This window comes from Homarus americanus, unplaced genomic scaffold, assembly GCF_018991925.1.
Source record: "Homarus americanus isolate GMGI-L3 unplaced genomic scaffold, GMGI_Hamer_2.0 scaffold32583, whole genome shotgun sequence".
In the NCBI taxonomy this organism is placed as follows: domain Eukaryota; kingdom Metazoa; phylum Arthropoda; class Malacostraca; order Decapoda; family Nephropidae; genus Homarus; species Homarus americanus.
In genome coordinates, this window is record NW_024713129.1 from 18,285,338 (window position 1) to 18,357,426 (window position 72,089).

The following is a 72,089-nucleotide window of genomic DNA, read 5'->3' on the forward strand; positions in this document are numbered from 1 at the left end:
GTTTGACATGTGTGGAGTGTATGGGAAGTTGTTGACATGTGTGAAGTGTATGGGAAGTTGTTGACATGTGTGAAGTGTATGGGAAGTTGTTGACATGTGGAAAGGTCTGTCTGATAACATGAAGGTGGCTGACTAGTCTGAAATATTATCCATGAGTTTGGGAAATGGTTGGAGTGTGTGGAGGATAGTGTCTGAGCGTTTGTAATGTTAGTAAGCATTGTTTGGTCCTTTGTAACTAATGGTTTTATAGTAATTGAAGATTAGAATATGTTGTCTGTTATCAAGGGTGACTCTGAATATGCTGTATGATATTATTGTCGTGAAAAGACTGTGTGTGTGTGTGTGTGTGTGCTTAAGAAAGCTGTAAAATAACAGAATATATTGTCGTTCTACATTATCAGGCCCTTAATCGTTTGTGCTAATGACCGGTAATCTGTAGTTGACTGAGGCATCATTTCTTTATCCCTCACCTGCACACCTCACTCCTCACCCCGCTCTCCTCTTGGAAATTCTGAGATAGTTTTGCGGCGGCAGTGTCCTCTTATTATGTCTCCTGGGAGAAGCATCTTCTCCTTCAAGCAATCAGTTAAGTGCAAAAGGAATCTGTTTCAGCATCATCCCGCGGACGGAAGACACGAGTGGAAGAGTAACATGTTTTCCTCAAGCCGTCATCAATTGTGAGTGTGGGACCAGCTTTACAGGAGGGAGGGCCGGGTGGTGAGGGAGTGGAGGGTGGAGATGTGGGAGTTGAAGGCGAGAATGAGGGAAAGCGGTGGGGGTGGAGAAAGGAAGGGCAGGTGGGGGGGAAATGGAGTGGGGGTTTACATTGAAATGTCCTTGTCCCGTGGCGCATGAAGGCAATGAATTATGCAAATTATTCATTCCACGTCGGGGTATGTCTGCAGAGATATCGTGATAAAGGGAATATATGCTTAGAGATTATTACATTATCTCTTATGTATGGTGATGGAGGCTGGTCGGCCGAGATAGTTTGGTGGTTGACGCCGGTTGGTGGTGGTGTGTCAAGACTGTTTCCTTATCATGGACTTTTTTATCTATGCTTGTGTGTATGTGTGTGCGTGTGTGTGCGAATAGAGAGTAAACATATCATGATGTATATATATATATATATATATATATATATATATATATATATATATATATATATATATATATATATATATATATATATATATATATATATATATATATATATATATATATATTTTTTTTTATTATTATTAAACATACCGAAGCATTCAACATGAATTTGAGTAATGGCATGTACAAACTGGACAATTTTGTAATTAAGAAGATCTGTAACCAGGTGAGAAGGTTGGGTCACCTTACCCTCTGACCTGACTACCAACCGTTGCGGTGATTTTTAAAGATTAGTAGGGTCATTACCTAATACCTGACCATTGTGGACCTGATCTCACCCTCCTCTGTATATATACACCTTGTTTTGTACTTCTCCTTAGTCTGTACTCACCCCTGAAGATGTGAATTACACGAAAGGGCTAGGGAACTTCATGTTTTCTTCTTTCCTTGTGGTTATCAGCATATACTTGGATCACACGCAACTACAGTGATTTACATATATATATATATATATATATATATATATATATATATATATATTTTTTGTTGTTGTTGTTGTTGTTGTTGTTGTTGTATTAGAAAAGTTTTATGTATATAATTCCTGAGTGTAGATCAACCGTAAGTTCCACTATTTATGAGTGTGATGAGAAAGGGACGGCGTTTATGTATATAAACGTGAATCAACGCCCGTTCGATATTAGTTGGTGTGAGTGACTGACTAAGGGCGTCGCATTGGTGCGCGTTTACATAGATGCTGACATATGGGCTTCTCCCTCTTGGAAGCTACCATTCACGTGATCAGTTCATGTCCTCATAGGTAGTAGAAAATTACAGGGGATGAATCTGAATATAAATCAGATGTAAATAACCCATTTATATAATACTTCTGTTGATGAGACAGGAGCCATTACAAAATGGAATTAAAAACAACAACAACCGGAAAAGGAATGTAGAAAAGAGAAGAGAGAGAGAGAGAGAGAGAGAGAGAGAGAGAGAGAGAGAGAGAGAGAGCTTTTATGTCTTTCATTACAGGTAAGACATGAGTCAGGTTCGCGCCAGCCCGGCAGATTACGCAATTAAGTGATATGGTTCAATATTAATGACAATCATGGGCTCTTCAGACCATGTTTACGCAGGAGTATTGAGAAGTGAACTCCAGAACGTACTTATTTCTTAATGAACGCTGAGCAGCTGACGACGTAGCTCTCATGACCGTGTTCCCTTCTCCGTGTATATCTTTCTTGTTCTCAGTATGTCTCTCTCATTCCTTATCTCGTGTGCTATGATAATTCGACATAAAAGCAAGTAGAATAAATGAAGGGTTCCAGTACCTATAAATAAGTCAAATTTAATTAAATCTCACGAAATTAATTTAAAAAAAATTACTAAGCTATCCAGTACATATTTTTCGAGGGTAGAATTATTAAGCCCTAAAGACAATATATAGTTTACTATTGATTCTCGTAATTGCACACCGTCAACCCTCCCCTGCTCCGTCTCGGGTGCTGCGGGTGCTCAAGGAACTCAGTAGTTATTCTGTATGTTTGTCTGGTTACTTGGTTGTCCGGGTGGCATTTCAAACAATTATCGAGCTTGAAAACTGAAATTTAGTAGCCAAATATTTGTTACTCAAAATATACACCGAATGTTGTTTCCCATTTCGTCTCCAGGTGTCGCGTTACGTGTGGGGTGTACATTGAGCGTACCACTTCGGTGATTTTTAAGTTATCTCTCTTGTGTGAGTGTTATGTTTCCTTTTGATATACGAGCCTTCAGAAATTTGAAACAGAAAAGAAGAACCAACTGTTCTCTCCAATTATTGACATTCATTAGTATATTCGTACCAACCATAAGAAAGATCCGGTTATAATATTGTTGTGATCATACAAATCGCTTTCCCAGAACACAGTGAATAGATAAAATCCTCTTGTTTCATTTGCTATTAACATAAGCCACTTAATCTTTATCCCCTGGTTAATTCCTCCTCCCTTGTCAGACACAAATTAGTTTCGGAAAAATCTTAGATTGACCCAGAAATAAACCATCCGGGCGCTGATATGTAGGAAGAAAGATTAATTATCTGGTAATAGATTAGGAAATTTATAGAAATAACGTCATTTGTTGAGTTAAGGTAAAATATAACGAAAGTTCAATACTTTAGCGATTAACGAAGCGTGAAATTACTGGATAATATTCCTGTGGTGTGGCCTTAACGCCCACACCATAGATACAAAGCATAAACTGATTATTTGTTCTCCCGAGTTAAAACACAAAGTAACAATATTACATCCACAACATCAGTTTTAAATATCCTCTATTATGCAAAGTTTCTTTCCCAAGGGACATTACGCTTGACCTCTTCCGTAGTAATAATTTCCGAGTGTCAATAATCATTTTTCTTTGCATAAGATTTTCAATATGCCTTTTCCACTTTTTATATTATGAGTGTAGCAGAGGTCTTACACCCCAATAGATTCTCATAGGTATTTGGAAATTATTTCTCCCACTGCTGTGGGTGATGATATGAATGTTTAGAAGGTGAACTTCGAGGTTGTGTGAACGTCCTTAACATAGTCTGACCGAGAATTGCTCGCCTCTGGTGTGAGTCGTCGAGAAAGGTTCGTTGACTCACTTGGTGTAAAGCTGTTGAGAGAAGGTAACTAACCCAAGAAGTAGGTTAGCTTGGGTAAGATTAGGTTCCTGATGACGAAGTAAAATACGCCAGGATCGTCTAACTAGTTTATCCTGCAGTTCAATCTTTACATGCCAACTAGTGTTTCCTAGCGGCTGTTGTCCATGGCAGTGGTTCAGAGAAGGACTGCAAGTAGGTTACTCTCTGCTGGATCAGTGACTTTGACTCCTTGGAAATGGGTTACGGTAGGAGGAAGAAGTGTTACAATTAGGCAAAGACGTTTTTAGGATCTCGCTGTACTCTCTAATTAAACTTATCACCTTTACCAAAGATTTTAAGGTGATACCAAGTGTTGTCGTCCAAGAACCCGATACTGAGTTCACATAAGAATTTGTTTGAGGTTTTCTTAGTCACAAGGCGCCCCCACCCCCCCAAAGAAAAGAAAGGCGAGTAGATCACTTTGTTGGACATTGTATGAATTCATTGCATGTTTTCTGATCAACATTGTTACAAGATTGAATGAAGTGCAAGTGGAAAGGGACATGTTGTTGAACTGTTGCAATTCATGAATTTGTTTTGCTCCATTTAAAGGCCCTTGAGAAATCTAATCTAATCACATATTTAACGTTTATGGGATTGGCGATGTAGGCTCGTGCTGCATAATCTGCCGCCTTGGGGGAACCTGAATCCAAGTTACCTTGGTTGACTTTCCCTAGCAACAACCAACACACGTCAGGTGCTTCAGTCTACAAATTTTCGCTAACATGTAGGAGTAATAATACTAGTGACATCGAAACTCACAATTTCTAGGAAATTACATTGTAGTAATATACACCGAATATGACTGTTATTGTCTGTTAAGCCTTTGTACAGCAGAACAAAAGAGGAGATTTTCAACAGATATTTGTATGGTCCTTTTCGTCTTCGTTATGCTTTGTTTCGCTCAGCTTACTGATGTAAACTAACACGGTATGGATATTAAGTATAGAGAAATATGGAGCTATAATGAAAGGACATATTGAAGTCTAATATGTTTCTCGTTTGTTTAATTTCTAATGACTGGCTGGGATGACAATTTATCCTAATGGTTTTTATCCCTCGGAGGAACAAGTTAATTATAAGTAATTTTGAATAATTTATGCTTCATAAGCTGGTGTCAAAGCTAAATTTAGTTATATTTATAGTTGAATATAAAAGGTCCGAATAGTATAACTAGTGAGTGAATAAATCAATGAGTCGGTCAATTACAGTTAGGCGTGAGAGAGTTGGTGCCGCTGCTAAAAACATATCTACAGTTGTCAGTTAACCCCACCTTTGTGTTTACCTCCCACAAGACCTCTAGCAAATTGCATTACCCTTCTGCACCATAGTTGATGACCGTTATGTAGCCGTATTCTTCAAGGGGGCAACATGCTGCCGTGATAAAGAAGAAGAATACACTACAATTTAGGTGACTTTGTTTTTGTTGCTGAGGCTAAGTGAAGCGTTTTGGCACACTTTCTTTTAAGGGAGATGCAGCTTGGTAGAAAATATATCACTAATAAGACCTGAATTAATATGAGCCTTAAAGAGGAAATATGAATCTATATTTTCCTTTTTCAAGAGAGAGAATGATATATACGTTTGTTATTAAATTTCTCCGTTGTTAAAAAGAATGGAAAATGGATATAATGAATTCAACTTTGATGTATAAAAACAAGTCTATTTCTGTACAAAACTGTTTTTAATTAGCACCTCAATCATCCCGGTTATCTCTTTTTGAGACTGTTACGTCGCTAATGAAAGCACTGATGATTATAACTATTTCAGAGTAACAAATATATATATATATATATATATATATATATATATATATATATATATATATATATATATATATATATATATATATATATATATATATATATATATATATATATATATATATATATATATATATATATATATATATATAAAGTACAGGTTATAGCGGTATTTATGGGCACAATTATATTTGACACGCCTTTATACCAGCTGTCCTTCTGGGTATTGTTGCCTTGAACTGGAATCACACCACACACAACAGTCAAGAGGTCAAAAGGTGTTCTGCACTCGAAAATATTAGATATCTGAAGACATGTTCTGTGTGATATTGTGAAGATGAGGAGAGATATAAAAGATGTAATACTTGGCTCCTCCACTCTGTCCTGGGTGTGAGTGTGCAAGGGAGGAAAAGGAGAGAGAAAGGAGGGTCGACTCTATAAATACTGGGTTAATAATCTCGACTCCACCACAAGTCTCGGGAATCATAACGCTTCATACGCCCGCGACATGTCACCCTCGACGTAGCTGTAAATATCACGAACCAGTCACCGCCCCCCTTCATTATCAGGGACCAGCGAACAGAGGTGAGGTGGAAGAAAGGAAGCATAAGTGATAAACAGTGTAGGAGGTGAAAGGTGAGGATATAGTGATGTTGTCCACAAGGAATATCGCCCGTCTCACACCTCTCTGAACGTGACGCCGGAAACTGCTCCCCTTGATAATTAGGAAATAGGGGACGGAGGTAAGGAGGAAGAACAGGGAGAAATGATTTAGCAAACAAAGGGTAAAATGACATGTGAGGAGATGAGGGTGGGTTATCTAAGAGAAATCGTGCAACGCTACAGTAACAGAATAACACCTTTAATAAGTGTACTGTGATTTGATGAGGTGTAAAAGAGTGAGAAGTAATATTGTTCAGCAGAGATAGTCATTATACCGAGGAGATGACATGCAAGTGTTGGTGTCGTGGTGTCTTGTAATAAATCTGCAGCATTTATTCATGTAACCGAACACACGTTACTGTAACCTAAAGGGGGACAAGACAGCATATAATGGAGTATACTCATGACACATAGTGTATAATGGTATAAAAAACACAGATTAACTTTCCACAGACTTAAAATTTTGCGGCCTTAGTGTATGTTCAAGAAAAAATGACTCATTTAACAACAACAAAGTGATCCCACACGAACAGTAGCTGTGGGGATCCTTCTGGTCTAGTAGAATTTCACCCAATATTCTACCTTTCCTAATACTGTATATGTAATAGTTACATAAGAATGAAGAAACTGTAGTAAACCTATTGGCCATGCTAGGTAACTCCTGCTTACACTCACCATTACCACTCCTATATCTGTACGAGTTATAAAACCTATTTTTGATCCTTCTCAACGAGTTCGAGTTGATGACGGTGTTTGGTAACTTGTTCATTCATCCACATCTCCTTTTCTGGATCAATTGTTTACATAATTTTCTCCAACATTTAAATTTGTCTATTTTAATACACTTGCTACTGTTCGCTCCTGATTTAACAGTTTAAGTACCTTAGTTATATAACCTTTATTTAACCTCATCTTCTATTTATAGTTTGATCATATCGCCCCACACTCTACATCTCTTAAGGGAATGCAAATTCATTGTTTTTTAATGTTTCTATACGAAAGGTTCCTATTGCCCAGGATTAACTTTCTCATCATGCTCTAAGTACTTTCTAGGGAATCTATATCTATTGTATAGTACGGTGACGAAACGCCGAACCGCATTATCCAAGAGAGGTCTCACTAATGCTCAATGTATAGTAGTTGTAAAATAGCACTGCTGCTCCTGTTACTAACGCTCCTTGATATAAACCCTTGTATAGTACTCTGTTAGACCTATTTCGCACAAACATATTACGTTTAGGTCCCTACTTATCGTCACCCTAATCTATCTCAAAACCGAATTTCTTGATATTTCTTAGTTTAATCTTACATTTTCTACATTAATCGCATCTGCCAATTTTTAGTCCACACGAAATTTTTTTTTTAGTTTCTATAATTTTTCAGAGTATCTTTGGCTGTCAGGAAATTAATTATGTTGCTGGTTATGCCTTGAGGGTACAACACTTACAACGTTTCCCCAATTGGATTCTTTCGCCGTTAAAACTGACCCTTGGTTTCCTGTCCGTTAAACATGATTTATGCAATTTAAGATCTCATTCAAAGCTGTGTGTCGCCACTGCCCTCTTTAATCTTTCGTGTGCATTTTACTAAAGCCGAGGTTAATTATATCACACATGTATTCATCGTCCACAGACTCGAAAAAGCTTGAAAAAAAGGTATAATCTTTTTTCCGTTTGACATTTTCCCGTATTTTGATGAAACTTTAATTTGCTAAAAGTGATCCTGACAAAACACTCAACACAACAAAGTAAAAGTATTATTTTTTTTTGAACAACTCCATAGGCGCGGAAGGTCCAAATTTGAAGTAAAATTAGTGTTTTTTCGTCTGGCATTTCTTTTATACATTTAACCCAATGTAAACACAACTGTACATAACAATTTACGACAACCCCAACTAATATTTGTCAACGTGTTTGTGATTTGTGATGCAAGTTTCTTTTTTTTTTGGTGTTATACTGTAAGTGTCCAGAATTCACGTTTTTCGGAGTGAGATATATTTTGTCCTCTGACTATCGTTAGCGATCCTTATTTACAGTTTTTTTCTATATTCGTTCTTGTTTAATTGTCTTGTTACGTTATTTTTGTAAAACGTTTAGTTAAGTTGACATACTCGAAATAAATTTATTTTATATCGTAAAAAATGTAGGGAAGAAAACATTGCTAAGAGGGTTACAATTTATGGGATATGATATAATTTAATCGTAATTGTTCCTCATCCTCCTATTGTCAGTTAACGCTGGTCTGCACTGCTGTAAGCCATCAGTAGTTCACGCCAGCTATCTCTGTCGACTTTCAACCTTGTAACCTTCGCTAATCCACACCCTGTCCATTCTTTGATGCCATCCGTCCAAGACCCTGGTGGACGGCCTCCTCTTCGTTTACCTTCCACCTCTCCCTTATTAATGTTTCTATGCTTCGCTTATGATATCTTCCCAGTGCACTCTGTGAGATAATGCAGCCCTGTCACACTCCTCGACCATTCTTAAACTAGTCCGCCAATCCACTGATTGCTTTCACTACTGCTTCTTGATCTTCATAGTGTCTTGCGATGTGATCACCAACGTGCTCTGGGAACCCCATTTGTCTCATTACAACTCACAAATTTTTGGTGACTAATAAAATCGAAGGCTTTTGCAAATCCCTGTCGGAGCGAAGTGATAAAGTGAGATCATTTTGACACCACACCTGACTCCTGTGGCTATGCTTTATGATATGGTGGAATTTATCAGGCTAAACATCACTGATATTCAAGAATGAGCTAGATCTGTAGGCCACTGGACGTCTATTATATCTACTGTAAATAGTTGGTAATATCTCTGTTAAAGAAGTCGTCCTGTTTTATCTTCATGCTGTGGGTCTGGCTGTAGATTAAGAAAATAATTGTTATTAAATTCGAATGACTATTTGTTGTTGTTATTATAATGTTACTACTGCGCGTCAACAGCAAAGGTCTTTCAACTCTTAACAAGGTTAGTAATTTTACTAGTCCACCAGCATTAAAATAGTTATGAGATTGAACTCTCTTGGTAAATGGCTAATGGAAGCTATGACGTACTATTCTACTAATACTGATGAGTTGTTTGTATTTGTGTTATTACTAGATAGTACAAGTCTTACTGCTTAATAATGTCTTAGTCCCGTATGTGAACCAAACTGCTGCATATTTAAGCCTGCTACGACGACGTGTGCTAAGCTATATAAGTAATATTGTACACTATTATAATCTGTATCTTGGCATTACTGGTTGAGAACTTTCATTGAGGAGATTGACTCAAGACTGGTTTAGGCTTCTATGTCCATGTGCCATTTCGAGCTTGAACAAGTCGTTCCTGTCTGCAGAGTGTGAATAGTGCAAGACAACAAGTTATAAGGAATATTGTCAACAGTGTGGCTCAGATCTGGCTCATCACATATATTCTCATACATAATACACGAGAATAGTTTAAGTGTGATAATTATTGCAAGACTCTAAAGCTGGTAAGAAAAACTCCAAGAGGATATTTACATGCAGCGTTACACTCAGGGTGGAACATGGATAACGACTCTGATCCAATGTCACATAACAAAGATGAACAACGAAAACACTCGATGTCTCCTTCACCTCCAAAGAAGTTCAACCACTCCGCCTCGGATGGGAAAGTAATGGCCTTCGTGTTTTGGGACACTGAAGGGGATAGTCTTGATTGATTATCTTCTACTTTACAAAACCCTAACGGTAGAATAATTTATTAGCAAACAACGTCATATACAAGAACTCATTAAGATGAAAATAGTGGAGAGTTGTGGCGAGGTGCGACGTTTCGTAGGATAATGGTGTTGTCATGTCGTACAGACACCGACTATAAGTGGCAACACGACCTGTCTCCCAGCATTTTATAAACTAGAGGCAACGCCTTCTGCCCTTCGCTTATTCGCCATGATAAAGGCGGTGTTGAAGAGAAAGTGATATTATGACTGTTACTAAAATGCTGATGTAAAGGAGTTAAACACCATCTGCACCCCACCACTCAGCCATCCTCAATCCAACAACCGTCGAGCACTTAGCCATCCATAATCCTTGTCTTTCCTCGCCGACTCACCGAGTTACTACTCAGCCACCCATCACCCATCTTGGAAACTGCCACTCAGCCACCCAGTTATCCACTTACCTAACCACTTTAACTACCCACCCACGACAAAGCCAGTAACCTCTTGGCCATCTATCATCCTGCTACCTTTCTTCCATCTTCCTACAGTCAGCCGCCCACAACACAAAATGGGTCTAAAAAAGAGAATCTTTTCTGGCAGGGAAGAATGAAAGTCATTCAGTGTGTAATAAGCCCGGGGAGTTGTATGATATGGCTCCCGACCCACTCTAAGTGATACTGTGTGTGTGTGTGTGTGTGTGTGTGTGTGTGTGTGTGTGTGTGTGTGTGTGTGTGTTCGCCTTTTTTTTTACCTTATGTGTGCTGGTAGTGTACGTCCCGGTAGATAGACTTACTGTATACATTGACAGGAATACAATCATTGTAACTTAGGATCTTCAAACTCTCTCGAAACCTTACGTAAGGGGTGTCGTGGCTCGTGACGATGGCATACTGCGTGTTGTCAGAGAGAGAAAATCAGCTCAGTCTTGTTTTAGTTAGGGCCGTCCCAAGTTCTAGACTTTTACCTCCATTGGTCGTGTTTCATGGATTACTCTAACAATTTCCTTTATCTTGTAACATCGATGGAGATGGTCTTAAAGGAAGGTTGAGTGCTTATGAGGATTTTAGGGTCAACAAGGCTGTGGAAATAAGGGAATTAACACGAATGGAAAATCATCAGCTCAGTTCTAAAGTCAGCAGCTACACCGGGTGGTTAGAATTAATTTTGTGATGTAACTCCTGTACTGATTAAAATCCTCCATCAGAGTTGATGTTCCGGTGAATGAGGTGATATTGTTCCTGACTCTCTCCAGTGTAGTGAGGGGGATAAAGCCGACTATATTACTACTACTACTACTACTACTACTACTACTAATAATAATAATAATAATAATAATAATACAACTACTACTACGATGAATTATACTTATTAATAATGCCATCATCATTGTTATTATTGTTATCAATACCGTTATTATTATTAATATTATTATTATTATTTTTATTAATATTATTTTTATTATTATTATTATTTGTGGTGGTATTAGTAGCAGCAGTGGCAGAAATAGGTAAATATTATTATCAACACAACTGTATTACTAATGTCATTATGATAACTTAATTATAAAGCGATATTGTGAGAAAATGGCAATAAAGAGAAAAGTGCGAGTGAAGGATTTTTTTTCAAGAGAGCTGATGAGATAAAACCCAGGCATAATAATCTAGTTTATTTCAGAGTACAGGGAAGACTTTCACTGGCAAACAACGAGGGTTAAGTTAGCCCAAACTTCGACACAATAGTGGGCTGGGTTCATTTAGTTCAGTGCCTTGCCTGGATAATGGGTTGGGTTCATATAGTTCAGTGCATTTACAAAAAAAAATGGGATGGGTTCGATTAGCCCAGTACTTTGATAATATGATAGGTTGGGTTCATTGTCCTCGCTGCTTTGACAAGATAAAGGGTTGGGTTCATTTAGGTCAAAGGTTTTACTTGATACGATAATGAAGTTCTCAAATTCTTTGCAATATATTATGTTGTTCAGGGCCTTAACAGCATACTCATTTATTCTGGGCTTTGACAGCATACTGAGTTGTTCTGGTCACTGATAGTATACGGTAAGGAGCTATTTAGAGTCTTGGCAGCATAATGAGGTAATTTTTTATTGCCACGACAGTTACGAGTTATATAATTTTAGTCACATGCCTTCACAAAATAATGAGTTGAATAGTCTTGGACCTTGTTAATAAAATGGGTTCGTTTTTTTTTCGGACCTAGACAAGGTGATGGGCTGTTAACTTTGGGATTTTTTTTTTTGGTGAGTTAGTCTCAGGTTTTCCCTCTTGTAATACCTTAGTATGTCCTAAGCCACGTATGGACATGATGAACAGCACAGGAAACCTCACATTATTTGTCAGCAAGACACGCAGAATCAAGCCAGCGATGTCTCTTAGAGAATGTGAAGAAAAATATCTATAGCAAGACCGCAAAAATGAAGTCTAGAATATAATGTGGTATTTTAAGAATATGTCATTAATAGAAAGCATCATGTACAGTCAACGAAAGAGGCATCAACCCCACCTGGCTCTCGTACTCATAATTTTACCTGGAAGTACTTGGTTATCAGTTGAGTCTATTACAGTGACTGTCCTCTAACTTAGGTCAAATTGTAGTATATATTGCTTACATTGAAAAGAAAATTAATTCCTTAATGAAACACTCAAGATTAAATGTGGGACATGTATTTGTGAAAGTTGATTTGAGAATATTTTGGCAACCCTGGTTATAGTTGCGTTGTCAATTCATTAATATAAATTTCTTCATTGTTTAAGCACATATACGAACATTTGGAACTTCTCGCGTTCTTAAATAACGTTGAACAGTTTATTATTATAAAAAAAGGGTACCTTTGGATTGTTTAATATTTATCCTGACAGTGATACAGTCGAAAACAGATCCACCAGTCACTATTCCCATTACACACAGCTTTACTTCAGTTATTGCCAGGTAAAATTGCGAGTACGAGAGCCAGGGTGAGGTCGATGCATCTTTTGTTGACTGTACCTCTCGTTAGAAATTTAAATTTTAGTCACACTTTACGCGTTTACTGATCAGAGGTGATTATAGAAGGAACTCTAAGCTTGCTAACCATATTTGCATTATTCATTAATTATCTACAACAATTAAATGCCATCAAAATAATAAACTCTGGCATACAATGTTGACTTCTCGATTCATGGCACCACACTGATTAACCTCGCTCATTGGCTTATAAATTCACCGACACAAAGCGATTACAGCGCCTCTCCCCCAACCCTATCCTTCCTCCCCTGTCAAGAGTGAGGGTAGGGGAGGGGGGGGAGGGGAGGGGAGGGTTGAAAAAAGGAAAAATACACAAGAATCTGAATTTTAAACACTCAGACCCTGTACGGTATGCATTCCAGTTCATCAAACCGGACCCCCCCAACTCAAAAAAAAATGCATCGTTGTGTTTCTCTTGTGTGTTTTCCAAGGTGGATAAACAAACTCTCCCAATTTTGAACGCTTCATAACCATCAACAATATTGACACAGCCAACATCAACAAACATTGGCGAGCTTTCCATTATTTTTTTTTTTTTTACGTAGAAAAGTTGCAATACCTGGCGGGCCCGGCTTATCATTCTCCAGCCTCCAGTGATTGATGTCTGAGCTTAATCTAAATTCATGAACCACGTTTCCGTACGATCACTTTTGAGACACCCGACTTTGGCCACAACATTTTCCATATTCTCATCATGCAATTTTCTCCTGGGTGAGTATTCCATTTTCACCCGTAATAAAAGATCTGTCGTGGAGGCTCAGGCAGAGAGAGAGAGAGAGAGAGAGACGTCAAGCCCCAAAGAACCAGGGGATACAGCCTCTAGATCAACTCACTGAGAAATTCTATTCCATTTTCCATTCCATAGCGATTGTTGAGCTCACATCCGTCAGGGAGGGAGAGGGAGGATTGAGAGGAAGAGGGAGAATGGCATGGAGAGGGAGGATGGGAGGAAGAGGGAGAGTAGGATAGAGAGGGAGGGTGGAAGGAAGAGGGAGAATGGCATGGAGAGGGAGGATGGGAGGAAGAGGGAGAATGGGGTGGAGAGGGAGAATGGGGTGGAGAGGGAGAGAGGGTATGAGAAAGAGGTAGGGAAAGAGTCACGAAGGAAAATGTCATCGCATTTGAGTATTACAGTGTTCACGTACACCTGTTGCCGGTGGGTGGTCTTTAGAGGGGCAAACATTTGTATATACCAATAAAAAAATGAAAATATTGATGTGGCGTCTTTTTTTTTTAGATTTATATGTGGATAGGAATATAAAATGTGTATTTATTAAAAGTTATATATAGCAATCTGTTGTTTAAGAGGTACACACAAGTCAGAAACAAATGCTAATATGTGTGTGTGTGTGTGTGTGTGTATTAGTTCTCAAGATGCTTAGACATAGGGGATAAATTCTGGATATTATTTAGGAAAAAGATACTCTCGCATTATCTCCTGTCTCAAGTACAACTAGACACATCCTAATGACCACCTCGTTGTCTAAATTGTTGTAAATGGTTTTAACACAACAATCTTGAACTCTGCCAACTGCTGCAGCACGTCGCCATCACGGCCTATCGATACTGCCTCCTCCTGCCATTACACATTCCTCTGTAATTACCGTAACTGCCTTTCTGCACCATTACCAACCTATTTAACTATTATCTCCTCATCATGATTGACCATCAAATGATCATTAACAGTTACCGTTACGTGACTATCGCCAGCATCTTGGATAATTGCAGCCTCAAGGTATTAAAATTTAGACGTCTTTCCTATTAAATGAAAATACGGTATGTTATTTGCTTAACCTTCTCAAGAATTTAGTCTGATCCTTATATAGGGATGGTTTAACAGAGAATGGTTTAAACCTTATGAAGACGATGGCTTAATATTCTGGGAACGATTGTATAATCCTTTTAAAACTATGGTGTAAACCCGGAGGATTTTGATTTAATCTCTGGTGATGATCGTCTAACCCATGAAGACGACGATTTAACCCTATACTGGCGATGGTTTAAACCTGCTATGACGACATGGATTTAACTCTTTTGAGGGAGGTGGTTCAACCGCTCGAGGATAATTATTGTTTGAACCATTGAATCAAAGAGTTAAATACTGTTGAGGTGCTTATCATTATTCTTCAGGCAAGAGACGTAAGCACTTACTTTTCTTTAAATGACAGAAACTTGTTCAAGATTTAGTTTGATTGTATGTCTGTACATCATGATACTTTACTTCATTATGAATTTAAAAAAAAGACGTAATGAACGAGGGTACATGAAGCTGGGTGAAGGTGTACTGTACGGGGTATGAAGGGGAGCGGCTAGTTTTTCGCCTCAAAATTTATTACGTGATTTTATTAATGATTCCATATAACTTCTTGAATTATCTTATTGTATGATGTTTACATGTCCTTAAACACGTAAATTAAGTCAGTTTATATATACACAACAGTTATTAGAAATTAGAGAAGATTAATTATATATCATCGCTTGGAAATTCTATTCATCCTTTCTAAAAAAAATATTTAGTGATTGGGTAACACCTCGAAAAACATATTATTTCTAGGCTTCGTTGTAATAGTTTCCTCTGACGCTGATCGAAAACTGTATATAAGAAAACGAAAAAGAAAACATTATAGAACACAGAGCTTCATAATCTTTACCCACCACAGGGGAGAGACCATCCAAGGGCATGGGTTTCTAACAGTTGCTGACGTATACTGAGATCAACATTCTCTCTACGTGACCACACCTCTTACCTCCACTGAATTAAAGTAACAGTAGCCTTAGGAGAGGTTAAGGGGGAAGGTGAGGAAAGAAGAAAGGTGGAAGGAAGTGAGGAGAGATGATAAACGATGGATATTAGGGAAGAGAAAGAGGAATGAGAAGGAAAGGTCAGATGATAACAGGAAGGAACTAAAAGAAGGAAGATCAAGAGGAAGATTATGTATGAGAAAATAATGAGGGAATAATTGCAAATTAATGGAACAGAAAATACGAACAAGAACTATCGGATAATCTAATTTATAAAAAAAAAACTAATAAAAATATTAAACACTTTAAACAAGGATAATAAATGATAAACACGTGAGCATGCATGTTTATATCAAATTGCCACGACTACTTAAATACTTTCCATAATCAAATATAAATATGTAAATTTAATATCCTCTCTTGCTTTTCACGAGAGAAAGACGAAGTGGAGGAAAGTGAGGTCAATGATTGATGAATCGACGGTGATGAAGAATTTGTCGTCCTGATTCCGGCAGCACCCGCCCACCCACCCACCCCACCCGCCCGCCCCCCTCCCTTCGGCACAGCCACATTTACCAACGCACATGAACTAATCTATTTGCACCTTCAACTCATGAGAAGCAAACAAACGTAAGGCATCAGTTAAATTACTCACGATGTTGGTCCTCCAGGCAGATTGAGGAGACCCATATGTTCAGTGTCAGGTGAATTTAGTAACCTGGTCGCCTAAAGCTCGCTTGGGGTAATTTATTTAGACGTTAAAGTGACACAGTGAATTAATGAACATCTTGTTAATGGGAATGTTTACCTTCAGCTGCTGGGGGAGGGAGTTTATTTTTATCATTCCTTTGTGTTGTGGAGGATACGTAGACGGAGGAAGTGCGAGAGGGAGACAGGGGAAAAAGAGAGACATTAAATTGGACAGATGGATAAAAAAAAAAGAGAATGACAGGTAAAGAATTATGTGAAGAGTTGGTCAGAGAGAGAGAGAGAGAGAGAGAGAGAGAGAGAGAGAGAGAGAGAGAGAGAGAGAGAGAGACCTCGTCCCTGTGTCCGCCCGTCCGTCCGTCCGTCATGCATTTCATGTTTATCTCATCCTATCAGCCTTTGAATACCCTGGACGAGCAAGAGGACTGTTTACACTCACCCACTCACTCACGCACCTCCATATATTTTCGCTATTCATTTCATCACTGGTAATATGTTCCTGCTTCACTTGCTATTTGAGAAGCTGTATATAATGAATTTCAAAGTAAGATCTTCCTATCTATCGAAGAAATAACTATAAATATTAATAGATTTTTTTTTAGGATATTTACAAGTTTGATTTTAGATCATAATGGAAGTACAGTAGTGTTAAAACTGGTATATTTCAAGCTTGTTAAAAATGTAAGCGTCCTGGTCCCAAAAAGTAACTGAAAGTATTACCCCAGTTACCGGGTCTCTCCGTCTCCATTCATTCTCCCAAACGAGGTTGTAATGTAAAGTAAATTCAAGGTGGAAAACATTATTTGGCTACTTCCCAAGGAGCCAAAAAAAGCAGTAAAAAAAAACTTTATTACGGTAAATGGCGCAACAGCTTCTAGAACAGACGTACTCCATCTCATCATGGTCTCAGCAACATCTGGACGGTTGTTCGCTGACAGTCTGGAAAAAATCTTGTCTGGAAACGCTCCTGCTCAAATTATTATCCCGGAAATGGTCCTTTCTGAAATTACCTAATGGTAAAAAGTTATCTACCGGAGACTGGAGTTGGCCGCTATTGTTTCTCGAAATGGAAAAACCAGCATTTATTGTTATATGAAGTTACACATTACTTATGATGTTTTACGGGGGAAAAAAGAGAACATAAACATATTAAGGGATGGAAACACACATTTACTGTGTGTGTGTTTGTGCGTGCGTGCGTGCGTGCGTGCGTGCGTGCGTGCGTGCGAAGAATGATAATTTACATACATTCCTCATACGAAAATGTCTAATAAGGATACGACCAAGCACTATAATTCTTATTCATTTATCACTCGAAAGGATTATACAACTGAACATTACGGTAAAATGAACATTGCCACCAGAAACAGTTCTAATACCCGGCCACAAAACCTGCCTGTCGACCATGCACTTAATTAAACCTCTTTGTTCCTTATGCCAAATTTTGGTGTTATGTAAAAAAATTAAAGACTCGATAGCTAAATTAAGAATGAAACCAATCATCAAAATCATCATCATCACCGTTTTATGGTAATTTTCTACACTTGCTGGAGTTAGCCGTGACTTATACATCAATGGAGTTCAGTTGGACTTTTCACAGGGACGATCATTGAATTTTCACACGAGAAAGTGAAACATTTATTGGTAGAACTAAAGGAAGCAGTGATCGAGAGAATTCAGTGCTCATTTACATAAGCGGTGATCATTTTGTTTATTTTCGGATAGCATAAATTTTACTCTTTTATGACAACTTATATCCATCTGTTTTATATTTAGAAGCTTATTTTGGTTCTAAAATGATTATAAAATAGGTTTAGAACCATAAATATATAAGTATGTCGTCTGATTTAGTTATTAATCAAATTTCAAGATAAACCCATTTTCTTTCATTACCAAATTAGAAAACGTACCTAGGCTTAGAGGGAAGATTAAGAGACATTTTTTAATGAGTTTGCTAGGATATGTCACAACTGTGGAGGGATATTGGAGATACTTTTCGTAACCAGAGGAGCAGACGTACCCAGTCAAATAATATGGACTGGTTATTAAAGAACCCTACACATACCCCACTGCTCCCAAGATCCCCAGTAGTGAGGTACTGAAAAATACCGCCAAACGCCTCACAGGTTCAGTATAAAGCATAATTATATTTACATGCAGTTTGACTATTATTTTTTGGAATAGGAAGTTGATATTCACTCAGATTTATCTTTATTTCCAGTGTGAGTTTTTCATGCAAAATGTCAATAGGACCTGAGTTATGGATGTAGAGAAAGAATAAATTTTGTCAGAGCCTTACAAAAAGTGTGTACACTCTTAATTATTCACCAATTTGCACCATTCAAAGCTTATGTTCCTCTGTTTTGTAATCTTAAACTAATGGCTAAAGCGTATTTATTGGGTTTACAATATTTTTGTTTTATGACTAACAAAAAATTATAAATGTTTTGACAAAGTCCTTAAGGCCATTATTTTTACAATTAAAAACTTAGTAAAATGTAATTTAAATGGTAGAAAAAAGTCAATAGTTAAGAGAGTTAAGGGTCTTGACTTACACCCGAAGCACCACCAGTCATGCTAGCTGTGATAGTTACCGAACTTTACAGGTGTGGAAGTGAGGATGGTCAAATGCAGTGCTGGCCATACTGTCTTCTTGTAATATGAAGACAGAAAATTTAGGTTTTCTATTAGCACTGTCACTAAGAGACCGTCAGGAGTTATAGGAGTCACTTTTATAGAAGTAAAATAAAGGACAAGTCATGATGCCCGTCCATACATGCTGCCCGAACAAGGTATCTGGTAGAAACTTAAACCATCAGCTAATATTTATTAACCTTGTGTGTATCAAGACAAATTGGTGGTGAGTGGGAGCTTGCTTTAATTTTTGATCATCCAATTCACATCATAATAAAGAATAACGTCGGAAACACTTTCTCCCTACGAGTTCCAGTCGGAAGGAACGTCACTGCCTAAAACAAAATCTGAGTCGATTCGTCAAGTTTCTGTGTGAAAGCAATATCCAGCTAAACTCTCCAAGTTCAAGTTTATTTCTGCCTTTACGCTCCACACAAGGATAAACATATCAGCAGAGTGAAAGACTGAAAAGTCAACATCTATACGAATTTCATAAAGAAAATCGAATATTCTGAAGTATTGGGTTAAGAACTGGCCAGACAGAACGCTTTAGTGTTCTGATATTTTGTCCATTTGGGTTAAGAATTCTTATTCTAAAATCTGCATTTACATAAATTGTTTCTTTCTTAACTAAAGGCAGTCATGACACCTGAGGGAATTTGTTCTCTATGGCATTTTTTATTTCACTCTCACTGCTTGTTTTAGATCTTAAACAACAAACGGGTTTTGCATAATGATAAGAAAATAAACTTTTTTAAAGGTAAACGAATCAAAAACAGTCGTGGGGAAATAGTGTTACCGAGAAGGTACAACAGGATTGATACATGTCTCTAAAGATACTGAGAGGACAAGAAAAAAGATGTCAGCTGGGTGAGAGGTCTTACCCTTTGTCATGTAAATGATCCAAGGTTTTGCGTCACAAACAATAAACATTGTTCGCAGAAAAAAAGGGGGAAAAGGTTTTGACTTTGTAGGGGGAGTTGAAGCTGAATAGCGCTTCTGTGCAGGAGCTGAGGAGACAGTAGATCTCACTGTCAGCCGCAGGCTTTACACAAGGAACCCAGGTTATTCTACATTTAACAGGGAAGCGCTTATACTCCATACTGACCTAAGACAAGACACGTAAGACTCTCTCTGATATGTACGTTAAATACTCCTCTAAGTAACGAAACCTTTTGAGGAAAAACACTTAAAAGCTTCCAGCCGTGAAGCGTAAGTAACTGATGACGAAGATAAAAAGCTTTTTGTGCTCTTACTGGACGGGAAGGTTTTTTAAACCAATCCCTAGATTGTGTGTCTGTTTGTGATGCAGCGACGAAGGAAACTGAAGAAAACAAACAAAAAACGATCACTTGTTCTCCGATCCTACACCGAAAAACCTTTAACGGTAATAACCACCAAAGACCAGTTAGGAAAAATAAGAAAATCAGCTTCCACCAATTCCACTGCGATGAAAACCTATTTCTTTTTATTGACAAAGGTTTTAGAAAATTTAAAACAAAAAAGAATTGCAAAAAAATTCTCCTCCATAGCAGGAAGAATATATCGAAAGAATTCCACATGCGACTGATGCAAGAGAAGAGGTTTTTATATAATATCCACGTTGTTGGTACGCCATGGGGGAAAAATGTCCTGTAAAATAATGGATTTTAGCTGAAAATAAAAAGTGAATAAGGATGAGTCAAAGATTTAATGTATCTTGGAGAATCGAGTCAAGTTAACAGATACCTCCAGTTGTTAGTATCGTACTGTGTTTTTGTAAATATTCACGTCAAAGTTAGTAATAGTTCTAAAGAAAAATATCTACATACACTGTATATTCCCAACTCAACAGGTGGAGGGCGAACCTAAATCCGCGTTTCGTATAATACACCTCCCCAGCATCTCTAAGTATAAGAGGCTGACCCACCAATAAATAATTCAGAGATGCTTTAAGGTTCCCTGATACTTTCCTTACTTTTTATCTTATGGAGGTTTCTATCATGTTTTGTTTTTCTACGGGGATTAGCCCACCCGGGCACAGGTCACTGACCCACATCGGGGCCTGGGGGGGGGGGGTGAAAATGTAATAATGATAATTCATAGTAAATAAAATTTATAATAAATAATACAAATTTATTGTATGTCTTCGATGTACCACTGACTCCTATACAAGCGTGTAGTAAATATAACACTGTTTCGCGTCGTTTATATTCGTGGGGGTGGCGAACCTTATGCTAGACATATAAAGGACACTGATTATCACCTCGGTATCTCATAGGATTTCAGACTTCTGGGGCGGACACAGGATATAAAGGACATTTACGTGTGGTCTGCGCCTCCATAATAAAAACTTAAGTCTGTTACATGACATATCCGCCGGTGATGACACACAAACCCACCAAGTTACAAGTCAACAGTTCCTGAATCATGGGGGCGACACGGCAGAGTGAGGGACGGGAGGATGGAGAAGCATGTACAAGCTCCAGATTTTTCCAAAGTTTAAAGAAAACCTAAGAAAAAAATAAAATCTTTGTATATATATATATATATTTACAGTAACATACTCACAAAATTTTCTTCACTCAAACATTATATTAACCCGAGTTAAATGCCTTTGATAATTCCACCATTGTTCATATTATAGTATGACGTTAAACCTTACTACAGTTTGTATTTAATATTACAACGTTAAAGAAACAAAACAAAAATGTTCCGTGACTCATTCGTAAATTACTATTAGGGTTTAATTTCAATTGGGTTTAAGTTAGGTTAGCTCTGATGGGTTAGGTTACGTTATATAAAGGCTCGGGTTTTCGTTAGTTTCATGGATTCAGAATTTTATTTTGATTCCTTATCAATTGTTGATATACGTTTTTAGGTAACTTTACATTTGTTCAAGCTATTATCAAATCTATGCACATCAATTTGCTTATGTATACATTCATGGTGAGCGAGTCGGTCTTATGATCAGGCTGGTGAGGTAGACAACTGGGAGGTCTTCTGTGGTGGTCGGGTACTCTTGGTGGACATGTTTTACCCCAAAATTTATTGTTTATGTTTACTAACGCTAGAGACTGACCCCTTAGAGTTGTCGTATATATTTAAATGTTTCGCTTGACATACCCAGGAAAGTATCGTAAAAAGAATGAATCTGGGTGATTTATAATAGATTTGATGTAATGCCTCACCAGCTAAGATCTTGAAACATAGAATAGAACGTCAGTTTATACTCTTGACAACAAATTCTGATTTTTTTCCCCAAATCTACCTTTAGAGAGAGTCTGAGTAGCACTTCAACTTAAGACAGGTTGGGCAGACCAAAACTGGAAGTCTACCAATCGGTAATCTGTCACGAGTCTCCTTAATGCTTGGAAAGATTCACCATAACTTAAATATGAGTTTTGGAAGGCAAGCCAATATTAAAAGAGATAGATATTATTATAAACTATAGTTACAGTTTCAGTGCCCACTAATGTCTTCTTCACTTGTGAGTAACATTGTGAGGCCACAGAGAACAAAGGTACATACATATATCTGACACCTACAAGAGTAAGTTAAAATGTGCCTTGGTCAAGATGGTGACCTCGGCCAATAGGCATCGAAACTGCAGTGTTTTAATTTTAAGTCTCATTTAATGCGAGTTTATAATTTTAACGTCTTTTGATTCGACCGTATTTCTATAGCTAGAAATAATCCCTTTTATAATAATATCAGGCAAGACAATTTGGAAATATTGGTAAATTATGGTATAAAACAATCGTGGAATATACGTTGATTCCATGAGGACAAAGTGGTTAGTCGATTAACACACAAAAGAAAGTGTGAAATAATTAGACTCTGGTACAAAAAAGAACTTGTATAATTATTATTGTCTGTAGCAGAAAAAAACGGTTCACATATATCCATATTTAGTCTTGACGGAAGAAAAGATAAAAAGTCTCACTCTCGGCATGTAATGAGTCGAGGAAGTTTTCAAAGTGTCTTAGCTGAGAGTTGAGAGAGATTAAGAGGGAGAGAGAGATTGAGAGAGTAATAGAGATTTAAGTAGAGCGAGGGAGAGAGAGTGGAGTACATTAGGTGGAAAAACCACAGCACAAGACGAGGAAAGTAAATTTAGAGGCAACAGACAGCTTGGAGTTGACGTGCAGACCTCCAGTATGATGGTCGTCATCACGTCAACACATCACCGCCCTAAAAGCAAGAGGTCGTTCTAAGTTTTGCCAAATTTCTCGCAAACGTACATCCTTCTTCTCATACAGAATTATGATCCCACGATATATTTCAGGGCCATTTTTAAGAGAGTGCGACTTGTCTCAATTCCTTATAAAAATGTTTGTGTGCTTCCAAAATAATATTAGCAGAGAATGGTTCGAAAAGTCTTGTTCGATGGCAAGTTGTGTTAATCTAAATCTCCAGAAGAATTGGCTTAATTGAAAAGAAAAGAAAATCATAACAGCAATTGAGATAAATGTTGTTACCATGCATAATGAGATAAACTATAAATCAATGAATACAAAATCACTATAACAATTATAAGAGTATAATAATATTGATAGAGGAAAGTGCTTATCTCATTAACCTTAATAGTTACTCGAACTATAATCTTTGTGAAGAAAATCCGGGTGAAGACTTGACTTTTAGAAGACTAAGAAAACAGAAAAGTTCGTCCTGGTCATTTAAGTCATAAAGCCGAGTTGAGTGTTGGCGAGAGTCTCCAGATGCCTAGAGTACAGTGCAGTACTTGGTGTGAGGACCCGATGCGGAAGTTTAGAGTAAAACACAGTCGATAAAAATTCTCAATAAATGTTCATGTAATACTTAAATCTTGTTAGGAACTTTAGTTTGACGAGGGTTTGAGCACAAACCATATTGAGACGGTAATGCAAACACTAAACAAAGTCATGTGAGGGAGAGATCAGGCAAAAAACAGCCCAACAGCCACAGTGGACACAACTTTCTGAGATGTGTGATGAGCGTCTGTTAATATGGTCAGTGTCCCATTGAGTACGAGTGAGGATGGAAGAGTGTACGGCCGCGCTGTGAGGTGACGGGACGTTCGTATTACTTACTGCTTATCAGCCTTCCATTACACGTACATATTAATGCTCTAGTAAGATATTCCTATGCAAGTAAGATATAAACATACTCTGCAAATACTGAACGAAAATACCAAATTGTATCTCTGTATCCAATGAGTTTATTTGTATTACGAATCCAAATTATTGTTTCGGAGTTTCGCTGTCAACACAACATACACACCCTCGTATGCTGACCTGCTTTAACTATTCACACGGGACAAGTGAACCTTTATCTAACATTTTTGTCTGCCTGTGAAATGCATGAAACAAGAGTGGTGTGTGTTGTTTCCTGGTTTGATAGTCAACTACCAGATAAAACGTAAACTGTACTGAAAAAACACTATGATCATTATAATATTGCTATTTGATATTTAATGGAAAAAAGGCATATGTCATTTTTAAAAGAGAAAAAGAAAGGTAAGGAGACACACACACACACACACACACACACACACACACACACACACACACACAGAGGCAGAGTGCTTGAGATACCGTCTGTGTTTCAATTCGAGAAGAGGTCGAGTGAAAAATCCATCATTGAAAACAGCTACATAATGCACGGGGACGATAAACAACTTCTAGTCAGATTAAAGCTAACCTGTCCTCGGTGTTCTCAAGTAACTTTCAATTTTACAGTCAATTATACTATCAGTTTACAGCCGGTTATAATATCAGTTAAATTTTCGTAGTAAATATAACATTGAGAAATATATCATGTACAGTTCAGCATCATGAATTGCCAAGAAATTTAGCCAAAGTAATGATAACTATTATTGAACACATGGATGAAGTAAGAATAGTGATGTAATCGGACAGACGTAGGAACCTCTCTCTCTCTCTCTCTCTCTCTCTCTCTCTCTCTCTCTCACAAGCCCTATTTTAAGCACACTCACACATTCATAAAAACACGCATTTCACGAATTATTGCCATAGCAACCCTTGGGTAATTTTGGTGCAATTTGACCAAAAGTTTATTAAATGGATCTTGTTACATGGTGATCAAATCTACCAAAATCAGGTAGAAAACAGCGACATACTTCTCCAGTTACTTTAGGGACAGACAGACAGACAGACAGAGATCAAATTTATCTCGTAAATGTGGGCAGGAAAAAAACTCTAGCATTTATATAACATGACTAAATCTGCATCATTGTATCTCTTCAATATTGATTGTAATCAAATTCTGAAACCGGAATAAGACTTTGTGGAAACTCTGAATTTTTGCACAGCTAACATTATAGATTTCCGTGGGCCTCTTTCTACCCCTATTTCTTACCTTTGATCACGTACAGTAGGTCTTAAAATTGTTCGTACCATTCTTTCATCTGTTTTCAGTTATTGTGAGTATATTTTACTTATTCTGTTTAAAATTTCGCTAACAAAACGTAGCAGAATAGCTCGCCACGACGTAGAAAACAATTTCATTTATTTCAGTTTCCTGCAGTTGGTTTATACTTTGAATTAACGTTGCTCTCATCCCTAGCGTCAGGGCGTCTGTGCTGCAAGCTTCTGACTTTTCTAGTTTGATTTTTGTTTTAAACTTATTATCTTGTAGTTTAATTCGTTTAAGTTTTTTAGTTTATTGTCTTTTAGTTTAATTCGTCTCAGCGGATCTCAAAATTTCAGAGTTCTCTTTTTTTGTATTAAATTTTACAGGTAAAGTGAAACAGTTGCTCGCTGAGATCCTTGTGTTTGTCAGGTAGTCGGATTTCTCTTCCTGCTGTATTGCCTAACATAATGACACAGGCAATAATTCGCCCCTGAAAATCTCGGGCATGAAATGGTCGATTAAGGAAAATGAGGAAAGAATTATCAGTTGAATAAAAAGAATATTTCATGCCTTACGGTTTATTAATTATCTATTATCATTACGTCTGTTCTCTGCTGAGTCATAGTTTGGAGGCGATAGAATTTGTGATTATTTAAAAAAAAAGTGTTGTCGAGTGAAAAACTTAGTAAAATTCTTAAAAGACCTTAGCGGGTGAGATGCAGAAATACATAAACAACAATAAGAATTCATTAAGTAAATTGAATATATCACCTCCTGTCTCTGGTAACGAAATGACTGTTCTAGCGTTCTCCTGTTTAGAAAAATTAAGACTAGACAAAACAAAAACATAAAACACCGAATACATCATAGAAAAGGAATTAAATTAGGTTATACGCTTTTAGAATAAGTGAATGAGTGAAATAAAATATAATACAAAACTAGCAATTATACATATATGAAATAACAATTAACAGTTAGAAAAACATCGAAATGTAGGGGAATACAAAAAAATAAAAGTAAAAAAAAAATATACGATAAACTCTAGCGCTTGACAAATAAATCCTGATTAAACTGACCTTAAAAGTTTATAGAAATATCAGGGCAATTTGTTAGAGAGAAACTATTACACTGTTTTTGTTAAATTTAATTAAGTTAATAGAAGCTTAAGGAAATATTTTTAGGGTGAGGTGGGTGATGAATTAATCCCCTTTTAGACTCGGGTCACTGGTATTTAACTAATTTCGCGTAAGCACAAAGATTTCAGAAAATGAAGCATTGTAAGAGACAAATCCCAGGAGACTGAGAAGCAATTAAGATGAAGCGGATGACACTGCCTGGGAAATTAATTAAGTGAACTTGAATGTGAAATGGAAATAGTGGGAGCTTCAGACCTTGACGACAATATAACCCTGATATGAGCACTGCATGTAGAAAAGTCTACAGCGGGAAAACATTAACCAATTTTATTTGTAGAATTGTGGTCATGGAATGGTACAATGGATTTTTACAATGTTGAAATCCAATTTGTTTATGCAGTTATGTTTCAGTGAGGGGGAATGGATTTATAATGAAAATAAAATAAAAAATTATTGAAGGAAGGAATGATTGTTAGAGTACTTGAAACATATAGGCTGTATACTGATGACTTTTTGTAGGGTGTTGAAGGAAAACACACAAGACATTGTGGGGGAACGCGTTGTCTCTTGGAGTCCCCCTTCATCAGCAGTGTAGTGACGAGGGGTCATAATGCTCAAGTCTTATATCATCATAATATAACAATATTTGCATTATTACTACAATTATTATTATTACTACATTTATAGGGATATAAAATACTACTATAAATTTTTTCATTTGATGTAACTTAAGATAATTTTATAAGTTCTCTTATATAGCTGATATCCTTTATTTCAACAGAGCTGATATGAATAAAATTAAATATAAAGCAAATAATGTCTTATGTTTAGTGCTCTGGCTTGGAAAAAATACCAATTTGAACTGCCTATCAAGCACAGTTTTCAGTGTTTCAATATTTTTTTTCACAGTGAGCGCATGTGGATGAATGATGCAGTGGCCACTTGTACGTTTTGGTGCAAACGCTTTTACACGTGCAGTAAAACCATGATATCGGCCAGCCATTGTTTTTGCACCATCTGTACACCCGTGAACACACTATTTTCACACCAGACCTTTTTTCTGTAAAGTGTCATCCCACTTAAACGATTCCCATCTGGACGATACTCTATTTTGTGAAATTTTTGCTCCCATATCGATCAGGTTAGGTTTGGTTAAATTGCAAACAAATCAGACGATTATCCTGATGGAAATCGTCCAAGTTAGATGTAATTGTCCATAAAGAAAGAATCAACTAGACTAGAGAAAGACTTCTCTTCTACGGTGTGTAAACCATTTCATCTTCGTCTTCATTATGGTGTACAGTATTTACTCACGAGTACCTGTAGAGTGTGGTATGTATTCTCAAAACAACTGTCAGAATCCTCTACCACAGTTACCAGAGTTGTTTAATACCAAATTTGAAAATTTACATCACCAAATTCATCGTCAATACTAGATTATTTTTTCTTTACCAATTTGATAAAATATCAATTGGCAAACTTGGTGAGACAACCGCCTTACGACATAAAAAAGAATCAAGGGAAAAAATCACAGAAAAACCAGTTAACCTAACCTAACCAAAATATTGATTTTTCTTGAGACTGTTTTTCGTGCAGTATCTAAGGTGAAGTATTTTTCGTTAGAAAATTGTACTGCCACACTTCCCAAACGCTCCACCACAGTATTTATCACAGAGCTCTGAAATTTGGTATGTTTATCTTTTTCATGTTCACTTAATTTTGACCAAGAACAGACATAGGCTATAAACTGCCCATCTAATTAATTGAGGGTACGGTGACTGCACACATTCCACTAAACTTTACTTCGTCAAAAACAAACCCGGACAGCTTCGGGTACCCTAGTTAGTATATGTATATATATTCTCTTTGCTGAAAAATCCCCGAAAGGTTAAAAAAAAAAAAACTGGTAGGGGAAGTAATACAAAACATGGCGAGTGATGTATGGCGCATACACTGGTAATATTACAATGTAACATGCAACGTCGTTGACCCCACGGCCACGCTACTGCAAATTTCATATTTAACTTTATTAAGTTTTGTAACTATACCCTCTTCCCTACTATCTAATTCCCTCTCTGCCTGCTAGAAAAATATGAAATAAAAAATGTACAATTTAAGCTATAATAAATAATACATAATAAAAAACACTGAATAAACAAATACAGTATTCTTCATCGTTTCATTACTCACGTCCCATTTTGGGAATGTGTAATAAGCGTAATATACACAGGTAAATTTACACGTAATTAATAATGCTATACAGGTGAGATTAAAATAAAAAAGTTAATGAATTATTTAACAAATTAATCAAAACCTAATAAGCAATTTTAATTTGCGGTACATTATGAAGCTGGGCATAATACAATAAAATACTGGGCTTAGTGGGTTAAAAACAAATGTCCACGTTGCACGACATATACCAGGGAGCAGCTGAAAAAAAAGTTATATTTGCGGTTGGTGGGGAAATTTTTGTCTGGGCCATAAAACAACACAGCATATTGTGGTGTGTCCGGACCTCTGCCTCGCTGCTGGTGCTCTGTTTAATTTATATGGCTGTCTGAATGTATACAAATGTGGAGAATAGCACACGCACGTACAGACACATACATCCATAAAGACACACACACACACACACATGTATACTTCATTACATACATGTATATACGAGAGAGATGTAAATTTATTGTAAGGATATTTCATTACATGTACACATCAATAGAAAGGAAAGAGAAAAAAACAACAATAAAAATAAGATAATAGTAAGATTTTTGTTAGCTAATCCTAATTATCTTGTTCCTTACTCCTCCTCCGGGGCCTCCGGGTGTGTGTCTATAAAGTAACAGTGTTCTGCAGAAGGTGTCTGGAAATTCAAGGCATCTAGAGAAGGAATCTAGAAACTAATAAGTGACCAGAGAAGATTTCTAGAATATATCAGTGATCATGGATGGTGTTTGGGATTTTACCAGAGTCCAAGGAAGGTATTAGACTTTTAAAGAGTCCTTGGAAGGAGTTTGAAATTTAGCAGAGTTTAACACTGTGTCTAACGAAGATGTGTGTAAAAAAACAGTGTCAAGGGAGGGTGTCTTAAAGTCATTAGTGTCTGGAAAAAGTTTTTGCATATGAGTTCGTGTTTAAAGTGATACAGCCAAAGAGATAAGAAGTAGGACGTGAGAGTTTGATGAGGCGACTGCAGTTTGCTGTAGGGTCTGGGAACTGCCGAATATTCTACTATAATGTAATATAGTCGACATATTTTATCTTATATGATCGTTGATGCGTTTTAAGAAATATATTTACCCCAGATATTACACCAGACTTTAGAACAACATGTATTATCATAAAGCAAAACAGTTTGTCCTGATTATAAAAAGGTAAACATGTATTTAATCTACTTCAGAACTGTGTAGTCGGAGAGGTTTTTAATGACTGGAAGTGGGCGTGGTTGAGTACGTTTACACTCACCATGAAAATATTAGAACGAAGAATCTGCTTAAAAGGTACAAGACCTTTATGCGTTTTATTAGAGTACGAAATTCTTTGTTACAGTCTTATTTGATGATGTATTTTATGTAGCAGTAATGATTAATTTGTTACCTTATAGGTATTAAAGCTGCAGACCAGCGTCAAATAAACTATAGTAATGATTTTACTAATTATGAAAGTCTTTATTAGTAAAACCATCATCAGTTATACATTTCGGGTCATATTTTTTTACCAGTCTTATGTTATCGCTCATATTTTCCGAGATAAAAAGAATTTATATATTTAGCACCAAAACTATTAGAGGCAATCTATCTGCTTATCAAAAAACGATAAGCACAAATCACCAAAAAAAATGAGGGCGCTATAATTTGGTGGACACTTAATTGGTGGATTATTGTTAGACAAAAGAACAAGAGCTTGAGAGACTCTATCCACGTAGTGAAGGTAAATTTTGCACCTCACACTCATCATGTGAGCAGTAACGCAAAAAAGGATTACAGAGTAGAGGTTAGAAAGAATGTGTATAAAAGACCCCAGTGGTCAGTGCCTTCATTGATTAGTTGACTTGTTCACACCTGCATTGGGAGGTGGGAGGCGCATATTTTGGCCACACTCTTTACATTTAATATTGTTAACATCTGCATGAGAGGCATTCAAGTACATTGTGTGGTTAGTTCTGTAAAGAGGAAGTAACTTAGCTACTAGGAATAAATTTTGATATAATATCAATATACCATTTTTATTACCATCTGAGATAGGGTACTCTGCCATTGTATGCACACACTCAAAGTGGAGGACGGAAAGTGATTACAGGGGGCGGGGGGCCTTGAGTCCATGTAAAACACAAAACATATTGTTGAATTCGGCCTAAATATTAAAAAACGGATAAATTAAGCTAGAACCGCCGACGGCTAGTTATTTCCACGAACACCAACGTCCTCTGCCTTGCAATGCCTCTAGGAGTTAGAAGACGATAACAAATAATATAAATACCGGTACAAGTACAAATCATGAAATTTAGTCAAATGAGGGTTTGGTGAAAGCCAAAAGGGGGCGTTATGCCAAAGAGATTGGTAATCACTGTACTAAAAGGTAAAATTTTCCTCATTTGTTGTGTCGAGTGTGGCCATAGTGTTATGTCTTGCCACTAACACTATACATTTAGTTTTTGTTTACAGCTGCATGAGGGACATGCTGCCAGAGGTACTTATATCTTAACCTTAGTCTAAAGGTAACAACATCTTGTAAGCTATTGCTATCTGTACTTGCTCAACAAGTCATCACGTTAGACAGTGGGGTAATATTTACACAGTTAAAGCTTCACCCCAAGAGTACTTGTGGTTGTTGTCTAGTGTAGAGAACTACTTTGAACATGTGTTTAAGGCTTTAATCTCAGTTGTTAATGCGAAGAGAAATATGTAACCAACTAATAAAAACCAGAAAGATATTTATCTCTTAGTTATTAATTGCTGAAGAGTAGGAACTTAATAATGTAACATTAAACACAGCTTCTGTGCTATATCGACAAGTATAATTTTTTTTATATTCAATAATTGATCTCATTCTGGGTAATAAGTTTTCTGAATCTCAGATATTCTTCGATAATTTACTAACAAGTGCCAATTCATTAAATATCAATGGGAAGAATTTTAATCACAGGACGCGTATATAGTACAGTATATTTATTTATTTTATTTATTTATATATTTATTTATTTATCTATTTATTTGTTTGTTTGTTTGTTTGTGATTGCCCAGCTTGGTTTGGTCTCCTATACTGTATATTCTTCTAAATAATACGAATCGATGTAAATGATTTGCAGCTTCCTAGAGTTCTTCTTTGTGAAGGTTAATTTATTCTTATACCTGGATACTGTGCCTTATAACACGAAGCAGTAGTTATGAGCTCTCTGGCGCCCTTCACGTATTGACACACACACACACACACACACACACACACACACACACACACACACAAACACACACAAAGGTGAATAAACCATAAATATGTTATATGGAACATAAATATAACTTCCCAAATCACTCTCATATACTTCCTCACCGCGGCCTGACGAGTAGTGCAACGGTAAAGTTCTGTCAGGGCTCAGGTCGAGGCTCATCCGTACTGATCATCTATCTGTGTGTGTGTGGTGTGGTGTGGTGTGGTGTGGTGTGGTGTGGTGTGGTGTTGTGTGGTGTTGTGTGTGGTCAAAATGGCGGGGATCCGCTTTTGAATTTTGACACATGTAGCATCTAGTTTATTGTGCACCCCATACTCATCCAGTGAGTGGTTAGTGCAAAAGGATTAAAGTTAAACAGTAGAGGTCACAAAGGATGTGTCTGACAGACCCCAGGGGTCAGGATATTATGGCGTTGATTATTAAAAAAAGTATTTCCACCTAATTATTTGTTTTGTTCTGCACATACAGGTTAACTTATTCACACTTGTGCGAGTATAGCAGTGTGAGGCAATACGCTTGGCAACACACTTTATTCACACCTGCGTGAGTACAGCAATGTGAGGCAATACACTTGGCCGTGCAATTTGTTATTCACACCTGCGTGAGGAACATTCAAGCCCTTTTTATTTTGTTATTTTATTTTATTTTTTTTAACGGGGATTAGCCCACCCGGGTACTGGTCACTGACCCACATCAGGGCCTGCGGGGGGGGGGGAAATGTAATAAAAATGATGATGATAATAATAATAATAATAATAATAATAATAATAATAATTTATAGTAAATCAAATTTATAATACAAAATACATAATTTAAAATAAAATAATAAAATAATAATATCAACACTAATAATAATAATAATGATAATAAAGAACCACAAACAAATAAAAAAAATAAAATAAAAAAATAGAAAAAATATATGTATGTTGTGTTGTCAAAGGTAAGAGAAACAATTGAGACCCTGCAATTGTGTGTAAATGTGGCAGAAAGTCAGATGAGCAACCTGGGACTTGGTCACAATTTTCGTGATGCCATATGGCAGCAGGGTCTACCATTAGACAACACATTATGCTTCTAACATCTTCCCAGGCGGTAGTACCTCCCTGTTTGGTAGCTGCCTACTACCTACATTTGGGTGTTTAGTTCTATACGTGGGAATTGACTTAGCTACCGAGTGCAAAAATGTGGATTACTATCCGCTGTATGTGGCCAAATTCAAAATTCAAATTCAAGCCATCACACACACACACACACACACACACACAAAAAAAGAAAAAAAATCATTAGAAAGGTCAATAAACCATAAATATGTTATATGGAACATAAATATAACTTCCAAAATCACTCTCATATACTTCCTCACCGCGGCTTGACGAATAGCGCAACTGTAATATTCTGTCAGGGCTCAGGTCGAGGCTCATCCGTACTGATCATCTATATGTGTGTGTGTCGTGTGGTGTGGTGTGTGGTCAAAATGGCGGGGATCCGCTTTTGAATTTTGTCACATACAGCGACTAGTTTATTGTGCACCCCATACTCATCCTGTGAGCTGTAGTACAAAAGGATTAAAGTTTAACAGTAGAGGTCACAAAGGATGTGTCTGACAGACCCCAGGGGTCAGGATATTATGACACTGAATGTTAAATAAGAATTTCCAATACATTATTTGTTTAGGTCTGTACATTCAGGTGGACTTATTCACACCTGTGTGAGTACAGCAGTGTGAGGCAGTACACCTGGCCACACACTTTGTTATCCACACCTGTGTCAGTACAGCAGTGTGAGGCAATACACTGTGGTCAGGAGGTCATAAAGTAGTCTTGAATGTTATACTTTTTTATTACTTACTGAACCGACGGGAAGGCTGCAATACGGTGTTGCTTAAATGGATGTGTTGAAAAATTTTAAGTGAATGATTCATCAAAAAGGTTTAAATCAGTCTCTCTCTCTTTATATATATATATATATATATATATATATATATATATATATATATATATATATATATATATATATATATATATATATATATATATATATATATATATATATATATATATATATGTTTGTTTGTTTGTTTGTACATGTGTGTACAACGTGTTTGAGTATAAGAGCGCGCTCACGTGTGTGTGTGTGTATGTAAATAGTAATAATAATAATTAACGGTTTATTGAAAGAGCATGGCAGCCAGAAGGCTGAAAATATACAGTGACATAATTGAGGAATGGGACTCTTGAGTGACAACTAATATACAAGTAACATATGATACAAATATGATATATAATAAATAGGTTACAGTGCAAAAAAAAATAAGATTGACTGGGAGTGAATACACTGGTTAATTACAAGTTATTGATAATTTTTACAATGGTTGTGTCTGGGCTGTTCTTACAGCGATCAGTACGTGCTCGTATGGGTGGATGCGGTTGTGGTGTCGAGCAGCAATTCTCGGACGAGGGATCTCGGGTGGTAGTAGGAGCCGGTGACGAGGATGGTGCAGAAGCTTCTCACCAAATTTGCAGATGAGGTCATGGTGATGGTCAGAGAGAGCCGAGAGGGTCAGTGTGTTGAGCGCTTCTTTATATGTGGAGTAGGAAGGGGGGAGAATAATCTTGCATGCCCTCCTTTGCACTTTTTCTAGGTGTTTACGCTGTATGGCATTCAGGGAGGAAGACCAGGCAGGGGAGGCATAGGTGAGCTTGGGAAGTATGAATGTTGAGTAAACACTGAGGAGCTCAGGCGCAGGAACTTCTAGGGACTTGAGTCGGCGGAGGAGATGGAGTCGGAAACTGGAGGATTTGACAACTTCACCGATGTGCTCTTTCAATAAACCGTTAATTTTTAGTATTATATTTTTATTGTTATTATTTTTGTTACACACACACACACACACACACACACACACAGGGCGCTATACAGGAATCAGAACATGTAATGATTGTGACTGAAGATATTATGCCATCATAATTCTTGGACTGCTATGTTTTGTATAAACATATAATTAATTCAGAGCACAGAGGTGAGTACAGTCAATCAGATTAACAGTGAGATATTGGAAGTGAACTTCACTTGTATGTTGGATATTAATATTTTAATCCTGCTGTTTGATGTATACTAAGAGTGATCTAATGCATCTGCGTTTGAGATTAAAACAATTTCGAGTCGGTACTTGTATCTTCTTCACCTCGGGTTGAGTTATTAATACATGAAGCTCGTAAACTGAGACAAAATTCCCCAGTTATTGTTCATTATGGACATACTTAAACTTTAGAGTAAGTTATTAATAACTTGCAACCATGGATGTATAATTATGGACATTCATTATTCATTGACCTGTAGAGGGTAGAGGTTATAGCGCTTGGCGTAAGACTAAACACCCTGGCTTCAGTCTCGCGGATGTTTTGTCTTATCCGAGTGTCGAAGTATGATGCAACTCTCCCTCTGAGTTGTAGGTAATTCTCTAAACACTGAATATATTGCCCATATGTGTTAATTGACTACTTTGCTTCACACTTGCAATTGTCAAGTATGTTAGATAGTTAGATAAGTAGTGTATAGATAATGGCACCGCCAGTTAAGAATGATTCATGGGTCAACGGGATCATTTACCAGCCGGTTAGTTATACAATTAATGTAAACATCGCTGACTGTTGGTCGGCTTGACACTTCACAGAGGTGACTACTTCCTCCTTCGAGAACCATCTAGAAGCTTGACTCATAGATCGCTCTGGTGGCGAGTGTGGGAATTACTCTATACGGGTGTGGCATCGCCAAGCCCCATAGTTAGTCTTTGGCTGGACCCCATAGAGTAGACATCTATGCCTGAACCACCTCAGAACGAGCTCGCCTAACACAGGAGCCTGCCTCAGTTATAGCGCGACTCACACCGAGAACTCTTCAGTACTAGATCACAGGGCCAGACTAATTCACTGTATAGATGTAAGAAGATTTGTAAATATCACGCTGTACATACACACCGGCATTGTGTATAATTTTCCTACTTTTATGGAAGGCGTGAAATCCCAGATAGACATCAATTATCGACAGTCTCAGTCATATTACTGATAACAACGGGACTCTAAATAATTATAGGCAAATTACTTTTAAATGGAACGGTATCCTGGCAAGTCCCACTCCTCACAGGCCTTACAAGTTACAGGTTTACATAAAGTCATCAATAAGTATGTCTTTCGTAATACTGTAACTATATTTTTTCTACCATAAACTGTGTATGTCATCTGCGCAATTTAAACTCATTATTACGTCTAACTAAATCAAGAGAAATGTACTTCACTTAATATTTGATTGTTGATGTCTATGGTAATATTAACCGAGAATAAGCATTTAATGGCCTTATTGGTTGAAGGGCAGCAATTTATCATCACCATCAATAACACATGTAATCTGTCAAAATAAATTTAGGTCGACGCCATTCTTACCGTTCATTACCACAACTGAAAGCTACCGCCACATGAAAGGTCAAAGTCATTTGCAACTTATTTGAAAAAAATAAACACACTCAAAATGGGACGCCATATATAAAATACATTACCAGATGTAAAGCTTAAGAAAATATATATAACTCGTCAAAACTTGTAAAGGATAAACACCCTAATGAGATGTATAGTGAGTTCATATATTGAGGGATTTTTACATGAAAGGAATTGCATAAGTGAAAAAGATACATTCATTTTGATTACTCACTCATGCATTTGTAACACAGGAACATATTCACCTTCCTCAGAGTTTACTGTACAATGCTTAGATATTATTCAAAAGGTGTCAGTCAGCGATGGTGTTAACCTCCTGCTTCTTGGCAGTTAAGAGTGAAAGAAGTCATCCATTCTTTAATCCATATGCCACATGTTCCATTACACGAAGCACAGGTGAGAAACCAGGAGTGGAAGCCACGTGTGTTAAAACTCCGAGTTAAAAAAAATCAGACCTTTACCACCATTAATGAGAAATGTCTCACAGTAATGAGTTTATGAATAATATTATCCTCTACCACAGTGTATGTAAATCTGGGTAAGTGGTTGGGAATTATGTAGACTGCCTCACTTAACCTTAGCTGGTGTAACTTTGATGTGTCGATTTTTAGTCTCTAGTTTTGGGATTACCTAAGTGTTAGGTAGAAATAATCTCTTGCTGTGGTAAATCAAACATCAATTGTTCTTGTTATATATCTATGAGCACGTTCACAGCTCAGTTTACTGGAACTATAATTTATATATAAAAGTATTTTTCTGAAGGTTTCGTATTTAATTCGCTGATGTGTCTTATAAAGAATATACTGGACATTAATAGCCCATTAAGTCTATCAATAGCATAATTGGAAGCCTGAGTGATTGTTCCCTGTCACACTAAAGGAACTGAGTGTTTACATTCTCTTTGCACATATAATATTTACTTCAAGTTCTTTATGGTATACGATCAAAATATTACTGTGTTTTTTTTTTCGCCTCATAAACTTGTACAAATTTACCACGTTCGGTGATCTTTGTTAGTTCTTCGTTCATATATCCTGGTACATGACCTCCTCGTGCCCTGGCCTCCATCTATTGGGTTACAGTTTTTGGAAAGTGTCAGACACATTAAATTTTCTTCGAGATAAATGTTATAAGTCAGTGGGTGGCAGATCCGTTCACCTGGGTGACTGATCAGCTTCTGGGAACCTGATTTCTTGAGCGTTTTTGTTTTGTTTTTCTGGATTGTTATTTTTTCATTATTATTATTGTTGTTGTTGTTGTTGTTGTTGTTGTTGATTTTCTATTAGTCTTTAAATTTATAATTATTCTTTTAAAATTCAAGAGAAGTATGTGAAGATGTGTCAGTTTTATACTTCGCAACACAAGACCAAACGTCGATAACTCTATGGTATTCACAACCCATGTTTCATTTACTCTTTCATCTTGTATTAAATACCACTCATTCCACTCATCTTTTCAGACTCTTACCCTCCACCACCCTTATACCTTTTCCGAGGCTGTAGTTCTCTCCTGGCAACCCTTCAATTATACTTTGTACCGTCCACCCCTGCACAGGTATAATTGGAGACGCTGGGAGACGTCGGTCTATGTAATATCCTTCGCTCTCACAGAAAATGCCGCAATAAGCCAAATTACCATGATTACGTCTAATTGGATGAATACCTCTGACTGGAAACTGCCCCGTTCTGGGTATGAGTTTAGAGATGTTTGTTTAGATTTAGGGGATACAACCACGTCGCTCCTGTTGTTGGTGGTTTAGTCGATGAGGATTTGGGGTCGAGTGTATAGAAGCCATTATTTGAGGGGGGAATGGATAAGGCAATTTGTCACGATTTGGTTTATTATTTATTACTTGGTCTGTGTGTGTTTTGGGAACCTTGGCGTGTGTCAGAGTGAGTGAGTGTGTGAGTTTGTGCTGGTATATGTATGTGTGTGCGTATGTGTATAGCACAAAGGCCGGGCAGGGTGAAACTATGGGCAAGTTTCTTTACGCCATTTGTTTATGTCTACCCAGCAGTAATTGGGAACCTGGATGTTAATCGATTTGCGGATCTTGTTCCGGGGTAATGGTGAGCCAGTGCAGTAGGCGAGTTGTCCGGTCTTCTCGGACTATTCCTTGACACTGAAATATGCAGCTCGTTAACTCAGGGTGTGGTTGTTGTGTTGGTGATAGCGCCTACACCTTAAACAAATTCACGCCTAGGTGTGGCACTGCTTTCCTATTTTAGTGTTTATGTATACTGTGTGTGTGTGTGTGTGTGTGTGTGTTTGTGTGTGTCTGCGCGTGCGTGCGTGTGAAGAGAGATATACCCAGATATATATTTTATATAAGTACATCTTTCTGGGTAAAATTGTAAGTGCCTTTTAGAGCTTATCGTCGAGTATGTTCATAAGTATTCGAGAGGGAAGGACTTGATATCACAGGTGTCATACCTGTGATATCAAGTCACAATATTATACATTCTTCATAATATAATTTAGGAGATGAATATTTTTTTAAGTAAATTAGTGACAATAGATCATGACAAATCTCATATTTAATGCCAGGTGATAGGTCATTTATCATGCTAATTACGTTTCATCCTGGATTGATTAAGCTTTAAAAAGTGGATCTCGCATATACGTTCAGCGCTTATTGTAACCCCTCACATATTGTTGACGACACACGGCGAGTTAAGCGTGTTTGAGTTAGGCAGTAATACCTCGAGGCAGTTTAATGGGATTTAGTATGATCGAGAGGCTCAGACACGGTGTTACTAACTTCAGATTTTTTTTTTTAAGTTTCAGGGTTTGTTGTGGCAACCATCTAGTGGGGGTAGCTTTTTGTTGGGTTGGCTTATTTCTATGTACAGTTTTTTGTTGGATATTCATTTAACATCCATGGACAGTATACATGGATGAATGCATGTCAATATAAAATCATACATAAACCTACACGTACAGTACACATAAATACTTACACCATCTCAGTCAGTTTGTTTATCATGGGCAAAAGGAACAACAGGGATAAAAACTGTTCTATTCCTTTAAATTTATGGAAATTTATGCATATGCGGTAAAACTGGCTCTTCACTCTAGACATCCTTCGGTATCTGAAGGTACGTGTGTGTGTGTGTGTGTGTGTGTGTGTGTGTGTGTGTGTGTGTGTGTGTGTGTGTGCGTATTTACGTGGTAAGAGCTTCATAAAATTATGCAAAATACGTACACAAACCATTCGGCAAAAACATGGAACAATTTCGTAAAATAAAATAAAAAGCATAACGGAGGAAAAAAAAATTATGAGATACATACTATCATAAAGCCATCGAAAACTAGGCCTTAAATTTTGGGGAAGTACCATCAAGAGCCTTCCTTATGGCCCATAACGGTCTGAGTGCCCGAGTATGCCGAGGAATCTAATGTCCTACAACATATCAGTCTCCTGCGTGGTAAAAGTGACAGATTTAGATATTCTAAATTGTGCAGAAAGTATTTATAGCATCTCGTAATAGTGAGTGTTATGTTTACACTGTATGATGGATGAACATGGAACGAGTGGATTACACGTGTGTCATAGGTAGGGATGGTAAACATTTCTTGTAAAGGGGTTATGGAAAAAAGACATCTCTGGGAAATCCTACACGGGAGCATGAGAGAACGAGCATGTTGTATACACTGTTTTGTGACGGAAATGTTGTAGGTTAGGAGGTTTGTGGCTAGTGAGAACTTTATAGTAAATTTGAGAAATGTTTGTTGCTTTTCTTAACGTAATGTGACCCGTAAATACATATTCTTTCATTGGAATGTGAGTAACTGGAACATTCAGAGTCGATATAACTTTCAATTTCGTCATGTTTGAGGAACCTTAACCACTGATTATCAGTTATACTTCACGAATTTGTTGAAAATTTAATTTACTGTCTCTGCACAATGTTACATTCGACAGTGCCTACATTCTTACGTAAAGAAATTTGGAAATAAATTTCAGCAGATCTGGTCAGACGTTGTTGGTCTGCAAGGAATAAATTCTTTCTGGCTGACAAACAAGTAACCATTGGCATGTGTGTTTGAGTCCATATCCAGAGGCAGCCGGCCCGAGTGGACGCCGACGGGAAACATATTGGAAGATAAACGAGGCGCTGATTGACTGCATGAATAAAGTTTCGGCTCTCCAGGCTGTTCCAGAGCTCTTACTATGCAAAGTTTTCCTGTGTGGACGTAGAGTGTTCTTGCGTGAAAACTGTCGAGTGTATCGGATATAAGATATTTGGAGACGTGCGTACCAACTCATCAGCCTCAAGTGAACTGAAATATTTTTTTCTTTGATTTTTTGACAGACTATTCTCTCTTTTTTTCAACGCCGTTTTGTTCGTCATATCTGCGATCAGTTTAATAATTCCTAAGTATTTAACACTCTATTTCCTTCTTTCTTTTTTGTTCTCTAGCCTTTACCTTTTTCTCCATCACCTTCATTCCTTCACTTCGCCAATGTTTTTATTTTTTATTTTTACTCTCTTTCTCCTCATTCCTTTCCCCCTTTGTACATTTCCCCCATATTTTATCTTTTGTACCATTTTCTTTTCCTTCCTCATATTTTTCATCCTTTTTAATTACCCATACTATTGTCTCTCCCTATCCCTTTTCTTCTGCTCTTTGTGTTCTCTTCAACTTGCATTTTCTTCCCCTTTCTCTCTTATACTTTTCCTTCTTTTCTTCTCTCTCTTCCCTTTGTTTATCTTCCTTTGTGATAATTATTTTTCTCACGCTCAATTTCTTTATTGTTTGTGCATCACCATTCTATTCGGTCCCAGATAACTTCATCTTCTGAGTAGTCGTCGCAACATATCTCAAGAGACCTCGGCAATACGGCGCGGACATAATGTAGCTTATGTTACTTCTCGAGGGATCAGAGGTATAACTTAGGACTTGGACACACGAGTTGATTATGTACTCGAGAACACTGTTAGGTTATAAGTTTTTATCTTCCATTACTTTGTACTGGATTGGTTAGCTCGCCTCCTGTCTCATTACTAATTTGTCCTGCCTACCTGCACCGGCTGAGTAAGCAAACGGCTCGTCTCTTAAAGGTCACAGGTTCATGCCAGGGACACCATTTGGTTGGCTAAGTTCTTAATGGGTGAGTAACTTTACGGTTGAGGAAGTGGAAAAGGCGAGCTACATGTCGGTCACTCTGCCTCCTTTTTGTACCTGATGTTTAGCGCTCAGTGTATTGTGCCTTTATTGTAGCTGACAGACAATCAGTCCTATTAGACTCACTTTCACTGTCCATGATGGTACGAAATGAACTTGTCCGTTAAACAAACACTGTTTGTGTTCTCTGGCTCACCATATTATAAATAAAATTCCTCTGTCGTCGACCAGACTAACCTTTGTCCGAGTTAAAAAGAATCATTCCAAATTTTCTTTAATACTGGAGGTGTATGAAGCACTACCAGACCAAGAAATTTAAAGAAGATAAGCACACCAAAAATAAATCTTTGTATTAGAAAAGGTTAGTGTTCTTTGCAAATTGGGAGACATACACTGAGATTAATGATTGAATAACGTGTTATATCGTGTTTTCTTCTGAAAATTTAACTGTGGAAAATTTTTCTTATCCAACTGTACAGGTTCTCGTGTTATTGTCCAGATAAATATAACCAAGTCTTTGAGGATAAGGGGAGGAATACTACAGTTTGCCTGAATTCCTAAATAGAACAGTTCTTGTTCGCGAAACTCCACTTGGATTGAGTTTAAACTTACATGTGCTGTACATCTCTGTGAAACGACAATTTCGAGATGTCTTGTGAAACTTCATTTCTTCATTTCTTGTTTTACTTCGTAGCCAAGGCTTAAATTGTTTGCGTTATAGAGAGCTGATAAGATTACAATATGAAATTCTGGAATTTGCTATAAAAAATACAAATATTTATATTTTACACTACACTGTCAGTCACCTCTTAGGTGCCGTTTTCCTTCCACCACCCGCCTCTGGGGGAGTTAATAAACGAAACCGTTCCATGTCGAGGCTTCACCGTGTAGGACTGTAACATACATGCGAGGGGACTACCGCTGGCGGAACACGAATTATTTGACCCTATATATATATATATATATATATATATATATATATATATATATATATATATATATATATATATATATATATGTTCCTTTTCTTCTAGCACTTCATTTGGAAGAATACTTCGATATAGAACCCTAATTGGTCTATCTGTCATAACTGGTAGATCAGTGGATTTTCCTATTGGCTGATTTTCCCCTTCAAGAATGTCATTAGATCCAACTACCAAATTTCTTAATTTCAGCTTTTGTGTCTCATTCACCTGGTCCTTATGCACCTTAACTTTCTCTCCTTAGACTCCCTCTCCCGTAGATGCTTCCACTTCCGTCCCCGAGGTAACTTTTCCGATCCTCAATTTAGCTTCAGTTTTCTCGGACACTCAGTTAAGTTTGCAACTTATACATGAGTCATGCCCCTTGACACAATATCTAAGGTAGGATGTACTGTACAGTGAAAGAATGAATTTTCTTCCCAGCTTTGGCGGAAGTATAATGAAACCTGACTATCCAACACAGTGAATGGTGTCACTGGCGACCCCTTTCCAAGGTTCCACAGGTCTGTCAACTGTTTATGGGCTCCACAAATGCGTTGTCGAGAATGTCTCAACTGTTCTATGATGAATTCGTCAAAACCCTGGGAAGATACTTCATTCTCTCACTGTCCAACCACCCCTTCAGGCAACCAACCTTCGTTTTCCCCTGATAATGGTTCATCCATTACTTCCAGCAGCGATAAAATGTACACTGTAATCATTTTACTACTCTGAGGGAATTGCTCGAATGTGCCCTCGCCAATATCGGGATTTGCCTCAACCTTCATTACAATTCTCACTTCTTTCATTCACTCATTGCACTTGGATGCAGCCTTTCCTACCTGTCCTAAATGACAATTTTACCTGAGGGCTTCCTGCCTTTAACTTTAAATGTTCAATCTCCAAACGCTCAACTGGAGTACTTAGTCTCACCACTGCCTATCTTTGTTCCATCTTACATCCCTCTGGATCAACATTAGAATAGTTTGCTACATTTTTCTAGGGCAATAAACTGCTGGTGGTGTCTGTTTGCCGGCTGATTTTTCCTAACATCAATCCAGATTCTAAACTGACCATCGAGAACATAAACACTGGAATTTACTTATCTCTGATTAATTCTTATTCCACCAACAAATGGTTTTCTTTTATACGGACAATGTGTGTTCGTATGAATTTCCTTACTACATATTTAACACACAATAACATACTGATCTGTTTGACGTTACTCCTGCCGTACACTCTTTATCACTTGTTCCACTAATTCCATTATTGGTGTTGCTGTGATTACAATTAATTTTCCTATTATTGTTGTCCCCCCCTTTTTAGTAACTCAAACTCCCTTTCTTTCTTTTCTAACCATTCTTCCAGACTCATTTCTGGTTCACTTTTCATCTATTTTGGGAGTCAAATCTTACTTTTAAGTTGACACAAATTCCAAAGTTCAACTTTATTATGACCTCCCAATCTGACCTGGCTCCTCATTCAGCTCTCTTACATTACATCATAGTATTTCCATAGCTCTTCCTCTCGCATTTGAGTCATTTTGTTTAAATAAATCATCTCCTAGCACCCGAATGAGATGACTTCTTAGCTCCTCAATGGTACTTCATCCCCCATCCCTTTTTGCTTTATAAATCCAGTCGGCCGTGTGGCTTTCCAGAGGCCCTGGCACATAGTTTATCTGCCCCCTTCATCACCTTTCAGCTGTTTGGGTGCCTAGTCTACTTTAAGTAACCATCTGTTTACTGTGGTTAGCTTGCGGCAGGTACTCCAACTCCAGGCTATATATTTTTATCGGATTGGCTGCTTTCATGTCCAAAATTAAAGACCATGGGATCAAAGATCATGCTGTGAGGTTTGAGCTAATGTGTTTAAGAGTTTGGACAGGTAAAGACTTTCCCGAAGAAAATCACGTTCCTAAAAGCTTCTTAGATTTGGTCGATGTCGGTCAATAGTCAATGATGCGAGGTTAAAGTTATTAACTAATTAAGTTTTCAATTCATAGTTCTAATTATCTCGAGGTTCTCGTTAAGTAACCTCTAAGGATGGTCTTTCATGCAATTATTATTATTATTATTATTATTATTATTATTATTATTATTATTATTATTATTATTATTATTATTAGTCATTCGCCGGCTTCAATCAGCTCTCCGCCTCTCGAGACGATCTTGATAAAGTTCGGTCCCCACCACTTCCTCCAGTGTTGTCCTTCTAGACATCAATGCACTTTATGCCATCGATTCATCTCTTGCGCGGGCGTCTGGCAGGTGGTGGTCCCATGGAGCCCAGTCCAACCCTCTCTTATCTAGTCTCTCTTCTCCCAAACGCTGCACGTGTTCATATCGTCATCATTACTCTTTCAGTGAAATAAATTCACCACACGAAAAGCTCAGCATTATCATTTAAGTAAGAAGATATTTTTTTCGGGTTAAAAGCAGGTAGTTATTACTGTTGTTAAGTGATGTAAAGTAAGTACAAAAGAGACGCATGTTCATACCCTCCTTTGGAAAGTTATAACTTTGTGGTAAAAGTGAAATAAGTTTATTATCACACAGCTATAGGTAGGTGATTTAACTACTAGGTGTAAGATAAGCATTAAATCATTCATGTATGAAAAGTAAATTCCCAGGAGAGTTTCCGGCAAGCGACCAGTTTCAAGTCAATTCAGGGGTAAAAGTGCATTTCCACACCATCTAGTGGGAGGTAATTGAATTATCACGTCATTTACGTAAGAAAAATGCTTCTCCACGCCATTTATTGCCAAATGAATGAACTGCCAAGTCAATTCATTTTATAAAGTGCAGTCTCACAAAGTCTATTGACTAAGGTATAATTGTCGAATTATATATATATATATATGCAATACTACCACTTGTAAGTTTAGTTACTGAAATTCATACAGAGACGTGATTTTTTTTTCTGCGGATTTGCTGATTAAACATTTTAATCTTAAAACTGCGTTCTTCTCTAGCTCGCGAAATTCTGTCGAAGAAAAATAATGGGAGTGAATCAATTTTCCAGCAGACGCAGTTCTAACTCTGAATACGATACCACTACCGCACTTTACGATACCACTACCTCACTTTACAATACCACTACCTCACTTTACGATACCACCACCTCACTTTACAATACTACCTCAATTTACAATACTACTACCTCACTTTACGATACCACTACCTCACTTTACAATACCACTACCTCACTTTACAATACCACTACCTCACTTTACAATACCACTACCTCACTTTACGATACCACTACCTCACTTTACAATACCACTACCTCACTTTACGATACCACTACCTCACTTTACAATACCACTACCTCACTTTACAATACCACTACCTCACTTTACAATACCACTACCTCACTTTACAATACCACTACCTCACTTTACAATACCACTACCTCTCTTTACGATACCACTCCCTCACTTGTACGATGTTGCTGCCTCTCTACAACACTTTCTTCATATCTCCAAAGATTACGGTAAAATGATCTAGAAGAATCACATTGATAAGGAACTGAGATACACTCGGCAGGAATACGTCTTGTAAGCAGACAACTAAGTGAACAAATTTTGAATGAAGACGAACACCTGATATAGAAGTCAACAACCTTAAGGGACCTGATGATCGAAATGCTTGAAAGTAAGATCAGGGACATCTAAGAAGAAGGTGGATTTCTCTTTGCACGGTTAGGGCCTTTTTCCCATTTAGAACCATCACAAATAAGTTTATCTGAGGAGAATTATCCCAAACCGCACCCTCACCATCCTTCTCTCCGTTGTCTTCACCCAAGATACCCCAACAAAGCTCCCCAACCAAGCTTCATCACCCCCCCCTCCCCAGCCTCCCCATCCAAGCTCCCCCAACCCTTCCTCTCTCTGATCATCCCCCCAACATCTTCCCCTTCTCTAGTTACCTCATCTAAGCTTCACCAACGAATATTTTGCTCATTTTTCTCTACAGACGGATCACTTTTCTGCCACAGCTGTAGGAGAAGAGAAAGAAGGTCATTCATGAAAAGGTGTTCTGATTATTTTTTGTTACTCTTTTTTGGCAAATTCTTATTACCGCTCCCCTATTGTTATGTTCCGATTTTATATTTTCTATACACATATAACTGTCATGTGACCCTTAATGTAAGAGGTGACTGTTAAATCCCCTCGGCCGCCGCACACCAAACTAATCCTAATGGGTCCTTCTATCAATATAACCCAATCCTAATGAGCTCCTTTCCTAATGGGACTTTGTACCAATGGAACTTAATACTCATGGAACACAATCTCAATGGGCCCCATTACCAATGGAACCACCAATAGTAAGGTTAGCTTAGAGTAGTTTACACTATACTGCAGCTTATCTTAACCTACTACCAAGTTTTTCACCCGTAAGTTAAGTCAGACACAGTTTTTTTTAATTGTCACGATATGCAACGAATAATAAAATAAAAATATCACTGGAATAGAAAAGATCCCCTAATATATTTTATCTTTAACACGCGGTAGAGAGTTGCTTCTCATTTTAGTCTTGATTATGCCCCTTCCTAACACGCTTTGGGGATTTCACTTGATTGCTTGTTTGTTTACCATTATTCACCTCCTCAGTATGTGGTAAAGTAAATAACAGCATTTTTGTTTTCAAGTAGCAACAAACTTACAAGGAAAAATGAGGAGAATAAATACTGTCTCAATATGAACACATCCTTAAAAAAATGAAAATAAGTGAAATATACTCACGCGCAGAAATAGATGTTGGTGATAATAATAATATAAACAGCTAGACTGATAAATATGATAACGACAATACATAAAACAATTAAATAATTAATGATAATATATAATAATAATGAGTAGATAAGGTTGATAGATATAATACATAAACACCTGAAGTAAATAATGATGGCAGTAATGATACGCAAAAGTAATGAGGGTTGGAGTTCCTGCATGTGACACGCATTAGTACTGGCAAAACCTGAGGACAAGAGACATCAATAGGTTAGTCCTTGCCATCATTTTGGAAATTTAAACTGAGTGATTTATTTATTCTTATATAATCAAGATCAGACCACATTCTTAGTTGCACATTATTATTATTATTATTATTATTATGTTTTTGTACATTATGTCATCTATATCTTATGTATTTTTTAAAACATATTTCCGTAAAAGGTTTAGCCTATGTTATTTTTGTTTTTCAATTGTATAGTATTGTATTTGTTTCCCGTTAACGAAACTTTGCTGAACCTTTTCATTCAATTTCTGTTCTCTGCATCACTTTCAAAGGCACGTAGATTAAAGGTCAGGGAACCATTAGTTCAGTGATTGACTCTGGCATAGCCGACGAGGGTGGGCATGTAGCTAGATTTTTCCTTTCAGCGTCAGTGAATTTTGGCAGTGCTTCTTTATAGTGCTTCCTGGCGGTCCACTTTTGCATTCTAGCAGTGATTCCTGGCTGTGCTATATGCCCACCCTCTTCGACTACTGTTGCTGAACTAAGGGACCTCTGACCCGCGATCGTTTCGAAATACTCTCACTGTTTCCCCACTTCGCCGACAACAGTAAACCCGGTACAAATAAGCTATAGAAGGGGGGCGTTTTTTTCTCGTACCCGAAGGAAAGATATAAGGAAGTCTGTGTCCCCTTCCAGAAAATAAGCTAATCTAACTTAACCCTGGGAGGCTGATCGGTGGGCGTTTCGCGTCCAACCTTCCTATGATAGAAATATGTAAGAAGTTCAAGAGAGTTTGCCACATCTGCTATCATACAAAGCTACACCCTCAGGTCACTTATTACTACTACCCTGATTGTAAAGTCAGCCTCGGTCTTGAAAGGGACTTTGAGGACTACCCCACCGAGATAAAATATTAGTTTAGGCCATAGGAAGTGACCCTTCAACGTTTCAGAATTCACCTCTAATGCAAGTTACAGCTTTTGTTCCAACTTCTTGGAATTATGATTTTATTTTCTATTAGATGGTAAGATTAAAATATATTTACGATTTTTGAAATTGTTTTGCAGTAATACCAGACCAGCGGTTATGACCACGATTTACCATCACCATACTCAAGGGGCTAGCAGTGCTTCCTGACAGTGCCTCTTTGCAGTGTTTTCTGGCATTGATTCCTGGTAGTGACTCCTGACAGTTCCTCATGACAGTGATTACTGTAAACATTTCATGGCAAAGATTCTTGGCAGTGCCTCCTGGTTATCACTGCAAGTAGTGTCATTGTATATGGAATACAATGACACTCCGGACTTTGAATACTGACAGTCACTCTTGCCGTCCATATTGTCTTGCCTTCTAAAAGTGTCTCCTATCAGGGAGTTTTATTAGCTGTATGACTCTTGGTCGTACCACCGTACTTCGCCTTTTTGTGGTATTGGTTGGCATTGTGTGTTAACAGATTCTACTTTCAGCGTTTCTTGGCACTGTTTCCTAACGTTGTAGCCTGACAGTATCCTCTGGCGGTGTCCCCTATAACAGTGATCCCTAGCAGTGACCCCAAGCAGTATCCCCAGATAGTGTCCCCTAACAGTGTCCTTTTGAAGTGTCCTCTGGCAGTTTCCCCTGGAAGTGTCCCCTGGCAGTGTTCCCTGGAAGTGACTCCTGGCGGATGGTGTTGCTTGTGTCGGTGTCTCCTGATAATGTCGCCGTGAGAGTAGATCCTCCGATACACTGACAGATTAGTCCCTAAGAGGATTTCCAAGGTGGTTCACACGATATATATATATATATATATATATATATATATATATATATATATATATATATATATATATATATATATATATATATATATATATATATATATATATATATATATATATATATATATATATAAAATGTGTGTGTTCGTGCGTGTGTGTCTGTTTATGTGCGTGTTTGCACGTCCAAGATTTTTCTTACCGTAATAACAGGACATTTTGGTGGGAGAATTATCACGTTAAATAACTAAATAATGTCGATAACGCGCATTCTCGTGGTCGTAAACAGTGGAAATAAGTATAGTACATGCAGTGGTAATATTTTATCGGTGAATCAATATTTTTTTTCTCCTAATTTTTTTCTCAACAAAATTTTTGTATAAAAGAAGATATAACTGACAGTTTTCTTATGTTTACTATTAGATAAAGGCTATAAGTACGATGGTTTAAACTATCATCTTAAATTGGTTAGATTCTAATTCCAAAAGTGCTGAACCATTATCTTTAAGTTATTAAATTATTATCCAGTTAAATCACTGTCCTAAAATGGTTAAATCATTGAACTTAAAATTGTAAGCTCTCATCCTTAACAGAGTTACGCATTCGTCCATAAAGTGTTAAATAATCATCATCAAAGCGCTAACCATGGCTCTTAAAGGGTGAAAAGGGAGTTGCAGTCACAGTCATCATTTAGAAATTCATTGGACTCATTTGTAAACATATTTTTTGACTGTGTCCATTGCCCTGCCTCCTCTCGAGACGATCGAAGGTTTAACTAGTGGTTACTAAGCTTATTTGTCACCTTGGTTGGTTGGCTGTCAGCGTAATATCTCAAGAACATTTTGATCCAGGAAGCTGAATTTTGTTCGCACATGTGACCAGGTACTTTGGCGCTTTTTATTTTTTATTTTTCACTCACATTATACGCTGCTCTCTCTCCGTCTCCAGGTATCCTGTGAAGTGCGGGGCGGTGAACATTGACCGCACCACTCCTACTTTTTTAAACCTAATTATTTTTGCCTACGAAGCTTGTAATAAATTTCTTATCATTAGGATTTTGTGAGGGCTTCTATCTAAGTCCGCCTAGTACTTCTTTAGTCGTCTCATCACGTACTGGCCCCGAAGCTGAGGAGGATGAAGAAAGATGTCCTCTTCCTCTTGCACATCCAATATGCTATATTGCCTCGATATTTCTGATACCTAAACCTTTAATCTCATAGCTTTTAAAGAAATTCAAATCAAATAATGGCAGCTGACCATCTAAAGTCTAAACTTTAAAGGCGCAACGGTTATGGCGGGTAAACAACGGTTATGGCGAGTAAATAACGGTTATGGAGAGTAAATAGCGGTTATGGCGAGTAAATAACGGTTTCAGCGGGTAAATATTACGATTTGAGGGGCTAAACTGTACACTTAATCTCTTTTAATGTACTTAGTAATGGCAGAGACGAGAGCCTAGTTTTGATAGTAATTCGAGTAAGGAGGATGAACTGTTGATTAAAGCTGAAGTATATAACCAAACCATTATTGTTTCAGGGGTTCATAATAAGAGCCTCACCTGCTACAACAACCTGGAAGAAGAGAAAATTATCACGTTAGTTTGAGAATAAGTATCATCAGTGTTCCTAAACAGAAGACTGTAATATGTTGAAGTTCTTAATTGGTCTTCTTTGTTCTCCATCTTACGAACTTTTCATTCCTGAAGGAAGATAATTACTCAGTTGTTATGATTTGCTGATGACTGCTGGAGCCATCTGAGTGAGGGATTGGTGTTATTACCACTGAGTTACAGAAAACCTAAAACTTAAATGAATTATTTGCGAACACAATAAATAGTTTCATTTACATTTCTGGCAAATTAGTGGTAATGCCGTTGTCTCTTACTCAGTGGGTCGTCAGGTTGCGCCGCAAAAGTAGTGGAAGTATGTTTCATATATATTCTCGTGTGTGTGTGTGTGTGTTATCATTTACTTAATGTCAACCAATGAGTGTTGTCTGGAGCAACACGAAGTGGTCACAAGATGAACTATAAAACAAAACTTGATTTTTAAATCTTTCTCGTGACCTCTCTAGAATTTTGATTATTCTAGAAACGGGAATAAATTTCAGACGAGGGTCAAAAGTAGTAAACCCGGGTCAAGGTGCCTATGCAACTGACATGAGAGGTGCGGAGGCGTGGCAAGAGGAATGCATAATTTCGCGTGCAGGGTGTGCATGCCTTGAGTGAAGGAGGGTGTACACCGTAGGGAGAGTGGTGTACATGATAAGGGGATTGGTGTACACGAGGTGGAGAGTGGTGTACACGAGGGGGCGAGTGGTGTACACGAGGTGGAAAGTGGTGTACACGACAGGGTAGTGTGGTGTACACGAGGTGGAGAGTGGTGTACACAAGGTGGAGAGTTGTGCACAGGTGGAGAGTGGTGTACACGTTGGGGAGAGTGGTGTACATGATAAGGACATTAGTGTACATGGTGTGGAGAGTGATGCATTCGGTGGGGTAAAAGGTGGTGTATTATAGCACAATTAGTGAGGAATGTGGTGAGCTATTACATAAATTCCATGGTTTGTCAATGGGCATGTACTCTGTACTATAGCAATAAATAAACTCTTTACCAACTGGAGAGGCAAATTCAAATTAGTAGCCCTAACAAGAACATTTATTCATCGTGTGGATGGTAATTCCACAATATTTTCGTTCTTGCGACTCTAATCCGTTTACTTAACCCAAATATTTGGCATGACACTACCTTATTTTACAAAGGTAAGTATTATATCTTAGTCTTTGCAAGACTGAGAACTAATTATTATTACTTTCAAAGGACAGGGTTTGTGGTCGGATATTAGAATTGTGTGTGATGGCATTGTATAATTAATTGGTAAGGAAGGGGGTCAGTGTGACCTATGCGTTTCCATGTTGCTATTTTTTCCGCAGTTTTTGTAGAGAAACTTACCATACATATGTTATATATCATTTGGCCCTATGTATCTGGTCAAATTAGTGAGGGAAATAAATCACCCGCTTGAAGAGGTATTCAGGGATATAATTTATTACCCTAGCAGGGGTTCCAAACCTGTGGGTCGCAACCCCCCAGGGGGTCGCGGAGGGTTGGTTGGGGGGTCGAGAAGCCTTGGGGGAACAGATTGGATGTCGAAGATGACATGAGATTGGCTCTTACAAACACCCCGCCACGAATTCCAAGACTCGCTGGTCAGATGCAACTCCAACCATCCCACTTGCTAGGTTGGAGAGATGATGTAATTTATGTTTATGTTTATGTTAATAAAATAAAAATGTGTAATAATTGATGAATTAATGATTGTTTTCTCTTTCCTCCCCTTTCCTTCACAGAAAAAAAAATTGTAAAACTGAAATGGCTGATGGCAGGGGAGTCGCGTGTGTTTCGGGGTTTTGAGAAAGGGGTCGCGAGTACAAAAAGGTCGGGAACCACTGAATAAAAAAGACTGACAACTTCACAGGCTTCCCCAGTCCAAAATTCGGTTTGACGTGCGATTTGTAGACTGAGCAGTGTTGTGCAGCAGAAGCACACCTTTAATCAGCATTCTCTAATGACGTCCTGCAGTTTTTATAATGAGCCAGCAAATATTCCCAAGGTGATCTTTGTATTATGCTGCAGGTGGTCGACCAGCAAAACCCTCTGACTTCCCGAAAAATCGAGGCTATAATCATGCCTGCAGAGGTTTCACTACTGATCTGTCTGGGGATCGGAGTTATTGGGTGCTATTATTACATGGATTCTATTTCTTTTTAATACGTATTATGTAATAATTCTGAGGTCTTTATAAAAGTTTGCTTGTGGCTATTTATTTCAACCCCAATCCATCTTCAAACCTCTGTTTGCTCGTATTTTTTCAAGTCTCAATTTCATATATACAGTATATATATATATATATATATATATATATATATATATATATATATAGAGAGAGCACTGTTAACACGCAGAGGTCCAGAATTCGATTCCCGACTTGTGAGATATTGTTTGTATATGGAACTCTGCGTGTATGTTGAATTTTTTTTTTTTTTTTTACATTATCCCTATCTCCTGTATGAAACACCAGACAGCACATCGAGGGCGCACTCCGCGCCTACAGCAACCATAACACAGTCATGGAGTTTTGTCGGTGTGAAGAACTGAGATCTTCAAAGCTCGATTGGCCAAGGGCTGAAAAGGATACACCATAAATCTTTTGCGAGTAGAACGGGAGCCCTCACTGCTGTAGGATTAAATGTGCGCTGGAGTTAGTACTGGGACAATAGTGAAACGGTATATGTTCAATGAATGGACAAACATAAGCGCCGGTGAAGCTTTGCCCGATATTCAACAAAGAACGAGCAACGTCCGCATACACACATGAATGGGACAAAAAGGCAGGAGAGGATTTGTCGCCTGATGCGAACTAAACATTGACGGCTCAAACGAAGTAACATGGAGTGTTTGCTGCCCGGAATGAAACGGCATGACAAACAGACGTGTTGCAGAAATTGGAACCTCGCCCGTTTACACCTTGATTGTATGATTCTCGCTGTGCCTTCCTCCCTCTGAAACACTATTCATCTCACACACACACACACACATTACACACACACACACACACACACACACACACATTACACTCACACACACACACACACACACACACACATTATACACAAACACACACATTACACAAACACACATTACACACACACACACATTTATATGCACACACACACACACACACGTTATACACATACACACACACAATCATTTGTATACACACACACACACACACACACACACACACACACACACACACATTATACACACACACACACACATTATACACACACACACACACACACACACATTATACACACACACACTATAACTACTACTACTACTACTATTTTTTTTTTTTTTTACGTGGCCTCCAGCCTCCCCCAATAGCCACACCTTCGCCACCATTTAATTACCTTAATATTAAATATCCTAATACATAAGTAGCTATCCTATCTGTGTTAAATTAGTTGAGCCGCAGATCTATGCGGCATTCAGTGACAGTAGCCTCATAGTCAATATCTGCAGCAGTTGTCGGAGTTGGGGCAGAAGCTCTCGTTCCCCTGAGGCAGAGCAAAGCCGACCGAAGGAGAGAGAAAGACAGTCGACATCTCATCCAGGCTGTAACATAACTTCTGGGCTGCTGCTTCTGTTCGGAGATCAACTCCGCGAGTCTGGCGTAGAAACATCTTGCACTTGGTCCCATCCCACCAGAGGTTGTGAACACTAGAGGAGTGAAGCTGCCTTGATCAACGTTTTGAATTCTCTCCCCATATGCCCTTCTCTTGTCGTTCTCGTTCCTCCTATGTGCAGCGTCGAGAGCTAGGTTACGGTGACATGCGGCCATGGGATCAAAAATCCTGATGTCGAAGAAAGCTCGCTGTCCCCGCGTCCAGAATCCTCGAGCACTGACGTCCACACGGGCTTCGTTAGATGTGTTTGAAGTCCTGTGTTGGAAGATCTCACCATCCAATGGAAGGAGGGTCGGTTCTACCATGACATCCCGGCAGATTTCCTTCAACATATTTGCTGTGAGGTCCCTTACCTCGTCATGCCTCATGCATATGAAGGCCCCCTTCTTGCACACCATGGCGTGATCGCCATCATAGGAAGAGCGACACACGCATTGCGAGGGCAAACCTTCTACTGGCCGACCGTACCTTAGAGCAATGGCATCTGTAAATTCTTGTTTATTAAGACCGAAACCATTTGCCCTTATCGGTAACGTAGTTAACCAGCTCGAGACGCCCACCTCCTGTGCTATAGCTACTTTTTTTTTCAAATTTTCTGGAACATGCAGCAATAGTTGCTGCAACTTCTCATTTTGGCAGTGCTGTCGATCTGTCGTAATGGACCTACGAATCTTATTTACTTGCTGGTATCCACTTCCCCTGTTGCATTCTGGGCTATAATGTGGTCCGTGAGGGCTGCCGTGAGCTTAAGTGAATTTTGATGTTCAGTGACAGCAATGTCCTCTGGATTTGTTAGTCCCATCCCTCCCAGTCTTGGTGGAAGTGCAAGAAGTGCTCTTTCTGCTGGGGTTAAGTCAGGGTGTTTCACTAATTTGGGAATGAACTTGACACTGATAGCTTCTTCCAGAGGGTAGAGGAGGGGTCCGATATCAGGGATAGTACGCATCAGGTAGTTCCAGCGATGCTTGACTCCATGGGTGAATGCAGCAAAGGCCGCATGTGGCTCTGTGTTAGCAATCTCAGACAGAGCTTGGATTTCACTAACCCACTCATTCACCTTTCCCGCTACGTACTCGGTCTTGAAGTCCGTAGTGCCAATTACTGCACCTAGATGTCTTTGGCCGTCCTTAGTTATTTTGACCTCACTTCCGCCAAAAACCTCCAATGCCCGTTCATAATGTTCTGGCTTCACGATGAGGAAGGACTTGCTGGCGTTTGGGTGGTACCCTATTTGTGGACCTCGCGATGTTACCAAGTCCCACCACTTCTTGATGCCCTCCACTTTTCCTGCTCCTGTAAGGTCATCAGCATTTGCCACTTGTTTGACCCCAGTTGTTTCAAATTTTATATCTTGTTGGAGCACTGATAGGCCAATTGCATACATTGCCATTGCAACGGGGTCCCCCTGTGTTGTTCCCTCGGTCGACTGTAAGATGGTATCACCTCTTAGGGCCTTGTTGTTTACTATGTAGAGGTCTGATGGATTCCTATACGAATTTTCAACATACATCGCAAAGCTTGGACACTTGATCTTGATGTTGTGCAGTGCAGCCTTGCGGTTAAGTATGTTGAATGCGTTTGAAGCATCCACCAGGAGAACGGCCTCACAATCACGCTGCTCAAATATCAATCTCATGGCGTGAATGGCAGCCTCCCCACCAGCCTGGTGGCCAGCACACACTTGTAGGTTCCCTGCTGCTGCCCTGACATCATCCTTTACCACCTCCATTATGCATTTTCCGATGATCCGCCTCAGCACTTCCCCCACCCCTATAGGTCTACATCCTGGTTTCTTTTCCAGAGGAATAAGGCGGCAGGCCGTCAGGGCCTGGAGGTGATGGCAGCAAGAGGATGCAAGCTTTCTTGCAAGGGCGGCAATGGCAGTGCAGAGATCGCTTGCTACAGGGCCAAACTTGTTTGTGCTGAGGATGACTCTCCAACCGTTTGCATCCAGACCTGAAGGGCCGGCTACTACTACGGATGGACGGGGTGGGCGGTGGCAGCGTCTTTCCGGAGCTGTTGCTTATCTGCCTCGGTTTGTGGTCGAGCTAACTTGAAGGTTTTTAAAACCTTCACGTGTGTTGTTCCTCCAAGCATTACGGTGTGGAGTGATCGTCTCTTAAGTGCGGGAGTAAATTTGGGACCTTCTAAGGTTTGTTTTATGACTATCCTGTAGGGTTCTCCGTTGCCAGCCAACATTACATTTCCCATTCTTTGTATGGTTGTTGAGTTGCTGGTTTGGAAGTCTTTTGTCATCCATGCAGGTAACATGGCTGGTCCAACAACGTTGGTCTTGAATAATGTAATTTGGTGTCAATGAGAATACTGGCCCTTGTCCTCTTGTTTCTTCAGTGGACTCGGAGGGTGGAACGTAGTCTAAACTGGTAATAATTCTGAATAGTCTTGAGGTGTTTCATGTATGTGACCCATGTCTCGCTGCCATACAACCTGTGTGGGAAGGGCCACTGATCGGTACACGTGGAGCTTTGTTGACAGTTTCAACCCCCTACAAATAAAGACCCGGGTACACAGTCCGCCTAAGGCCTAAGATGCGCATCTAATCCGATGTTGGATCTTTCCTTTGAAGTCCACGGTGATGGACGGGTGACACACACACACACACATACACACAGTTCATCTGTCTATCTGTTTATTTATCTTATAATTTCTTGTCACTCATTCCGGTCTTGTTCCAATTATGATAAACAGAACCTTGATATTCCAGACTGAACTTCAGCACTTATATAATAATAAAACTTTCACGTTAACACTGAACAGCCCCATACCTCGAGGCTTAATTAGAAGAGGAAAATTATAATTAGTGGAGGAGTCAGATGGTTGTCACTAAACTCTATTACTGTTTAAGAGTCTGATATCTGATAATGGATATCTGTAATGTTGGAAGACACACACAGGACGAAAAACTTTTGAGGAGGCAGAACCCACTCTGTTGTGAGTCTTTCATTCTCCACCACCAATGTTACGACATTTATGAATTAAGGAATACTTTCATGAACTAGTCTATCGTAACATAATTCCTTAACACATATCAAGATATTAACACACACACACACTAATAATAATAATAATAATAATAATAATAATAATAATAATAATAATAATAATAAATCACTGTACAGTACATCACGAGTATAAGACAACATGAGACATACCAAGAACACATCGCATAAATGAATAACTTCAGATGCATCAAGATCACATGGTAACACCAAACCCAGCAAGATCACACTTATGTATACAGCATCACAGTGCTAATTTTAATTCCAAAATTTTCATTTAAAAATACGGTGGTGGTGGTGGTGGTGGTGGTGGCAATGATGATAATGTTAGCTGTGATAATAGTAGTAGTGAAAAGTGTCTGTTGTGATAATGTTTGTGTGTCAGCGTTGGTTGTGACAGTATTGTTGGTGACGGTGTTAGTGGTGACAGCGGTAAACGTGTTGTAATGTCAGTGGTAACCGTTAGTGGTGAAAGTGATGATTATCACCATGTTAGTGGTGACAATTTTAGTGATGAGTGTTAATGGTTCGTGTTAGTGGTGACAGTATTAGTGGTGATATTAATAGCACTACATTTATGGTTTTGACATGGTAAGGAGTAAAAATAAATAAATACAGTTTATCAGCACACCACCACAAGGAAATGACACCAGCACTCTCACTATGTCACACGTCAGTTAGCATTTGTGACGGCTTTCAGTACGATGACTGTCCACATATACAAACAAGGTACATGGCACGTTTATCAAAGGGGAGAGAGTGAGGGGTGAGGTGAGGGGAGGTGACTGAGGGGAGGACAGGTGGGTGTTGGGAAGTACTGAGGGGAGTGCAGATGGAGGAGCTAGGTGAAGAGAGAGCAGGTAGGTGAATGGAGAAGGAGGGGAATGTAGAGAGATGTTGGGAAGTGGGTAAGGGAGGTGCCTGAGGTGAGGTGGGGAAGGGAAGGGAAGGGGAGATTGCAGGGCAGTGAAGGGAATGAAGTAAGAATATTCAGAGAGTGAAGTGAGGGCAGAGTGGAGGCTGAGGGGACCGAGTTGAGCCATGAGCCATGACTGTGTGTGTGTGTGTGTTTTTTTGTGTGTTTGTGTGTTTGTATGTAAGTACAGGTATATATGTGTGTGTGTTAGCCAGTCGGCCACTCAGTCTGTGTACTTAGCTTGTGTCTTGTTGGTATGTCTGTATGCATGTGTACACTACACAAGAATATTTACATCTTCAACTTGGTGCTATGCATATTTTTTTTGTACACGAATTAGAGAGCAAATAGGTAATCTTAATTTTTTGAGGGAAATATTTACTCTAATGATGAAGTTCTGTGGATGTGAAGTAGAACTGTCATTGGGTTTCCTTAACAAGACGTTACCTGACGAACGAATGTTGAGTTATATGCACGAAACTTTGTTAAAGACGAAGTAAACATTAGACAAAATTAAGACGTTAATTAGTGCTTGGTTCGCTAAGTTAGGACACGAGATTCACAAACAAGTGAGCTCATCACATCTCAACCAACATTCGTCTTGTATTTTTTCGAAAAGTTAATGAAATAAAATGCTCAGTGAAGGCGGAAGTCACTCTCTTACCTGGGATAAACTCGACAGCTATTTGGAGTCTTTCTATGTTTGTATCTTCCTTTATTTATCTGGTATTGTTAGGCTGCTGTAGCTCCAATTTCTATATCTCTGGGTATTTACTTCCCAAATCTAAGCTCCTACGACTCATTCACAAAGACTTCTTATGTTTGTTTGAGGTTGGCCAGATGTTAAGGTGGTATTTAATTTTTGAGATTAGAGCGACGCTTTTATTTCATAGTGGCACCTCAGTTTGGATTTGAGTTAAAACTTGTTATGCAAGAGACACAGAAATCTATACTGTAGCTGATGAACTTTAACGGTAATTCCTCCACTGAATATATCTTGTTCCTAAGAGATAATAGATATTGCTAATACAATTGCACAAACTATATTATCTAATATTAAAGCGACAGGTATATCAATGGTACAGATTTAGGTAGGTTAGTGATACAGGTCAGTTGGGGGGGGGGGGGCATGGTACAGATCCAGGTACAATTATAAAGATTGACTATATAATTCCAGGTGGATTAAAACCACAGTCTTAGGTAGAATAAAAGCAGTGTTAGGTAGAGTTATAACAGTTTTAATGGTACATTCTTAAGTATATTACTAATGTATTTTCATGTCGGTTAATAGCGTTGTGCAAAGTAGATTGATAACACAGTCCTAGAAAGATTAAGAGTATAATTTCAGTTACATTAACAGTATATTTCTATATAGATTAATAACACAGTTTGATGTAGATTAATATAACTGTTTTAGGTGAAATAATCACACACATTTAGTTATAATAGTAATGTAATTCCAAGTAGATTAATAACATAGTCCAAGGTAGCATGATGCCACAATAGAAGGTAGAAATAACTGTCACAGCCTCAGGAAGACTTAATATTACAGACACAGGCAGGAGGATAGGAACTTCATCAAAGGCCCAAAAATCCTACGTGAGCAGATTAACAGAGTGTCTTATCACGTTATGTTACTGTCAGTGGGTTGACAGGTGGCAAAGTTTCAGGTGAGGTGATGGTTCTTTTCGTAGAGTGACAGATGGTTATAGACGTATTGTCATGTTCCCCACGGCGCAGGAGTTCACGGTGTTCTTGTCTGACTGACGTGGAACATTATGTCTCTTGGTGACAGGCAGCAAAATGTGGTCTGACAAGGTGGACGGGCGGCAGGGAAGGTTTTGTGGTCTAGTAACAGGGAGCATAATGTGGTATGGCTGCTAGCAGGGAGCATAATATGGTGTGACAGCAGGAAGCATAATGTGGTGTGACAGCAAAGAGCAAAATGTGGTGTGACATCAAAGAGCATTATATGGTGCGGCAGCAGGGAGCATAATGTGGTGTGACAGCAAAGAGCATAATGTGGTGTGACATCAAAGAGCATAATATGGTGCGGCAGCAAGGAGCATAATTTGATGTGACAGCAGAGAGCATAATGTGGTGTGACAATAAGGAACATATTGTGGTCTAGCAAGAAGGAGAATAACGGGAACGGGCAACAGGGAGCATTATGTGCATGGATGGGTGACAGGGAGCATAATGTAGGTGGGTGACAGGGAGCATAATGTAGGTGGGTGACAGGGCAGCATAATGTAGGTGGGTGACAGGGAGCATAATGTAGGTGGGTGACAGGGAGCATAATGTAGGTGGGTGACAGGGAGCATAATGTGGCCTGGTGTTAGGGAGAATAATGCATATTGTGGTGGGTGGAGGGAGCGTTACTTGGCGTGTGTGTGTTGAAGATCAATACAGTCGACACCCACCATAAACCAGCCTCGCTAACTCCACAATTTACAGCTGGTCGGGATTTAATTCATTTTTTTTGATATACGTGGCTTTGTGGGACTTTAGGTCACCCCTCCACTAATGCCCGGCCACACGACCCTCGAACTCACACACACACACACACACACACACACACACACACACACACACACACACACACACATACATACACACACACACACTAATTTCAAAGTTTTTATTAATCAGTGACATGGCATTAATTGATAAAAGTCTAATTGGATGGCCTCTGCAGACGTCATTTCAAATTATTTTAAATATTTCATTCAGAAAAAAAAATGCGCTTTTCTTATAGATTTTTATGCCCCTGTTAATATTAATACTTAAACAGGTCGTGGAGAGGCCAGAATATTCCACAAATACAGAGGGATTACTCAAGATATTAAGCGTTTTAATTATAAAAGTATAGATTCCTTACAGGTGAAAATATTTAATATACATAAAAGAAAGACGTGTGTAAAAAGCTGTCTAAGGTAGCCACTAATACCTCATTAATGAAGCTTCGGTGTAATATAATCGAGAGCTTGTTACCTGTGTCGGTTTTCTTGTTAATGATGCTATGGTACGGTAGAAGAAAGATAATATTAGTATCTTTGGTGATATATTGAACACTGAAGGTGAGTTGAATCATCTTAAGAATACATGAATCAGGGGAGAGTGTTAGGTTAGTCTCTCTCTCTCTCTCTCTCTCTCTCTCTCTCTCTCTTTGTGCTTATTGCAGTAGTGAATTGCTAGTTTATGACGAATGGACAGCACGAATATATCAGAAAATTAGGTAATGTTCATCCATGGCGGAGATCATTATTTTCACGGTGTGTTGTTACTCGCCAGACTTGTTTACTTGGTATGTTTACCTTGACCAAGTTACGCATGACACTACAATAACTACTATTCCTTGTATAAATGACTTAGCTGTATTTTAATCCATGATAAATCTTTACTGTTTCTTGTATTTTTAATGATGTGACCTTCATGTCCAGAATCAGTATTATGTGACCCGATTCATGCCATCCTTTACGTGATTATGAGCTGAGATAATAACAAATGAGATCTTAGCCATTCATCATGTGGAGATTATGATTTAGAGTCCCGGAGCGTGAGAACACTAGGAGGGCGTATGCTAGCGTGAGGACAACAGGAAAACTTCTAGGAACGCGAAGAAAGCAGGAAGGCGTTTGCAAGTGTAAGAACAGCAGGGGGCCGTCTGAGAGCGTGAGGACAGCTGGACAATGTCTATCACTGTGAGGACAGAGGACGGCAAGAGTACGTCATGTGTAACTCATCCACTCGTGGGAGGACAACAGGAGGGCGTCACGTATGCTTCATCACACAGATTGAAAACAATACAGTGACGTTAAGTATACCGTACCTCATCATTCATCTGTCTATGGAATAAAACCTGATAACGAAAAAGAAGAGTACTGTACTTACTAAAAGTTGTCGACCTCGAGGGGGTCACTTCAGTAGCCAATACTGTTAACAACTAGACGCATGAGTTGTGTCTCTATAGTAAGGGTGTAAGGGCCTGCTGTCACAATATATACTTACATAATACTATACTGTCACAAACTATTCATTGTTTTAGTCAGAGCACGTAATAACAACAGTCACACGTTGCCTCTCCAGCACACTGCAGTAATTATTTATGTAAATTATACTAACTTATATAGCGACAGCAATACACTTGATATTGCATAATAACGTCCTTAGTGTGCCTAATAACCGATAGTGTGAATGTAAGTTTATGTTCTTTGGTACAGTCACACCAGTCAGCAGTTATGTAATACTTGATTACAACGCGTCGCTAATACAGTTACAACTGCATAGTAATTTCATCATGTGCTCAATACTGCAACAATATTGATTTTTTTTATTTTAACGCAATGATAACGAAAATTGAAAACACTTTGATGCAGGATGTGAAAAACTAAACGTTATGAGGGAAGGGGGGGGGTGTCAGTGGAAGAATTATCCACACGAAGCCATAACTGAGTCGCCAAAACGCACATAATGACACCAGTTTCGTTCCTTTCTCTTAAGTTCCCACTCGATGGTAATGAGTGTTATGGGAACTGTTATATATAGATGCTACAACTAAGAAATGTTTTATTGAATCCTGCCAGATGGGCTTAGCCATCCACCTGCCAACAGCTTCCTGGACACCATTACGATCACTGTCATCCTCAAAAGTAAGCTAGACAACTTGACATAGATGGAAGAGAGAATAGATCACCTGGGTACCCACGATTCTCACGATGCCATGTATCTCCTGGATAAGTCGGGGGACCAATCATCAGGCGAGTATTGAGGTCCACCGTCAACACTATATTAACTCCCCAAGCAGCGTCGGCGTTAATCTTCACGTCTCAGTTCATAAAGGTATAATAATTTTGAGGAGTTGAAATCCCTGGATGATGGAAGGTCAGTGCTATCTTAAAATATGGAAATATTTACCAACTTATATGGGTATGTTGTGTACCAACTACTGAATAATTATTTTTTTATTAAATTTCGTGATATAAATATTAATAGTTACAGTTGCAAACATGAAAAAAATTACTAAAATTAGTAAAAGAAAAACATTTTGGTTACAGGACAGCCACTCAGTAAATGAAGTTATAATACTGCATTGGCTTAGGATAACGCGTTAATGGCCAAATTGTGTGTTACTGTTGGCGGAGAAAGTCTGAACTTTGATGTCCGTGTGTGAGATCAGAGTCATTTACTGAGTGATCACGTACAGCTGAGGTTGATGGTCTAGTCGAGTGAGACACACAGTGGTACAGGCTGACTTACCCAAGAAGCTTATGGTGCTCCCCACACATTGAGCATTATAACTCATAACAAATGGAATGGTACATTACACTGGGCATAAACTCACATACGCACCTCTACTGTAAAATGATTTCGGAAAACAATTTGAAATTTGATCTAAAGGAAATTATTTGTTAAAATCAAACAAACTAATTTGGAATATTAAAGCATCGGTGTTTTGGGTCAGATGATATAATTATGTCACGTTGTTAGGAGAAGTTAGGACTCCAGGTTTATTTACAGATTTAGCCTTGAGAATTTTTTTTAATAATTCAGAGAAAAAAAGTACTTGAGTTAGCAATTACTAGAAATTAATGCAGCAATCCGTTAATATCCTCCCCAAATAGGTTAAAGATATATTACACGTTATCTGCAAGATTGTCCATATGTTCGTCTTTGGTATCAGGTTCTAAGGTTCTGCTACTCTTTGTGTTGTTGTTAAATGCAGACAATTTTAGCAATAAGCAATTCAGTGATTAATGTTCATTGTATTCTTCGTAAGGCAATTAATGTACCCAATGCTGGATTTTATTTTATTTGTCAAATTGAATTTATTATTATTATTATCATTATATATATATATATATATATATATATATATATATATATATATATATATATATATATATATATATATATATATATATATATATATATATATATACATACATACATATATACACGTATGTGTGTGTGTGTGTACGAATGTGTGTATGTAAGTAAGATTGTGGTCACACCAGACCAACACAACAACAACGAACGCGGATGAGCAATAATTGGTGTAGCTCCCTACCCTTCACGGGCTCAACATTGCCTCCGTCATGGTTTATAGCTAAGACACGGGAACCTCCCAGCCTACAACTGACAGCTCTAGCTCTATACAGCCCTTAGTTAACCGCTTTATACCCTTGGACTTGAGCTATTTGCTTCTATAATCCGGCTATAACCCCGTAGAAGGTAGCAGTACGCTCCAGCGGCCCAGTATAAAGTGGTATGACGGCCGTGACTTATGGGGACGAGGTAAATAAGACGAAGTGAATATTTTTATTTCCTGTGTCTGTTTTTCTTAACATGATATACACAGTGTAAGGAGACGCAAAGGGAACATAAGGCAATATACAGACAAAGGCAGATACATATTAAATATCATCGGGCGGACGAACGGATAGAGAGTGATGAATATATATGCAGGCAGGTAGACAAAGGGAAGGAGAGAGAAATATAGAAAGGCAGAGAGGCTTGGTCAGCAAGAGACAAAATATTATGTAATATAATGTAGAGATAGAGAGATCAACCAACTTTCTGAGATATATACAGAGATCAGAATATGAAAGCTGCAGAGGTGGACGAAAGAGAAGAACGGATAAACGAAAATAATGGTTTACTTGGAGAAAGATGACAGCGGTGAATGTATATACAATATATATAGTGTCTTGTCTGTGTGTTTGTTCGTATGGCTACAGTTATCAATTTAGATAGCTGAAGTCATGCACCCCAGAAGTACCATGAAAGTAAAATTGCAAAACATTATTTAATCTTTGATATCAGGCTAACACAGTACAGTAAAACCCAATCATTTGGTTAAATACAATATAAACTATTTTTATTATGGAGCTCATGTCGTGTTGAGATAAATATGTATGAAAAATATACAAGAAAAATACATAAAATACACGTAGTACTAATTATTTACTTGAAAAAATAAATAAGTGACATTAAATCAGTTATGTAAATATCGTTGAATTGTTGTTGTGTGACCCGGCATTAACGGGGTGGTGTGGGGGGCCAACGGTACATAATCAACATGTCGATTAGTAAAGGTTTGGGGTGGCAGGTGTGTGGAGACTTAACTAACAGATTGAGTAAAAACACCATTTAATCACCAATCAATGGAGGAATGTTCACTGTATATAAATTCCCATCTTAAAAACGGAAAATCTGGTGCAAAACCCATTTAAGAACGACTCTAATTAGTGCTAATTACATTTTTATTCATGTTTTTAGTATAAATGTGAAACTAGAACTGTAATGTAGCCTTGAGTCACTAGATTCAGGATCACCAACTTAAGAAAGAAAATTCATGTGTAAAAAGGAACTTAAGAACAGGTTCAAAGTCACGATACTGCATTGATGTATAACAGAAAATACCTAAATACAAATTAACAGATGGATAGTGATTAAAGTTATAGGATAAACATTACAAACATAATTGGTTTTACTGTTTTCATCATCATTCGTCGATAATACAGGATCTTCATCAAAATTTAGGAAGTAACTTTTCGTGAATATATTTAAGGAAATCTTCTATGCAGTTATCGTTCAAGTTTTGGCGAGTATTGAACACAGGGAAGAGAACACCAATAGATGGGGTGCAGTGGCCAATGAATACAGTGCTTGTTCCTACCTTAGGTGTCAAAGATTCACACCCAGGACATTTCCATTTCATCCTCTGTATCTGTGTACCAAATTTTACAATTGGAGAAGTATAAGTGTATGTGATCGAGTGCAGTGCTGACTACATTGCTCCATTTTGTACTTAAGGTCAGTTTTAAATGTATCCGCAGTACCATCAGATATGTGGAACCCCTTTCACAATCCAGTGTGGCAAAGAATGCACATTAAGGTAATTAATTAAACCGAGGGGAGAAAAACACAATGTAATTGTCCCATGGAGCAAAGGACACACATCTCAACTAGCCCAGTTCTTAGATGTATTTGAAACTGCATGACACATCACGACCACGAGGGCAATCCCCGCCTGGTATGTCAGTCATGTTGAGAACTGACCGTTAACCCACAGAACACACAACCCGTTTGGATAAAAACGTGAGTGGTACTGAACGTGTCCAGGCTGGACGACAAGCGGGGCGTTTTTTTTTTTTCTGGGGAAAAGCCCACAGGTCATCGACCCACAACGGGGCCTAGGGGGTGAAAAATAAGTGTAAAACGTAATTAAAAATTTAAAAGAAAAAGATTATATTAATCTACACCACGAAGATACCGGAAAACCAGTTTTATGAAGTAAGAGAGATTGTGTGAGTATGGAAACAGAAGGAGTCAGAAAATTCCACATCATTACTAAGTTCTCATGTGGACAATTCCCAGTGATGTGTTATGTTACACGATATTCGAGTTATGTCTGTATGGCACATGAGTGGCACATGGTAAATTGTTTTATCATCTGTGTACTGTACTGTATTTTCTCATCACTAAGTTTAAGCATGGCAGAATAATCAACTGTAATAGTTTTGAAATACAGTGGACACCACACAGTCGTCCACACTGGTGGTGATCACTGTGGCACTGCTGGCACACCCATGGCTGACAGTGACCACACAGCCTTACACACCAACTGGTCACACCACACCATTGTGTTTACCTACATCAGCCCCACAGAGGAACTTACTCCTATTTGCAAATATCACACACAAAATAAAATTCCATTAAATCTAAATAAAAGTCAAACTACAAATGCGTATTGATGCATAAGGATATAATTTGTATTAAATGAATTCGTGTATGATTTACTTCCTTTATAATTCCATGTGTTAATACATTATGATATATTATATTTAATATACTGTAATATAATACATACATACATACTTACATACATTGATGAATCTGCAGTCCAGTTCTAACAAACGATGACCTACAAAATGAACTAGAAAGATTCTCGTCCGACCACAAAGTCCAAATTGACGCGCCTCTTGACCCTTGATATATGGTACACGTTTTCCCATTTACCATGATTTATCAAAATTCATCAAACAGATTTAAGTGAAGCTTGTCGACACACACACACACACACACACACACACACACACACACACACACTACTACTGCTACTACTAATACTAATACTACTTTGCTGTCACTCGGAATCGAGTACGACAATCATCCATTTACGATACAATGATATGAGTTATTAAGGATATCACCTTCGTTGGTGAGCTCTGAGGTGACTAGAGAGGCCGATGCGGGACCGGCAGGGTCGTCCACAGATGTTGCACGTGTGGGGTCTGCATCTACTGTAGTGCGTGAGGGGCGGCGGCAGCGTCTTTCCAGCGTTGGCGTTTGTCTGACTCCGTATGCAGTCGGGCTAACTCGAAAGTATTGACACCGTCTCATGTGGTTGTCCACCAAACGTTGCGGTGTGGAGTAATCGTCTCCCAGGTAAGGGGAGGGCGATTTTGACACTTTTTTCAGGTTTGTTTTAAGACTATCCTTATACCTTTTCAGTTGCCAGTCAGCGTTACGTTTACTATTTGTTAAGTGACTGTAAAATAGCTGCTTTGGCACTCTATAGTCGTCCATGCGGGAAACATGTCCAACGTAGTTGTTCATGGATAATGGGAGCCTCGATGCTCCTACAGTTGGTGTAAGCGAAAGTGGAGACAGCTGGTAAGCAGAGGTCCTCCTTCTTTATACACATCGGTTGGGATTCCATCAGGCCCTGAGGCTTTGTTATTTTTCATCTGTTTGATGGCGGTAGCTACCTCATCCAGGGATGGAGGATAGCTGAGGTGGGTCAGCTCTGGATGCTGAAGGACCTACTGGGTAGTCAGGACATCCACATCGGTGTTTCTGTTGGGCAGCGAATGGTAGTGCTCTTTCCAGCACTGAAGGATGCCTTCTTCATCTTTGATTAGGGAATTGCCGTCGGATAAACGAAGGGGCTGCGCCATGAGTGATTGGCCCACAAAACGTTTTTGTGGAATTGAAAATTTCGCACATCTCGTGTTGATCTGCAAGTTTTTGCGTTTCACATGCTTTACTTACAAGGCAGTCGTTCTCTAGATTACGAATTTTGCGTTGGGCCGCCGCTTTCTTCTTGCAGATGGTATCGGGTTTGGTCCGAGACTGAGGTTTGTTCTTCCAGTCAGTTAAAGCAGCATGTTCATTATCGACGAGTTCATTGATTTCCGGGTCATTTTCATCAAAGCAGTCCTGGTGTTTTATTTCGATCTGGCCGAGGGTCTCTGCAGGTTTTTCTCACGACAGTGTCGAGAATACCCCATTCGGCACTGGAGATTTGGGTTGTTTGTTGTTGGGTTGTTTATCAGCCTATGTTCGAGCTGCTCTCTGAAAGCGTGTGATACCACTGTATCCTCCAGACGCTTAGTGTTAAGACCTCTTCTGGAGGCTTGTTGCTTTCGCCATTTTGGGGCGACATTGAAGTGAGAGCTTGGCTCTGACGAGCCGATGATCAGTGTCGCAGAGGTCTAAGCCACGAATGGCACGGATGATGAGGATGTCTTGGGGATCTCTTTCTCTGACAATGATTTAGTCAATGAGATGTCAATGTTTGGTTTGTGGGTGTTGCCACGAATCCTTGAACTTATCGGCCTGCCTAAACAAGGTATTGATGATAGTGAGGTTGTGTGCAACACACTTGCTGAGGAGGAGTAGGCCGTTGGGATTACACTTGCCTAGTCCATTTCTCCCTATGATTTCATGCCAAAAGTTAGCATCTCTGCCAACTCTGGAAATGAAGTCACCTAGGAGCACAACCTTATCTTCTCTGGGGATAGAGGTTAACACTCTGTCAAGGTTGGCATAAAAGGCCTCCTTTAATGTCATCCTTTGCATCCAGTGTTGGGGCGTACGCACTGATGAAGAAGGCATAACGTGAGCGATTAAGTGGGACTCAGAGCGTAATGAGGCGCTAGTTGACCCCAACAGGCATTTCCCTTAATCTATGTAAGATGCCTTGGCGGATGGCAAAGCCAACTCCGTAAATGCGGTTTCTCTCCGCTGCAGGCATACCTTCCAAAAGAAGGTATAATCAGACCCCCATTCTGTGAATCGACCTTCGTCTGGGAGCCAGGACTCACTAATGGCTGCTATTTCTATGTTATACATAGCCATATTTTTTGCCACAAGGCCAGTTCTTCTTTAATGGCGCTCATCTGTGCCAGTATCCAGAAGGGTCCAGACATTCTATGCAGCGACCATAAGAGGTTGTATAGTTTATTTGTATTTTATCTGTGATTATGATTGTGTTTTCGACCGCATAAGGATAACCTTACTAGGTGCGGTTCCCAATCAGGTTGGTTCTTTTGGCAGGCTATGTTTATGTCACTTTTTCTAGCCCCTTCCACATGTGGGGTGAGCAGAGTGGCTCCTCGAAAGGGCTACTCAGTAGCACAGACAACTGGATTGCACTGCTGCCTAGATCCCAGTGCGTTAACGACCATCTTACCTATGCCGCACATGTGCAGCATTGTTACTTGAGACTCCCGGCAATCATCTCTGCCTGTCCCCGTCGCCACTCGTTCGTCGCCATAGGACTTTTAGGGGTACAGGGGTGTTGATGATGAGAAGTATGATGAGCTGTATGATGGCTGAGCGTGAGTTGATTTATGTGGTGAGGCAGGAGAGCGTGTTGCAACCACACATCTTGGCTCTCCCTTTTCCTGATCCAGCGGTGCAGGTGTTGCAACAACTGGGGACAGGAGGAGTTGCAATGGATTGCTGATAGCCCAGTTTGTATGGTTTTGCCTTAGTAGCCTGTCCATCATGTTGGCCACATCTTCCTCCTATACCGCCTTTGGGATCTTGTTGGAGCTCTGTAAGCATGTCTGCCTGATGCGGGGCTCCACCGCAGATTTTTGGTTCGGGGTTTACTCCCGTAGTCTTATACCTACCAAGGTTAATGGCAGTGTTTGGTAGGCGCCAGGGTGCGTGCACATGCCAGTGGCCCTATGCCCCATCCCTCTGGGGTCCACTGCTGCTCCGAGATCCACTACTGGTCTAGCCTGGGGCCACGAGGCACCCAGTTACCGTGTGTTGCCACGAGGAGATACAGCAGGAGTCTTGATGGTGAAAAGGCTGTGTACTGGCAGGGGAGGACTTACACAAGTTCTGTTCACCACGAGCTCTAGCCAGCGGCGGTAGCTGTAAGTGAGAGGAAGCAAGCAGTGCCTGCACCTTAACACTAACATAATGCTGCCACATTTGACACATTACACCACTATGTGTACACACAGACACACACACACACACACACGCAACAAAACGGATAGACATACAGGAATAGATATACAGTACAACGCACACAAAATTAAATTGGTAACTCAGTGTTTTTCCTGCGTGGATTAATTTCTGGAGAGCGTCTCCTGCATCAGTATAACAATAGCCGTGGAAAATACAGAAATGAAGAGGATCGTGGGTTTTCATCATGAGTTACTGGAAGAGATCTTCTTGTGATGACACGTTTGAGTATGCTGGCTCACAGCTCTCACAGACCACCTGGCCACCTCGTGTGAGTGTAACCTAGGAGACACACTTTACCCAGGTGAAATGTGTGTTTTAGGAAAGTGGCTATCTATATGTACGTATACTCGTTTTAGTGTAGGTAAATTACATTAACATTTCACTCTGGTGAGAGTTTGAAACACTAAGAACAACTGCGAGATCAACCGATGATATCCATGCGTATCGACCAACTCACTCGGATAACTGTTGTCCCCAATACTCTCAGTTCTCGGCATCACTCGCTTAATAATTTTACCTGTATTGCGGAGTTCACCATAAGAGGATAATTAATCAGTTTTGAGTAGTAATTATTTTCTGATGTAAATATAATACCTGCACTTGACAGGCAGGTAACAGGTGAAGTGGTTGTGCGCATCGTCAATAACCGTTGCTATGTCCTCCGTCCTGTGAAAATTTTAAATATAATGCACACGTGTATGGCTTACTTTTTGGGATCTTTGACTATAACAGAAAAAACGCGAACGGTTTGAATAATGATTGATTATCTTGAATTTAAAATGTTGGCTGGTCAATTGAAAATTTTCATTAGCTTTTGATTTGCTCATTGGATAAAAAAAATGTTTCAAGGTTCTTTACGTTGTATTGCTAGTGTAACAAATAACAGATCGTTCTTGGTTATATTTACGCTTTAAAGAGGAAGCCGGACAGTGAGCGTGGGGTTGGTCATTCACTGTACAGTACAGTACTACAGGTTATGAAATGGACGTCTGCATGTTATCGACATTAACACAGGGAGTAGTAGCTCAGGAACTTTAGCCTAAAAAAATAGGTAACCGGAAATAGTGAGATAAAAGATAAAAATTGGTACAAATGTAGTTATGTGACCAGAACCATATACTAAAAGTCCCAATACTTCCCACGCCAGCGTGGGAAGTATTATTGGAAAGGTTTAAAACAAAAGTTGTTATAATCATGTACAGTATATTACCATATTACCTACGCTATTTTATAGTTAGTATTAAATTGTTGAAGGAAAAATAATTAAAATAAAATAAAATAAGGAAAAGGTTTTTTCACAACGGATTTTCATAGAACTCGCCACCTGCGTGAAGAAATGTGTTTCAATACAAGATGTAGAAAAATAAAAGAAAATCAATCGCCTTTGGAATTTAAGCTAATGTTGTAGCTGACTCATGTTATATAAATTA